The sequence below is a fragment of the Pyrus communis genome, chromosome 13, assembly GCF_963583255.1.
Source record: "Pyrus communis chromosome 13, drPyrComm1.1, whole genome shotgun sequence".
Taxonomy (NCBI): domain Eukaryota; kingdom Viridiplantae; phylum Streptophyta; class Magnoliopsida; order Rosales; family Rosaceae; genus Pyrus; species Pyrus communis.
This window is the reverse complement of record NC_084815.1, coordinates 1,520,066-1,592,154: the sequence shown is the minus strand read 5'-3', so window position 1 is coordinate 1,592,154 and position 72,089 is coordinate 1,520,066. Positions and strand designations below refer to the sequence as shown.

At 36.9% G+C, this 72,089-nt stretch overlaps 3 protein-coding genes, 1 non-coding gene and 1 pseudogene across 4 annotated transcripts; 3 read left to right on the top strand and 2 right to left on the bottom strand.

Moving 5' to 3' along the window:
- Positions 1 to 28,751: 28,751 nt before the first annotated feature.
- On the bottom strand, positions 28,752 to 30,498 carry LOC137713908 (UPF0481 protein At3g47200-like). Its single transcript, XM_068453262.1, has one exon. It carries the CDS (start codon positions 30,389 to 30,391, stop codon positions 28,946 to 28,948), a length of 1,446 nt encoding a protein of 481 aa, XP_068309363.1. The 5' UTR covers positions 30,392 to 30,498; the 3' UTR covers positions 28,752 to 28,945.
- A 22,447-nt stretch (positions 30,499 to 52,945) lies between these two features.
- LOC137714013 (U6 spliceosomal RNA) lies at positions 52,946 to 53,046 on the top strand. Its single transcript, XR_011065356.1, has one exon. It is a non-coding gene; the product is annotated as a U6 spliceosomal RNA (small nuclear RNA).
- Positions 53,047 to 54,390: 1,344 nt separating this feature from the next.
- Positions 54,391 to 56,138, top strand: LOC137713325 (UPF0481 protein At3g47200-like; annotated as a pseudogene).
- Positions 56,139 to 60,944: 4,806 nt separating this feature from the next.
- Positions 60,945 to 62,730, top strand: LOC137712087 (large ribosomal subunit protein P2y-like). Its single transcript, XM_068451232.1, has 4 exons — positions 60,945 to 61,053; positions 61,182 to 61,271; positions 62,003 to 62,235; positions 62,490 to 62,730. The coding sequence occupies exons 2-4, from the start codon at positions 61,184 to 61,186 to the stop codon at positions 62,514 to 62,516; spliced, it is 348 nt and encodes a 115-aa protein (XP_068307333.1). The 5' UTR covers positions 60,945 to 61,053; positions 61,182 to 61,183; the 3' UTR covers positions 62,517 to 62,730.
- A 957-nt stretch (positions 62,731 to 63,687) lies between these two features.
- On the bottom strand, positions 63,688 to 67,457 carry LOC137712847 (monodehydroascorbate reductase-like). Its single transcript, XM_068452021.1, has 9 exons — positions 67,300 to 67,457; positions 66,814 to 66,885; positions 65,940 to 65,991; positions 65,689 to 65,769; positions 65,457 to 65,575; positions 65,146 to 65,365; positions 64,899 to 65,017; positions 64,694 to 64,819; positions 63,688 to 64,373 (listed from the first exon to the last, which is right to left on the bottom strand). Exons 1-9 carry the CDS (start codon positions 67,441 to 67,443, stop codon positions 63,909 to 63,911), a joined length of 1,398 nt encoding a protein of 465 aa, XP_068308122.1. The 5' UTR covers positions 67,444 to 67,457; the 3' UTR covers positions 63,688 to 63,908.
- Between the last annotated feature and the right edge of the window lie 4,632 nt (positions 67,458 to 72,089).

Sequence of the window (72,089 nt, the reverse complement as noted above, 5' to 3'; positions counted from 1 at the left end):
TGCAGTGAGGAGTGCTTGGGACCAGAATCTCTTGGGAACTTGCATCTGAAACATAAGAGACCTAGTTTTCTCCAATAAATCCCTATTCTTGCGTTCGGCAACACCATTTTGTTGTGGTGTACCCACACAACTAGTTTGATGCAAGATACCATGACTGCTCAAGTAGTTTGACAGATTATTGGAGGTATACTCGGTGCCATTATCTGACCGTAAGGTATATATTTTTTAGGAGAATTGGTTGGTTATTAGCTTATGAAAGTCTTGAAAAGCTGTAAAAAAATTCACTTTTAGACTTTAAGAGATATAACCAGGTAACCCTAGAGTAGTCATCTATGAATGTAACAAAATACTTGTACCCATCAAATGACTCAACACGGGAAGGTCCCCAAATATCTGAGTGTACAACTTCAAAGAGTTTACTGGTTCTAGATTTAGAGGGTACAAAAGGTAGCCTAGTGGCTTTTGACATTTGAAAGATCTCACACTCATGTGTGTTGGTACAATAATTTGGAAATAATTTAGACATTACTGGTTCGGAGGGATGAGCGAGGCGTTGGTGCCAAAGTTGATGCTTCTGGACATGGCTTAGGGTGGCAATGGGTTCCTTAATTTGATTGAACTCCTTTGAGATGTAGTACAGACCATTTAAGAAAAAACCCTCACCAATCTTCTTCTGAGTGACTCGATCCTGAAACACAACTGTGTGAGGAGAAAAAATAGCAAGACAGTTCAAAGTATGTGTGATGTTTCCTATGGACAGAAGCTGAAATGGAAATGAGGGTACATATAGTGCCGTAGACTCTACATCACTCCCCATCAATGTAATTTTTCCTTTTCCTAGGACTGGTTCCCCTTTCCCATTCGCTACAGACACATGAGTAGGATTAGGTAATTTTTGAAACTCATGTAGACAAGCTTGGTTGTTGGTTATATGGTCAGTGGCACCTGAGTCTACAATCCAAAAATCGTGTGTGAGATTGAGAGCCGTGGAAAGTGCACAAATGATACCTGGGATATTGCCGGATGTAGTGGTGTTTGAATTTGCCAAAAAAACCAGCAAATTTTCCAAGCATTTCTGTGGAATTTTCCATGGTGACATTGTTACCCTCAGCGATATCACTCTTCTTTTGGAGAAAGGCGGCAAACTCATTGATCAGGGAGATAGGGCTTGAGGTGAAGTTTGACATCTCTTTAGATTGGAAGGCTTTAGGCGCAAACCCTTTCCCATCCCTGATCATTTTTCCTTCCTTGTTAAACTTAGGTTTTAACTCAGGGTGTAAAATCCAGCATTTTCCCCGTACGTGCCCCTTGGTGTTGCAGTATGTGCATTTCCAGTCAGCTTTCTTTCCATTAAAAAGCCTTTCACTAGTGAAGTTGTGGTTACTGGTGAAAGCCCTAGCTTCTGGGCTAGACCGGGGCTCAACATGCATTACTTTCCTTCGAGTTTCCTCTCTTTGGACTGCATGACACACGTTGACGAACGATGGTAGCTCAGGAGTCATTAGTAAGTGGCTACGCAAGTCTTCATACTCAACTCCCAAGCTTGCCAATAGTTGGAACACTTTATCTTCATCAGCCCTTTTCAAGAGTGCAGCGGATTCAGTGGTGTGTGGACGATATAGATCAAGTTCATTCCACATAGATTTCATGCTTCCAAGATGCTGAATGAAAGTTTGATTACCTTGCTTAAGTCCAGCGAGGCTTTTCTTCAGTTCAAACACACGGGCAGCATTGTGTTGACTGCCGTACATTTCCTTGATCGATTCCCATAAGATGTGTGAAGAATCTGAGTAGCTGAAGATCTCGGACAACTTGGGCTCCATCGAGTTAAGTATCCAGGACATAACAAGCTGGTCATTTGAGTGCCATGCATCAAAGGTAGCTGAGGAAGAATCTGGAGGCTTGATGGTTCCATTTACGTACCCTAGTTTCGATCTTCCTCCTAGAGCAAGAGATATAGCTCGTGACCATGGCAAGTAGTTGAACTCATTCAACAACACGGAGCACAGTCGTGGGTTGCTCTCCCCGTGTATCATGTTGGCTGGTGTTAGGGTTGAGGAACTTGTAGCCTCAGAACTAAATGAGATATCTTCTGCCATCACAACAAATGATGAACAGAGGAAGAAGAACAAGCTAGAAGGATAAACAACAGAGGCAAGACCCTATGGTTCCTGCTCTGATACCATCTTGAAGTTTTGGTTTCAACTTGTTGTTGTTTTCTTATTAAACTGCTGCAACGGCAGCATGGTTTATACACATTTTACATACACGCATGCACACATACGCATGCAATAAACAAATGCAATACAGGGTGTTGTGCTTGCTGTCCATGATGCAGCAACTAGAGAAAAATAAGCAGCAAACCATGTGGTGTCTAGCTGTCAAGGAATATACAACATTCCTTTTCACGTGCAATATTCCCTTCCATACTGTCCATACTGTCAATACCAAGCCTTTGGCAAAGGAGCGAAAGAAATTGCCATTTGTAACTTTCGAATTCCAGTAACTTCTCCTTGCCACGGTGGTAAGGTCCAATGGAGACCATCTCAGGTTCAATGGCTTCTGGACAGACTCCAGTGAGGCTGGTAGGAACTCTGTATATACACACTTTGCGCCTACCGTACGTTTGCTCTTCTTCTCTTCTCTGCTCCTGTAGACGCCTTCCCATTTCAGCTACAAATTCTTTATAATCGATCGAATCTTCTTCTTCATTGCTACTACTCGACTCGAACACTGTGATACCACAATGCTCACTATCCCCCATTCTCTCCCTCTCTCTCTGTCTCTCTCTCTCTCTTCAAGCTAGCAAATAGCAATGTTTGCGTCAGTTTATATACTGTTTCGATCAGTGGAAAATTCGTAGAAACCCCAGTTGTCACTCATGTTTCAATCAATCTTTCCCCGAAGTTTCATGGAAAGTTACTAATGACTCCTGGAAATGACGTATCATCAGCCGGAGTCCTTACTCGATCGACTTGATGAGAGAGCTCATGAAGGGTAACAGAAATGGTCTCCGTGTGAAACCCCAGTTGTCACTCATGTTTCAATCAATCTTTCCCCGAAGTTTCGATTAATTAATATAGGATTCTCCTATATTTGTTATAGATGATTGTTATCAATTATTTAAAATTGTCAAATATGTACTAATTTAATCTTACTTTTTTTATTAAGGAGTTTTAGTGTAAGATTTGAGTATTACTGAATAAAGAAGAATTACCCAAGGATATTTATTTATGTGTTTTAATCCTTTCTAATTTATTCAAACTAATAGTAGAAAGTAGCTTTGAATTTTAAAGTGAGAAATTCAAAGAGAACTCTTTTCAAAATAAGACAACTTATAATCTTTCTATCACTTCAAGTTTTAATATTTTATATTATTAACACAAAAATTGATTTGAAATTATAAATGATAGAACTTTTATGAAAAGCCTCGATTTTTTAGAGTTCCCTTAACATTTCTCGAAGCTTGAGAGTGATTCACGTGCTTGGCTTTCTACATTTCAATTTTCCAGGTCAAATGATATTTCAGAATGTGGAATGACGTGATACCATGTAAATTGTAAAGTAAGATATGTCCCCCAACATTGAATTATTAATGTCCCAGTCTGTCTGCCTATCAACTTTTCCTTTTTTTTTTCTTTCATTTTTCGGCTATAGACACAATTCAATCTTTGTCTTTTTGAGAAAAAGGTCTTTAAGATCTTAGAAATTTTGTGATCGTGACCGTTTATTGTATATTATGTAGTTAGAAAATATTTTAAAATTTAAAATTTAATATAAATAATACCTAACAATTTCTGACCGCACATTGTAAGATGAATGGTCACGATCACGAAATCCTTAAAATCCTCGTAAAAAGAATCTGACCAAGATCCCTTTCCTTTTTTGGACTTGCATGTTTTGGACATTTCTGAGTTAGGAATTTTTATTTTTGCAAATCTTATATTTGAAGACTAGTAATGGTACACGTATTTACTTAATACGACAATCATTTGTGAATGGCAGATGTTTATGTGCAAACTATGTGCTCGTTTGAAACTATTTTTAAAATGATTGAAAATACTTTTGGTCAAAATCTTTTTGGAACTAATTTTTAGTAAAAATTCAAGTGGATCATGAAAAAACATTTTAAGTGTTTCTTGCAAGAAGCACATATCTAGTGCTTCTTCTCAAAAGCAGTTGAACCAAAAATCAATTTCACCAAAAGCGCTTTCAATCATTTCGAAAGCACTTACAAACTTGTCCTATCTCATTCCACAAACAGTAGTGCATGACTCCCATACATCCAAACTAAAATGAAAATAGTATTATTTGATTTAATCGAATCAAGGATTAGGGGTTTTATGGAATCAAGAGTTCGGATTTTGGGGGAATCAAGAGTTAGGGAAGTCTAACAACTTGGAATTTGAGATCTAGTTTCGGGGAGTTCAAAATTCAAATAGGAGGTCTTGCTAGGGTTTGTTTAGGGTTTAGAGGATAGACTTGGTTGACTCCTTGGAAACGTGTCCGAGTTTTCTTATAACGCTTTGTCACGTTGATTTGGTCACTTATAATATTCTGATTTTTATGAATGTTATTTCATGTGGTTTGAGTGTATGTGCCTTATGTAAAACTTAATTATATGCTTCGTTCAGAGATCAAGATCAACCCTGTATGATGAACTACAAACTAATATACACGCATGCATTATACTAGTCATAATATTCATTAAATCATCATTTTGCAGAAACTAGGAATGTACTTACTTGCCGTCGTAGACGAGATGATTGAGATGAGATTTGGACCTTCCCTTCTCTTGGAAATGGAATGGAACTCTTACTCTCGATAGGGCGAGCATTCACTTTATGAGAACCTTGTAACTTACCCGAGAAAGGGGATCAAAACCTGACTTATAGGACGCAACTGCTCCACCTATCATGGTAGCAGTTGCTGTCAGTTTTCTTCAAGTTTTGTAACTGTCTTCCATCCATAATTTGTACAAGTAATATGGTTTTCTCACTTTATATTAAATGTGTAATTAATGTATATAACGTATACTATAACCATAGTTCCTTTATTAAATGGTTTGGACCATTTCTCACACAAAAGTTCTTACATTCTCCCACATGAGAATGGTGGTCATAACCATTTACAACATTGTGCCCAACTACTAGTACGTGATCACTGAAATATGATTATCAAAAGAAACCTTTCATTCGTACTCAAAGATTCATTAGTTGAATTCTAGACATTATAATACAGTAATAGTATCATTTATGCTAAAACCACAAACTAATCAAATCCAAATGAGACTATATTTAGAGAAAACTCAAATGAGAAGACCTTCAACTGCAAGCATGACTCCCACATTGCTTGACATAACAATAATGACACTGCAGTTGTCATCCTTTATACTTTATTTATGCAAAATGCAAACATGAACATGTATCCGATTAGTCTTGAGCTTTTTCAAAAGAATTACACCGTCATGTAATACAAGTGAACATTATAAGCACAATTTCTAATCAAAACACGTACTTAAGACAGTGGAAATTACTTTACTCCCACATTCAAACATGATCAGTGGAAAATTACTTTACTCCCATATTCAAACATGATCTATAATTGTTTGTATTCCTATATTTGGCAAAATGCCTTTGAAATGTTGTTACATGTAATGCTTTTGTCAATGGATATGCAACCATGTGATAAGTACCAATATGCTCTAGATCGACAGTTCCTTTTCTGTTTTCATCTAGGAGCTTCAAATACTTAATATCTATGAGTTTTGAAGCTTCTTACCTTCTGTTATTGAGGTATTGTCACAAAAATCTTAATTGGTCTTTCAACACTTCTCACTATCTTCATGTCATAGATCAAGTTTCTTAACCACTCACCTTGCCTCATTGCTTAAAAAACAACCTATATACTCTAGTGGCTTGTTTTCTACTTCTCCATCAGACTACACTACCAGCTAATATGAAAACATACCCAATTCTGCATCACTATAACAAATCACTTCCAAATTCTCAACTTGATGAAAACCTAGGACAGAAGCTTGTGTCTTCTTTAAGTATCTCACTACCATTTGCTTGCGTTCCAGTGTGCAATGCCAGGATTTGATTGAAATCTACCTAACACACTCAGTGCAAAAGCCAAAAAGCCAAAACTGGTCTAGTGCAAACCATACATACATCACACTCACCTTTGGCAATGGGAACATCACCCCCACTGCAATATAATTCTTTTCATTCTATCACTTACAACTTCAATGCCTAATACATAATATGCTTCACCCAAACCCTTCATGTCAAAGCTATTGGACAACATTTGCTTGGTCTCATTTAACAATTGGACATTAGAGCTTGCCAACAATATATCATTGACGTATAGAACCATAAATCTAAATTGGACCTTGTTTTAAATCATAAATGGACTTGTTGAGTTTGCATACCTGATTCTCCTTCCCCCTTTCAACAAATCATGGTGGTTGCTTCACTTACATGTCCTCGTCAAGACTTCTCTTTGTGTAAATCCTTTAGCCACAAGCCTTGCCTTTAATCTTTCAATTTTCCCTTGTGCTTTAAACCATAAAGGCTTCTTCCTTCCCTTTGAGATAAAACATTTCACATAGTGTATTCAAAAGTTATCATCACAATCTATGAACTCAGCGTGCAGAACCTTCGGGTTCATCACATTCCGGTTCTTAACAAGTCGAGTAATTCTTAATGGAGAGAAACAGATAGGATCAACTTCACTAAACTTATGTGGGAGAAGAAAGATCTTGCGCATCAAGTGTGGCTTCGTTTCAGAGTAGTAGGCTTCTGATCTGTTAATTTTGAAGCAGAAAATCCACCCAAAAATGAGCCGGATCCCTTCCCTTCTTGCTTACCGTCCAGCTCTTGGTTTCTAAGCACATTACTTCCACAAGCATCCAGGAAAGAAGATTTGTCATACGTCATGGATGGAGTAATAGAATTATGTGAACCAGATATGTTAGAATATACCCTTTGGTGACCTATATCACAAGCATCCAACATGCCTAGCCTTAGGTGTTGAATATGTGAAAGAAACTTCTCATTTTCATAGCACATGTCTGGTAGGTATATATACACCAGCAGAATAATCACCATGTTGCAAAACTCGTTTGTAATCAACTCCATCAAACTTAGTACTGTGTTTCTCAGAACCTAGAGACAATGCTCATTGCTTATGAAAATCCAACTGAGGGTTGAGTGCTAAAGTCTGTGAAATACTTAAATGTGCAACATACTCACCGGACATTAATCCATAGAAAACAACTAAGCCAGATGCATTTAGACAAATAAGAAGTTTATCAGTAAACTGGAAATCTGTTCGTTGTACCACTGAGCCAATATTTGGACATTCGTCAAGCTTCACCAAGGAAACACACTGAATTACCCACCTATCTGATCTAGCAACCAGAAGTACATTATTTTTCTTAGTATTTTCACTTTCATCACTAGTATTCAAAGTTACAGGATCAACTTGCGCGAAAACAAATCCAATAAAGCAATGTAAATTGCTTGAAAACACCCTGGAGCAGCACTTGTATAAACAGTTCATTCTAAAACCAAACATTTAAACAAAATTTCAGATTTGAAATACGGACCAGTTGAAGTCAAATGTGTATTTATAGACTTATCACTCTCTGACTCATGAACTCTTTCCTGCCTGCACTCATTTGACACTGAATCACTGTTAGAAATGAAGTCCATAAATGGTAAATTACTATAAAACAAACCAAATGAAACAACTTTCGCAGAGCAAGGAAACAATGACTTTTCTAGGAATTTGGTCAATACATTACTATTGTATTCAACAATTCCAACTTTTGTCAGAGAAGATTGCCAACTATTTCTTAGAAACAACTCATTTTGGCAACTTGTCGTTCCCGGGCACATTTCACTTGTTATGAGGAGTGTCACTGTCTCCATTGGATATTTTTAAATCAATATTTCCAATGGCTTTAACACTCAAACTGGTTGGTTCCTCCACCACCATATTGTCAACTAAGGAAGCTTAATCTGCATTTGACGCCATGAAGATCACTGCAGCAATACACTCTTCTTCTCTCTTGTGTGATCACCAAACTCTCAATGGGACGAGTTTATGTATAAATCTGAAATGGTAAAACACACCGCCCTTGCACATACTCACCATGCAGTGCATTTTTGTCAACATCACTGTTTTCGGTGGATTCAACAAAAACATGTACCACACCAGACCTTGTTTGCCAGATACAAACAAAATTTCACTAAATAAAGCATCCTTGTGCTGATCATAACTATGCCCACGTACACCCCAATTGGTTTGATGTCATGAGATCCTACAACCAAGGACCAAACATTGTTCTTTGCCATGTATTCCTTAGACAAATCACAAATTGAAATTCCTCCCCTATGTGATCTTCCATCGCATTTGCATTATGAGAATGGACATTTGATTGTCCCTTTCCCACATTACACCTTTGCTGTGGCGTGCTTTCTTCAGTTAGTGCAGTTGGTTAAGGTAGCTTGAAAGCAACATCAAATTCCAGCATGCCTAAATGCATTTCAATCTTTTGTTTCCAAGCTTTAAAGTTATTTCCAATATGAGACTCAACATATTGAAACTTGCATAATGGTTTCATAAGGATTTGTAAATTCATATGAGAATGACAAGAAGTCATACAAAAATCTATAGAACCAGTGACACCTTTAGGCACGACACTTTCTATATATACAAAAGATATGAATTGCAAATCTTGTATAGCCAAGCACAAAATTATGTAACACTATGTAAATACCACACCTTTAGGCAAGAAGATTTACATGCACTACATGTTTTTATAACTCACAATACATTGGTTTACAACCGATCCGGTAGATTCATTCTTTGGAAATATTCTACTAGTTAAATGTATATAAACCACAAACTGATTATCTTTATTGAAATCATATGAGCAAAAGAATAAATAAAACACTTTGGTGATTCAGTTAGACATCAAATGATTTCATGAAATTAACAGAAATTTTGTAAAAAGAACCCAGCGGGAAATTTACAAATTGTTCGACCATGCTCCGATTTAGGCCCATGATACCTTTCCGAAAAGAGAATGACGTTGTGATTCAAACACACCACCTTGTTGTGACATAAGGGTGATTTTAGCCATCCGAGACCGTTTAGGCCTCCAAAACCGCAATTTAAGTTATGAAGATCAAAATCTTACTGTGCTTTTTGGGGTTTTTTTTTTAATAATATTCAGGATCCCAATATTTATGTTCTTGAAGGAAATAATCAAATTCTTCATAATTCTAGTATTTAGGTCAAAATGACCTGGTTTTGGCCATACCGATTCTATAACTATGGCATGCATGTTATATAGGCAAGATCAGTTTAACCCAGGAAATTAGTGTGGAATCCAATACACAAGTAAGCATATTGTAATATATGTGAATCATTAACCCCAGCACAGAAGCATATTCAAAATTTATCAAGATCATATGGAAAAAGAATGATCATTGAAGTTCTGTGTGTTACAGTAGCAGATCGTATAAGTAAATGATTGTGTACGGTTATAACTAAGAACAAGAACAGAAGCTGGGGTTTAAGTTGTTAATTCATCATGACTAAGAACAAAATTCAAAACAAAAAGAAACAGAAGCAGCGGAAGCAAATGTGAACATTATATGCAAGCAGTGTATTTATCATAATCAAGTTCTTGAGTTCATTGCAGAAGTTGGTGGCTCTGATACCACATGAAAAACTTAATTATATGCTTCATTCAGAGATCAAGATCAACCCTGCATGATGAACTACAAACTAATATACACGCATGCATTTATACTAGTCATAATATTCATTAAATCATCATTTTGCAGAAACTAGGGATGTACTTACTTGCCGTCGTAGACGAGATGATTGAGATGAGATTTGGACCTTTCCTTCTCTTGGAAATGGAATGGAACTCTTACTCTCGATAGGGCGAGCATTCACTTTATGAGAACCTTGTAACTTACCCGAGACAGGGGATCAAAACCTGACTTATAGGACGCAACTGCTCCACCTATCATGGTAGCAGTTGCTGTCAGTTTTCTTCAAGTTTTGTAACTGTCTTCCATCCATAATTTGTACAAGTAATATGGTTTTCTCACTTTATATTAAATGTGTAATTAATGTATATAACTATACTATAACCATAGTTCCTTTATTAAATGGTTTGGACCATTTCTCACACAAAAGTTCTTACACCTTAATGTTTGATATTTAATAAGAATACGTGTTGTCTTCATGGTTCTTTCCCCCAATGGTATTTCTAGTCTCGAAAGCAATGAGTAAATTTATAGCACTCGTTCAAAATCGAACTTATTGAAAACTACAAGATTACACAAATCAGTAAAACTTTTACACCTCTTGTTACTCGAAGATCAATAACTCTCAAATCGTATTTAAACAAAAAATACGATGCTCATAAATTTCAAAAAACAAGACACCGATCATTCGGTACAAAACAACATTCTACTTTATGGTTCTATGTTACGAAGATAACAAATATTGTAAAGAAATAAAAGAGATGATGCAATCACAAAATCAACTATTGCAAATTGAGATGTAAAACAAACACATGAGATGACAGTTTCACATAACAAAAATCATGTTAGTGATACATGCAAATACTAAAAACTTCAAAGTCCTCAACCAAATATGGCAACTTACGTTGTTATTTTCTTATAGAATCCCAAGTTTTGTGGTCTCTTAAAACTCAGCAGCTGTACAAGTTACGCGCCTCTTGGCGCCTAAAACTGTGCGATGGACGGAGATATCTGTGCGTTTTGTCGTGCTCGCGTTCGTGGCAAAGACAGAACTGCTTTGTGCCGTTGTCTTTTTTATGTTTTTTGGGTCTGTACGTTAGGTCGTTGTACAATTTATATAATATTTATGCAAGGACTTTGACGACGAATTTTTTATATAAAACGGTACACCAAGTCGTGAAAACGACACAAAATCTAACGAGTAAAATGATGAATCCAGCGTGTGCCCTTTAGGTTTTGGACCCGGTCACAGCTCGTGCTGGAAAATGATGACCAACACTCCCTCTTAGTCTTCGTCTTCGCCTTCAGTCGACTTTCATCACAAATTTTAGGTTATGTTTGTAGTGGATCAGGAATCATGGAAATTGCGGTGAAACATGATATGCAAGGGGTTGGTAGGGTTGGCAACTAGGAAGTGTTGCAATGTATCCGCCCAAGTTCGTTGCAACAACTTTGCAAGAGACCTCTATAAAAATGTCTATCGTGGGGTACATTGTAGAGGATTCAAAGGCAGCGTTGCTTAAGAGCACTTGACTATTTTCTATTGAGTTTCCTCGTCAAGCCAACGATACTACTCACTATCTAGCTCGATATATATGCTCTTTATATTAGTGCGTGTTATAACTGATTTAAGGAACCTCCAAACCTCATCTCAAATTTATTGTTGGAATATTGTATTGAGTAAAGGGCGTTTCTTTATCCCCATGTTGTACTGTTACTACTTCATTAGTGAAATCTATTGAGTTTCTCATAAAAGAAAATTTCGTTGGAACTCAGTTGGTAGAATAATTGTAGTGTGAAATATAAGCTTAAACACTAGGGGCATGCTTGATACACCGGATTGGCTTGGCTAGTATTTTCCTTCTTTGACCCTTGATGTACATCACGAGTTGAGATTTACTTCGGATATCTATGTTCGGAGCCAGCAAACCGAGAGATATATACCACTCAATTTGAATCATACGATCGTCATTAGCTCATCCCACTAGTCAACTTCACAAGAACTAAAAAATTTGAACGGTCCGAATCTCTCTTTAAAAAAGGTCAAATCTCTTGGTCTGCAAACTCCTGACACAGAGATCCAAAGTCGACCTCATTCCGCACACCACCTAAGGTTTCTGACGAAATAAGATGGAACGATCTATTCTCAATATTTAGAAGAAAAAAAATGAAAATTTGAGGTTAAAACCAAAACTGTCATGGCATGAAAATCTCCGAGAACCTTCTCCTTGGCTAGTGGCAAAAACATCGGTGTCTCAAAACTAGCCACTTATATGGACTGGAAATTAAAAACTAACGGGGTCACATTATATGTACAATAATCTCTATTTTTTTCAAAAATTTGAAAAAGGTATATAGTTTTTGAACAAGAAAGGTATATAGTTAAATATATAGGGGCATATAATCTTGGTTGAGGCCAATATAAATCATTTCTTTAATGCCATGTGTAGGTTTTATAGATATAGATGTCGCAGTCAGACCATTCCTTTAAGTGTGACAAGTCCACCAAAGGAATATACAGATAAGCCAATTCCCGAAGGCTTTTTCTATTTGGAGATATTTGTCATTTATAAATGATGGAGCCTTAAGCTTAAGCCGATGTGATTAGACGTTTGATCCACCACAACCCAGTTTTAATTTCCTTGTCTATTTGACCTGGAGCAAGAACCTAACCTTATTTATAATCTACTTTCTATTAATCATAGCAACTTAACTAGGATGTTCATAAATAGTTGCGGATCACACAAAGTTTCTGAAAATTGTGGGAGATCTCATTAGTATATATAGGCAATGATTAAATATATAAATTTAGAGTAATGCTAGATAAACTAATTTTTGGATTAAATTTACATACCATATGATGTGTCATCAACAAAAAATAAGCACGTTAATCAATATTTCATTAAGAATTCCAATTATCAACAATCACGTCATATGGTTTACAAAATTTGGTTTGAAAATTTAGTATCCCTGACATTGTGCATAAATTTAAGCGCTAGTAATAATGTGTTATTGGCCAACACAATTTAGAATAATTTTCAGTTTAATATAACTTGTTGCTAAATTGTAAGAGCTAAGTATGTTTTTCAATTTCAGTTTTAATCCTTCATGTATCATGATTGTTGCTAGATCTAGAGGAGAAAGTAATTATGTGAATTAGAAGAGATTCTCATCACTAAATAATGAGATGTTCAGAACAATCCTCAAATGACTAAATGTTTCCAGTTTTTCACTCATGGTGATGAAGTTTTGTAAGATTCACATCTGACGTTAAATTGCCGCGTGAACTTAAATGAATTATTAGGTTACTAACTGGTTAACACTCGTTATTGCTTTCAAGCATATTTAAACAGACAATTAATCGTAGTTTTACAAAGTAAATACCTTTCCATGAATTTTAGTTTCCATCAGTTTTAGTTTTCTAAAACTATATATATATATATATATATATATATATATATATATATAAATTTTATTTTATTTGAAAAAATTAAAATTCTTGACAATCTAACTAAGATAAAAGAGAGAAAATGGGAAATCCCAGCTCCAAACAAAAAGAGAATCGAAATCTTATCTTGGCATGCCTTGACCTTATAATATACAATAAGGTGATTGGTCAATGTGGTGTGCTTCCTTTGTACTAACGTACGTTGTCTGTTCTGGCTGCTCCCGCATAAACATTAACTGATATATCTCAAATACAAGACATTCTTGATTCCCTAATCCTTATGTAACAATGCATTCTTATGTATAAATGCATGTTTATGCTCCAATTTGAATGTTTAATCTCCTCTTGTGGGATCCCACAAAGCAAAAGTTGAAGTGGAAAGCACAATGTGCTTCCATTTCTATGTATCCTCAATCAAATCATTGCTATAACCTTATAGACAAGTGATTTTTATAGAAGTTTATTCGGTTATATGCAGTCTTGTATATTAAAATTCTTTAATTGTATATATCTATACAATATATAGTAGCGGAGCTAGTTTGGGATCAATGGCTACTCATGACCTCAATAGTTTTAGAGTTTATCTTTGACCCCAACTAAGGAGATAGTAGACAACGTTGAATTACAACCTATTGTTGCTTCTTCATTCTCTAATTTCTTCATTCTTTCCCGTGTCTTCCTTCTCTTTTTTCTTGTGTGCAGCCTAGTAGTGCGTACCTCACATGCTCAACTAAAAGCTTCACTTAAAAAGTCTTGGCATGCAAGTCTTGACAGTCTGCTAGTTTGGGCATACCTTGATAGATTTAGATGATAGAAAAACACAACAATTGATAGATGTCATCACAAGCTTTCGGCGAATGTTGGTAGATTTTAATAGGTGCCCATGAGATGCTCGAATGAATGGTGCAATGATTTTTTTTTATTTTTTTCGAAACCATAGCCTCATTGTTGCAAATTGACGACTCCACCACTGGCCACATATATATAAGTTGGGTGGGGACTTAATAAACCTATTAAGATGTGAGGTTTTCTTTAAAAAAAACTGTAATTTAAGGAAACTTGCTACTTAATAGAGTCATGTTCTTTTGACCATCTGGATATATCAAAGATTGATAGTCACTCACCATTCTGTTTGATATTAAATGTGAAGACTAAAAAATTAGAAGCACATTATGTTGATCCTTCATCCTTCATATCCAATTTAAGGATTAATGACTATGTATTTCCTGATCACCTATTTACGAGCTGAACATTCTGCTACTTAATAAACCTTGGACAATCATCTTTCCACTGTAGTACATATGCACACATATATGTGTATACGATCGAGTTCCTAATAGAACAAAGCTATATATGGTGCTGACAAAAGACTATTAATTCTCTGGTGCTGCAAAGGAAAATGTTAAGTAGGTGAGCTTAATTATTTAATTTATCGCATGCTTTTGGCGGCCTAGCCACTGTGACAAAACTATGCATGGATGCGCTCAAATTTTGTCAAACTTTATTGGTATAAGACCAGAAACCCTAGTGCTCTCGATCGGTTGATCTCTTTCTATATCGATCACTGTGTACATGCACTATGCACGTATTATATTCTGCTAGACGTGACCGTACCATGGTCCTATCCTTTGCCTCTTTTGTTTATTAAGTTGTATGATTAACTACTGCACCATGTGGAGAAGTGGACTTGGAAAAAGAAAAAGAAGACAAAAAATGAAAGTGAAAGAAAATGGCAGTTCACTGTTTTTTTCTGGGTCCATGCAATTCATTCATTGATTTTTTAGGGTAATGTCAGAGAGATCGTCAATTTAATTGTATTTTGTAAATTATATTACATGGTTATTGACGATTGAATTATTACTTAGGTTTTGATTAACATGCTTATTTTTTATTGTTGACACATTACATAATTTACACAGGTGGTTTAAAAAATTAGTCTACTCAGCGTTACTTTTTTTTATGGATGTCAAAGATAGCGAATCACTTATACAATTAACTGAGTTCGATTCCTAGCGTTGGTGAATCGCATGATGGTGGCCAAAGGAAGTTGAAATGCTTCTTATTTATTTACTTGAAACATAGGCATAGGGGGGATAGGGCTTTTGTAACATCTCACAACGCCTAGGGAAGTGATCCTTATATGTATATTCTCATCTTTACCTAGGATGAGCCCTTTTGGGAGCTCACTGGCTTCGGGTTCCGTAGGAACTCCGAATTAAGCGAGTAGCGCACGAGAGCATTCCTAGGATGGGTGACCCATCGAGAAGTTCTCGTGTTAGTTCCCAGAAACAAAACCGTGAGGGCGTGATCGGGGCCCAAAGCGAACAATATCGTGCTACGGTGGTGGAGCGGGCTCGAGAAGTGGTCCCCCCAGGGCCGGGATGTGACAAATTGGTATCAGAGCATAACCCTAGCTGTGGTGTGCCGACGAGGACGTCGGGCCCCTAAGGGGGGTGGATTGTAACATCCCACAACGCCCAGGGGATCCTTATATATATATTCTCACCTTTACATAGCACGAGGCCTTTTGGGAGCTCACTGGCTTCGGGTTCTGTAGGAACTCCGAAGTTAAGCAAGTAGCGCGCGAGAGCATTCCCAGGATGGGTGACCCATCGGGAAGTTGTCGTGTGAGTTCCCAGAAACAAAACCATGTGAAAGTCCTAGGATGGGTACTAACTTAATCTATAAATGACAACTTAACGCTAAAGCAAATTATGGTTTCAATTAATCAGTTATGCAAAATTAATCCTACACAAATATTCAACATGAATATAAAAAGCACACACATGATGTAGGATTTAACGAGGCAAAACCCACCACTGGGAAAATCCTCGGGCTACCAAGCCAGGAAGCACTAAGAAAGAAAGAATACATAAAGACTTACAAAACTCATCAACTAGACACTCATACCAGTTGGCAGCTTTGTCTTCGCGCTTTGCTACTCGATCTTTCTTCAGTCCTCGAGTTGAAGTGGCACGGTACTAACGCAACCGTCAATCACCTTTCCCTCGAACTTTGCACGATGCTAACTCGATCATGCAGAATGTTTATATGATGAAGTGTTTGTTTGGAAAACAATCAATTACGAAAATCACAAGGCTCATTTCCATAATTGATATTCAATTTAAAACCTCAAAGAAAAACAGCATGAAAAATAATATCTTCTCTTAAAAACCCATGATGTTGGAACCATAAGCAAACAACAGTATTTCAATTATTTTTTCACGCACACGAAAAATCCAATTGATGCTTCTTCAAAAATCCTTTTTAATAAAATAAGTTTCTCTGCATAAATGGTTCCCTTTAAAAACACATGCTCATCAAAAACCACAATGTGGCAGCCACTGACAAATAATGTTATATACTTTTAAAATCACAAAGTTGCTGCCCATGTATCTTTCAAGAAAAACATGCATATATGCGGCATTCCTTGAAACAATTTCAAAGCTTCCTTATAAATCCTCAATGCACGGGAACCAATTTAAACTGATAAGATTTCATAACTAAAACTAGTTTTAGCTAACCATGCAATCCATATTGATCAATAACTCTACCAACACCCAAACACGTTTTGATAACACGGTTTGAAAAGTCTCAATACCATCAGATTAGTCCTAATGCAATTAGACTGTTTTGCATGCTTTAAAATCTCGAATATAAAGGAATAAGATATTTTAAAGAGATAAACCACACAATGGTTAAGAGTCCTATATCAAAAACAATAACATGAGATATAGATGAAAGTAGTTGGATGTATGCATGCAAACGTACCTGAATATTTATCGCGTGTAGGAACATCTTTGCATCGAAAGTGTGAGAACCCTTCCTAGACTTAAACTATTACAATTGAAAATGTATAACAAGTCTAAGCTATTACAGACTCAGGCATTATGTCAGGGATTGCCAATTTTACCCTAACACCATGAGGGCGTGATCGGAGCCCAAAGCGGACAATATCGTGCTACGGTGGTGGAGTGGGCCTGGAAAATGGTCCCCTCGGGCCGGGATGTGACAACTTTTCTTTAGAATAAGGCTAAAAAGAAGGTCTATAAGTCGAAATATATGTTAGAAGTTGGTATAGAATCCGAGAAGGGTTCCTAACTGGTGTGGGAGTTCTAATTGTAATAGGTATGGGAAACTTGGACGCAAGTTTCAGATAGGTTTAGGATTCCAACTCAGTTTAGGATTAGGTTTTTGATTTGATATAAAAGGGTCCTTAACGTTAGGGTATAGGTGAGTGGTCATAGTGTGTGAGAGACTTGTGAGACAAGAAAACTATTTGTATGTGTGAGTTTTCTTGTATTCCATTATTCAATCAATAAAGTGTGCTTCCGTTGTTCAAGTTTTCTGTTATTGGCTTGGTTTGATCTTAGAGTAAGTTTCAACAAGTGGTATCAAGAGCTTTAGGTTGCGTGGTCAAATCAAAACGATGACAAAAACTGAAAGTGGAGATGATAGGGGTACTGAGGTAACCAAGACCTCGGTGCAAAGTGCTCGGTTTGAGATCGAGAAATTCATTGGGACAAATAACTTCGCTATGTGGCAGTGCGAAGTAAAGGATGTACTGATTCAACAAGGTTTACTGGTGGTGCTTGAAGACATGCCTATAACAATGAAGAAAGAGGAATGGCAGCGGCTGAATGCACATGCATGCTCCACGATTAGACTATGTCTTGGAAAAGCACAAAAATATGGTGTAATAAATATCTCATCAGCTAGAGAACTATGGGATACGTTGGAATCGAAGTACTTGAAGAAGAGTGCAGAAAACAGACTTTATCTTAAGAGTAAATTGTATCGTTTTCAGTACAAGGAAGGAACTAAGATGATTGATCATCTTGAAGAATTTAACAAGATGATTGCTGAACTTCTGAACCTAGAAGAGACGATCAAAGATGAAGATAAAGCATTAATTCTGATGAATTCCCTACCTGAATCTTACGAGTCGTTTGTTACGACATGGATTTATGGTAGAGAAACTCTTAAGTTTGATGAAATCTCAAGTGCAGTGATGAATCATGAAGTCCGCAATTTAGACAGACAAGAAAGAAACAATTCCGAAGCACTAATGGTAAGAGGAAGATCAAAGGAAAGAAAACCAGCAACTAAGAAGAAAGGCAAGTCTCGTTCGAGAGGTGCCTCAAGCAACAGAAAGTTTCTGGATAAAGATGAGTGCGCCTTCTGTCATGAGAAAGGGCATTGGAAAAAGGATTGTCCCAAAATCAAAGCCAAGAACAAAGAGAAGAAATATGAAGACTCAGAAGCAAACATTGTCGAGGCTGACAATGAAGATTTCGTCTGTGCCCTAACTGCATCAGACGGAATAAATTATATGAATCACTGGGTGCTTGATACTGGATGCACGCATCATATGACCTCTCAACGTCATTGGTTTTCTTCGTTCAAGACCCTTACTGGAATGGTATATATGGGGGATGATAATCCATGTGCAACGAAAGGAATTGGTAGTGTTAAAATCAGACACCATGATGGTGTAGTCCGAGAGCTACAAGGGGTGAGATATGTCCCAAATCTTAAGAAGAATTTAATCTCGCTTGGAACTCTTGAAGATCAAGGTTGTAAATTCTACTCAGAAAAACAAACATTGAAGGTTACAAGAGGAGCATTAGTGATAATGAAAGCACCAAGGAGGGGTTTGCTTTATTTGTTAGAAGGCACCACTATTGAATCTCCGATGGCTATGGTAGCAGCAAGTGATCAATCAGATTCATCTTGTCTATGGCATATGAGGCTAGGGCATGTAGGAAACAAGGCATTGCAAGGATTGATTAAACAAGGGGTCCTAGAGGGAGCCAAAAGTGGGAAGATCGATTTTTGTGAACATTGCATTCTTGGCAAACAAACCAAAGTAAGTTTTGGCACGGCAATACATCAAACGGAGGGAATCCTGGATTATGTACACTCAGATGTCTGGGGGCCTGCGAAGAATGAATCCCTAGGAGGAAAAAGATGGTTCGTATCTTTCATTGATGATTATTCACGAAGAGCATGGATTTATATGATGAAGCACAAACATGAGGTGCTGGATATTTTCTTAGAATGGAAGAACACAGTCGAAAGGAAGACTGAGAAAAAATTGAAAGTTTTAAGAAGTGATAATGGGGGAGAGTATACGTCTGATCCCTTCTTTGAAACCTGCAAAAAGGAAGGTATAACACGACATTTCAGTGTTAGAGAAACTCCTCAACAGAACGGAATTGCAGAACGGTTGAATCGAACACTGTTAGAAAAGGTCAGATGTATGCTGTCACAAGCAAAACTGCATAAACGTTTTTAGGCAGAAGCGTTGAGTTATGCATGTCACATTCTAAATCGTCTTCCTTCTTCAGCCTTAAATGGAAAGACTCCAATGGAAGTATGGTCAGGACAAATTGCTCAAGATTATGACAGACTAAGGGTATTCGGGTGTGATGCATATTACCATGTGAAAGAAAATAAATTAGACCCGAGAGCAAGGAAGGCTATCTTTCTAGGGTTTAACAGTGGCGTCAAGGGATTCAGATTGTGGAGTGCAGAACTCAAGAAGGTTGTAATAAGCAGAAATGTGACGTTTAATGAAACCCATATGCAACTAAGAGAAGATCGAAAGATTGTGCAAGAGGTGGAGCTAGCAGCAGAACAAACTGAACATTCAAGAGATGAAGACAAACATGACAATGAAGGTCAAATCAGTGTCGATCAAGAAGAAAAGCAAGAAGAGGACAGTATGATTAATGATGTACCAGATCAAGAAGATTGTATTGCCAAGAGAAAAGGAAAAAGAGAGGTTGGACTTCCTGCAAAATTCAAAGATTGCGTCTCCTGTATAGCCTACGCATTGACAGTAATCGAAGTAGACATCCCTACAGATTTCACAGAAGCATCAAGGAGTAAAGAAGCTAAACATTGGCATGAAGCTATGGATGATGAGATGTTGTCACTAAAGAAGAACAAAACTTGGGATCTGGTGGAGCTACCTAAGGGAAGAAAGGCCATTGGATGCAAATGGGTGTATGCAAAGAAAGATGGAATAAATAATGCAAGTTTAGTAAGGTTTAAAGCCAGATTAGTAGCAAAAGGCTACGCTCAGAAAGAGGGAATAGATTACAATGAAATCTTCTCTCCCGTGGTGAAACATTCATCCATTCGAATCCTTCTAGCACTGGTGGCACAGTTCGATCTCGAATTAGTACAATTGGACGTAAAAACTGCGTTTCTGCATGGAAATTTGTCTGAAGAAATTTACATATGTCAACCAGAAGGATACGAAGAGAAAGGAAAGGAGAATCTAGTATGCAAGCTCAACAAATCTCTATATGGTTTGAAGCAATCACCAAGGCAATGGTACTTGAGGTTCGACAAGGTTATGAAGGATTTTGGATACACTAGAAGCCAATACGATCACTGTGTATATCACAAGAAAACAAGGGAAGGTACATATGTATATTTACTGATTTATGTAGATGATATGCTCATTGCCTCTAGTGATCAAACAGAAATCTCAAAACTCAAAACTCAGATGCAAAATGAGTTTGAGATGAAAGACCTTGGCGAAGCAAAGAAAATTTTGGGGATGGAAATCACACGGGATAGAAAGAAAGGGCTGGTGTGTTTATCACAGAAACAGTATGTGGAAAGATTGCTACACAAGTTTGGCATCCGTGATGAAACCAAACCTGTAAGTACACCTCTGGCCTCTCACTTCAAGATGAGCACGCAGTTATGCCCTAAGTCTGATGAAGAAAGGACTAAGATGAAGGACATTCCTTATTCTAGTTTGGTTGGAGGGTTGATGTATGCCATGGTGTGTACTCGACCTGATATTGCCCATGCAGTTGGATTAGTAAGTAGATTTATGCATAATCCTGGTAAAATGCATTGGGAAGCTGCTCGATGGATACTTCGATATTTGCATGGAACAAGGAGCACGGGAATTTGTTTTGAGCGGAATGATAAAGGAATCGAGAAGTTCTCGATTGGATATGTAGATTCTGATTTTGCTAGTGACTTAGACAAAAGAAGATCTACCACAGGATATGTGTTTACCATGGCGAATGGTCCTATATGTTGGAGATCAATTCTACAACCAACTGTTGCTTTATCAACTACAGAAGCTGAATATATGGCAATGGCAGAAGCAATTAAGGAGGCTATTTGGACACTGGGATTAATAGCAGATTTGGGAGTTAAACAGCGCAAGATAGATGTGCATTATGATAGTCAAAGTGCTATTTACTTGGCAAAGTATCAAGTGCATCATGCAAGAACCAAACATATAGATGTAAGATATCATTTTGTTCGGGAGATTATAGCTGAAGGCGAGATTCTTGTAAAGAAAATTGCTTCAGCTGATAATCCTGCAGATATGTTAACAAAGGTGGTTGGTGCATCAAAATTCAGTCATTGTCTGGATTTGGTGCATGTAAGACAGGTTTGATACTTGAAAATGGTGGAGCGATGGAAGCAGAAGAAGTCTCGAGGCGGACTTCTTACCAAGGTGGAGTTTGTTAGAAGTTGGTATAGAATCCGAGAAGGGTTCCTAACTGGTGTGGGAGTTCTAATTGTAATAGGTATGGGAAACTTGGACGCAAGTTTCAGATAGGTTTAGGAATCCAACTCAGTTTAGGATTAGGTTTTTGATTTGATATAAAAGGGTCCTTAACGTTAGGGTATAGGTGAGTGGTCATAGTGTGTGAGAGACTTGTGAGACAAGAAAACTATTTGTATGTGTGAGTTTTCTTGTATTCCATTATTCAATCAATAAAGTGTGCTTCCGTTGTTCAAGTTTTCTGTTATTGGCTTGGTTTGATCTTAGAGTAAGTTTCAACAATATAGTACCTGTGAGTCTTCCCGATCCCCAAAAGAATGAACTTTTATGACGAAATTACCAGCTGATCACTTTTTAAAAAAGAAATCAACTGGTAATATATAGTGTAGATCCAGGCAAGTGTGTGCTGTATTTTCTATATTTTAGTTATGAGAAACAAACGTGTTCTTGATTTTTTAAGGATAACAATAGTTTTGTAACAAAATTGAGTAAGTAAGACCAGACGTGGTTTTATGCATTTATTTGTACAACTGCAAACCTACTACGTTAGGACCTAATATATATTATACATTGGAAAAGGGGTGTGATATCCACACATCCCATTTTACTTCTCACACACATTTAATTTTCAGCTATTGGATCGGATGAATTGAAGAAAATTAATGGACAGAAATTATCAAGAGGTGTGTGAGAAGTAAAATGAGATGTGTGGATAGCACACCCATTGGAAAAAATATCCTGTCTTGAGATGGTATAGGAGCCTTTTACACCTTATTACACCAGGGTTTTGTAGAAGTAAGTTGTACTCATGAGATTTTCTTACATGTGTGATTCGAAATTGTAATATTTAAATTTACAGTTCGTTCCATATTCATACATTTACCAAAGCCACCAGCGGATATTAACTTTCAGAAGGTTGTTATGACTACGATTATTTACTTCGACTGTCAATGCCATGAGTAGGTGTAGAGTGTAGAGTTCAGTTAATCACTCTATTTAAAACTGCCATAGATGGATTCTAGCTGCGCTGGTAGAGATTAAGATATAAGATTGACAAATGGGCTGCACAGAAACTAGAACCTTCATGGTTTTTTTTTTTTTTTTTTTTACTTACTTTTGGTAAACAAACGAGTGAGGTTAGTGTTTCAAGGCTTGAGGTGGTTTGGGTTGTGGAAGATGGTTTGCTACCTAAAGGATTGACGTTGTTTGGGCCTACATATGGTGGTGCTTAGATTTTGAGCCCAATTATGGTCTAAACCAAATTACACCTTTTTCATATTATTTGAATCATTAGACTAAGGGATAATTTAGTATTGTTATGTTTAAAAAAAATAATAATAATAATTTAGTTGTGTTGTGAGAAAAAACAGTTTTCAAAGAAAACAGTTAGATGTTTAGTAAACTCTAATTGTAAAAGTGCTTTTAACCAAAAACAGTATAGAAATGTCTGGTAAACTTTTATGTAAAATTGTTGCGGTTATGCAAAATGACCAAAATGAATATTTTGGTGGATGTGATATTATCTTAATTTTTTTAATTAATTCCAATTCTTAAATAAAATTTATTTTTTATTCTAGTTGGTGCAGAAGTGGGCTGCGCTCTTGCCACGTCATCATTGAACAACCAAATTGACAGAAAATTTAACAGAGGTCTGACAATACAACGAATTCATAAATTGAGATATGACATTACAATGTTTAAAATATGGGGTATGAGATTGTAGTTCAACTTATAATTGAGGTAGTTTTGTGTAATTTACCTTGTTATTTTCTTATAAAATCCCAAATTTTGTGGTTTCCTCTAAAATGTGCCAAGTACAAGTTATGTGCCTCTTGGTGCCTAAAACCATGCGATGGACACTGACATAACTGTGTATTTTGTCATGCGCGCGTACGTGGCAAAGACACATCTAAGATTCTACGTTGTGTCGTTGTCTTTTTCATTTTTTGGGGTTTGTATATATTAGATATATTGATATATTTAAATTAAATTTTGTAAACTAAATGATGTGGTTGTTAATGATTAGATTATACATAATGTTAGGGAGACTAAATTTGTAGACAAAAATTGGTAAGCTAAATAACATAGAAGTTGAAGATTGGACTATTACTTAAGCGTTGATAAACGTTTTCATTCCTATTTGTGACACATCATTTAGTTTGTAAAATTTGTCTATAATTTAGATTATTACTTGAGTGTTGATTAACATGCTTATTTATCATTAGTGACACATCATTTAGTTTGCAAATTAAATTTGAAATTATAGACTACCTAGCACTATCCATATACTTATGCAAAGACTTTGGCGATGATTATTTTTATGGGTAATGCTAGGAAAACTAAATTTTTAAGCCAAATAATGTGGTGATCGATAATCGGATTATTACTTAAATGTTGATTAATGTGCTAATTTTCTATCGGTTACACATCATTTGATTTGCAAATTTGGTTTAAAAATTAAAGTCTTCCTAGCATTATTCTTTTTAATATAAACGGTAGACCAAGTCGTGAAAACAATTAAAATTATAACCAATGTTTCAAATCTTTTTCTTTTTAATCCTCCCGTTGGGAGGTCACATGTATACACAACTTCTCTCCTCAGAGAGTTACAACCAAACTAGGAAGCATAAATATAGGAAACATACACACACTCCTAATTCATTTAACATGTTGACTCACACCAACATTCCCCTTTAAGTTGGTGTGTAGATATTATCTGGGCCTAACTTGTTGAGTGAGTACTGAAACCTCCTTGCCGAGACTGCATGTGCCAAAACATCTGTTAGCTGCTCATGTGTCTTTACAAACAGAATGTCAACCAACTTAACATCCAATTTTTTTTTTTTTTTAATGAAGTGCATATTCACCTCAACATGTTTAGTCCTATCATGCTGCACTGGATTATTAGCTATCTCCCGCGCTTGATTATCACAATACAACAACATATGATCTTTGGGCTTAAACTCTACCTTAGTAAGCAGAATCCAAAGCCACAAAAGCTCACGAATACCATGTGCCATTCCTTTGTATTCAGCCTCTGCCGAAAATGTCGCGCGCCACATTTTACTTTTTACTTCTCCAGGTTACAAGGTTACTAGTTACAAATGTAAAATAACATGAAGTGAACCGCCGATTAGTAATATTTACAACCGAATCTACACTGGTGTACCCTTTCACCTCCATATGCCCATGCTTCCTGTACATTAGTCATTTCCTTGGAGCTTCTTTTAAGTAACTCAAAATTCGTATTACCGCCGCCATATGATCCTCACTGGGTGCATTCATAAACTGACTCACGACAATTACTAAGTAAGCAGTATCTAACCTCGTATAGACCGAATACTAATTTTTCCTTTAATTTATTACATGTTTTTGGCGGCCTCGCCACTGTGACCAAACTAAACCAAACCATGGATGTACTAACAGACCAACTCACTCAAATTTTGTCAATTTGTTGGGTATAATACCAGAAATCCTAGTGCTCAGCTCTCGATCACTTGATCTCTTTGTATATCGATCACTGTGTGCATGCACTAATGCACATATTTCCTACACGCGAACGTATACCACGGGCTTATTTATTCTTAACCTTTTTGTTTATTATTGGAAACCAATTTTATGTTTTTTTTTTTTTTTTTTTTTTAACAATCAATATTATCAGCATTAAGGGAGAAAGTGCTCGGCTTAACTTCACAATAAGCTAGCAATAACATGGCTCTTTACCATAGTGGTGGAAATATGTTGTGCCCTTACATAACGGCGTAAGTTCAAATCCCGTTGGTAGTTAATTTAATATCTAACTTACTAACTAATCCCGTTGGTAGTTAATTTAATATCTAACTTACTAACTAGTAAAAAAAATAAAATAAAAGACTCTATGTGGAAAAGTAGATATTGAAAAAAGAAATAGAAGACAAAAAAACTTGAATCCAATGTTGATGTGAAATTCAACATGGAAGGGTGAAGAAGAGGAACTTCAATTGGAAAGATCTGGAGCATAGTGGCTGCTTGGTGAGGAGAAGTCGCTCCAGAAGGTTTTCGAATGGAGTTCGGTGATGGGGAACTCTTAGTATCATTGGTTTAGATGATCGGTGAAGGGGAGGAAATTGAGAGTGAGGGAGGGCTAGTTCGAAAGGGACAGAAATCCCCAACACTCAAAAGCTAAAAAAACCCAGAAATCCCAAAAAAATAAACCCACAAATTTAAAACCACAAAAATCCAATCTAAAAGATCCAATCACCAAGATCATTTAACATGAATCACGGTCATCCTAACACAAATTGTAGTTCATAATTATTGTACAGAGTAGAACTCTTACCAACTGATCCACCGCGTCCTTGCGACTGCCAATATTGATCACTCGCAAACGATCGGATCGGAATTGAAACGAAAGAGATAGAGAAATCGAAAAAGGCACACACAGACGGAGAGAGAGAGAGGAGAAAAGAAGAGGAAGGGGAAAATGAAAGATACTCTATCCCACAAAACACGAAAAGTGAAAATGAAAGGTAAAGCAAGCAACCCAGTCGAAAAAGAGAACCCAGCAATGATCAACGCATGGATCAAATGGGTAAAATCCACTTTTGACTGTAGAAAAGTGAAAACAGCATGACAAGCAGAGAAGAAATCAGGGGTATTTTCGTCATTTCACCGTTCACGAACAGTGAAAAACAGTGCCGACTGAACCGAGTTCTAGTATATAGATAATTTAATAACACCGAAAGGGATTCCATCACAACGAAAATTCGTTGAAACCTCAGTTGTTAACCTATCACTTATGTACAGTGAGTGTCATTTCTTCTATCTTAGCACGAGGCATTGATTTTCAAGGAAATTTAGAAGCTAGTCTTTGGCAAGTGCTCTTAATTTTTTCAAACTTTCCTTCACCTAAGGGTCCACACGGAGACCATTTCTGTTGCCTTCATGAGGTCTCTCGTCAAGTCGATCGAGTAGGGACGTTCTGCTGATGATATCTTTCCAGGGAATTCATCAGAGGATTTGGATGACTATTACAACAGCCATGCACTGAAGAAGTTGCATGGAACTTGTTCACCACTACCATGAGTCCATGACATTCCATACTAAAACAATGTCATGTGTAAGTTTTTCACCACATGAAATTGCACTATTGAATCAGGATCCATGTGATAATGAAATCGTTCCATGTAAGTTGCTCTCCATGCAATGAGATACCTAATTTCTTGCGAAAATTTTAGCAAGCCTTTTCTGGGGTCCAAGCAAATTAACTAAAGGATTGATGTAGTTTTGGGCCTATATATGTGGTTCTTAGATTTTGAGTCGAATTATGGTCTAGCTAATACAAATTACACATTTTTCGTATTATTTGAATCATTAGATCAATGGCTAGTTTGACATGTTGTGCTTTAAAAAAACAAATCTTGTTATGCTGTGAGAATAAACAAACAAATAAAGTACTTAAGTGTTTGGAAAACTCTAACTGTGAAAGTGTTTTTAACAAAAAGAAACACAGTATAGAAATATTTGGTAAACTTTTATGCAAAAGTGTTGTGATTATGCAAAATGACCAAAATGGGTATGTTGGTTGATGTGATCCTGTAAAGATTATCTTAATTTTTCTTTTCGCAATCAAATAAGAAGATAAACAAAATATTTGATTTATTAAAGAGGATAAAAGAAATATATTATTGAGAAAAATAAAATAAAAAAAACGAGAGATAAACAATAGAGAGGGAGAAGATAAAGTTCTGGCTGCAGCACTTGATTTCCAGGCAAATAATGTGAGATTCATTCTCAACACTTTATTTTTTGTTATAATGACAAAACATGTGTTTCAAAACTATTGAAAATGAATCTCTCTCTACTTAGAAATGAATGTGAGATTCATTCTCAATTCTTCATCCACTTTGGTGTCTCTCTCTCCTCGTAGAAATGAATTTGCGGCACTTGATTTCCAAGCAAGTAGTAACCAATTCTTCAATTATCAGGGGAATATTGCGATCGCTCTTGGTAGTTGAACACAAATTGGAGCGCTCTGATTGAGTTGCCAAACACAAATATTGGAGCCCAACTTTTTTTCATTGTTGCTTATAAAATATGTTAAGCAGTCCCAAATTGTAATAAAGGGAGGGGACACTAAAATAAATTTCAATTTTTTACAGATTAAACGACTACTCCTAACACATTATTTCAACGAAACACTTAAATAAATTTCAATTTTTCAGGAATTAAATGACTATTCTGGACACAATATTTCAACGAAATAGGTATCCATAATCCTGGATAATGCACAGTACAATAATATTTCACTACAAGTAATATTAGGGGAAGAAAAATCGAGAATGCCGATCGAGTAAAGGGGTGAATGCGACTACTTGAGCTACAAGGTTTTTTTTCTTCCTATATTCTTGAAGGTTGAAAGTTTCATGGTTGACACTCTAGGAATTTAACCATCAACCGCCACATTAAACGTCACCTTTACTAAAAAACTAATGAGATTTTTTACATTGGGCACCAAAATCTACACTTTGCCATTGACGAGACCAGCAAAACCACCATGGCAGCTCGGCAGTCTTCAACATTTCCTAGCTCACTCAGTAACTGTAAAGAAGAAGGAGAATCCAAACCATTAATCATCTATGTCATTTTTCCATTACCAAAATGTATCAGTTGAATTCAATCAATATGTGGATATGACTTGAATTGAGACTCACTGTAAATGTAATCTTATAATCCGAACCATTCATCATCTACGTCATTTTTCTGTTACCAAAATGTATCTCTTGAATTAATTTTTTCGTGTTTCTAAATTATTGAATTTGAGATGTTTTCCTAAATATAATTTTATCGATATTTTACGTATGAAAACAAATAATTTTACTTATATAGAGTTACGGCATATTTTTTAGTGCCGTCCTTGTCCTTAAAATACTCAAAACCGGCGCTGGCAGGAGAAATAACAAATGGTTTTATTTTTCCGGTCAAATGAAACTTCCAGTAACAAATTAAAAATGCGAAATACAATAAAGTGAGAGACGGATTGGAAGTGAGGAAACAAGATATCCAAACCTCTACATTCAGTACAAGCCGCAGGATCTCCAAAGCACTGCAAGATTTAAAATATAAATGAAAAATGGAAAGCTGTAGAATCAGACGAATCTTTTGTTGCTGTGTACCTCACCAGAACTGTGAGTACATAGGGAACGCAAACAGTATTAAGGCACAGACAAATGAGGCCAACGACCATGGCTCGCCAAAACAAGATCGCAGGAAGGTACCCCTACAGCTGCTGTAATAGGCCTCCACATCTCTGAATTGCTTGGAGAGGTAGCAATCTCCTATGTCGAGCACAACTTTTTCCCCCAAGTTTGTGAACAGCTCAGTTAAGTTATGATCGCTCTGGGAGAAGCCGGCGATAATCCCTTCAGCACAAAGAACTTGGACGTCCCTATTCGAATTGATGAGACAGCGCATGAAGGCAATATAAGCGGTGAAGAGCGGAGCTGTGTGTGGGTGACAGAGTTCAAACGCCATGCAGTTGATAAAGATAGCAATGGTGAGCTCATTGATGGTTATAGGTGGGATGCGAAGAACCCTTTTCTGGTAACTAACGTCTAAGAAGCTTTCCGCATTTTTGCGCGGCCTAAATTTTACCCAAGAGAGTCTTAGTTGTGTGGTACATTGGATTGATTTCGCAGTTGGGCGGTACTTTAGGTTAGAGTGACGATCATCATCGACTAAAATCACTGTTGCTAGCGTACACAGGCAAAGCAATATTGGCAGACATCTCCGCAGTAGAGCATCTACCTTTCGTTGGAATATTGACTTCGAGGGAGGAGGATTGTTCCTTAGAGGATCGTGTGGTGCGAGAGGAAGGAAGCTTAAGCGAAACAAGTCGAGCAAGTGGTTGGCCCCAGTAAGCTCACTCTTCCTCTTGAGGACTTCGCTAGGCCTAGGCAACGAATGATTGAAGAACTCAAGCGCAAGCAAGGATAGAGAATGTTGAGTTCCAAAGTCGGAAATCTCAAATAGTTTTCCAAGGACGAAGAAAGGGAGTTGGTTTTGAAGCTTCAGAAGGTCCCTAGTTAAAATTTGAATAAAAAAGGGCCTTTTTAAAATGGTGTCCTCTTCATCTGTACTCCTCTGTCGAAAAAGCTCGATGATAAAGCAACCATCAAGCACCATCATTTGAACAAAGTCAGGGCTTGACATAGTCATCAACTCGGAGTAGCAGCTTCTCGTACGCTCCTCCAACTTTCTCATGGCTTTGTAGTACTCTACGAGCAGATCACGCCCTCTTTTATAACTTTCTCGGGAAAGGATTGAAGCAAGGAACCTCCATTTGTAGGATTCAAGTTCCATTAACCCGTCCTTGCCGCGGTGGTAAGGTCCAATGGAGATCATTTCAGGTTCAATGGCTTTTGGACAGATTTCAGCGAGGCTCGCAGGAACTTTATATATGCACACTGATGATGGGCTTCTACTACCCGTTCGAATTTCGTTGCTGTGCTCGTCTAGACGACTTCGCATAGCTTCCACAGTTTCTTCGTAATTCATCACTTCATCTTCTTCCTCGCTACTACTACTACTTGAATCTACTACTGTGATAGCATGATCCCCCATTCTCTCTCTCTCTCTCTCTCTCTCTCTCTCTCTCTCTCTCTCTGTCTATCTTGCTTTTCAATGTTGTGCATAGAATTAGATTGTTTAGTTCAGAATATATAGAGTGGAATTTAATGAAGGAGGTTATCAAGAAATTATGCTGTATTGCTGTTTCGATCAGTGTCATCAGTGGAACATTCGTCGAAACCTCAGCTGTCAACATGACACTCACTTGGGAAAAGAAGGTAGTGGCTCCCCGTGAGAGTACGACATAAAGATTTCCCCATAGATTAGATTTAGCAACACCGAAAACGATTCCATCACTCATTTACAGAGTGTGTCATGTCTTCTATCTTAGCAGGGGGCATTGATTTTCAAGGAAATTTAGAAGCTAGTCCTTGGCAAGCAGTAGTAGTAGCAGTGCTCTTAATTTTTTCAGACTTTCCTTCACCTAAGGGTCCACACGGAGACCATTTATGTTGCTTTCATGAGGTCTCTCATCAAGTCGATCAAGTAGGGACGTTCTGCTGATGATATATTTCCAGGCAATTCATCAGGGGATATGTGGGGGACTATTACAACAGCCATGCACTGAAGAAGTTACATGGAACTTGTTCACCACTATCATGAGTCCATGACGTTCCACTGTACTAAAACAATGTCATGTGTAAGTTTTTCACCACATGAAATTGTACTATTAAATCAAGATCCATGTAACAGTAAAATCGTTTCACGTAAGTTTTTCTCAATGTAGTGGGATACCTAATTTCTTGCGAAAATTTTAGCAAGCCTTTTCTGGGGTCCAAGCATATTAACTAAAGGATTGATGTAGTTTTGGGCCTATATCTGTGGTTCTTAGATTTTGAGTCGAATTATGGTCTAGCTAATACAAATTACCCATTTTTCGTCTTATTTGAACTATTAGATCAATGGCTAGTTTGACATGTTGTGCTTAAAAAAAACAGATCTTGTTGTACTATGAGAATAAACAAACAAATAAAGTACTTAAGTGTTTGGAAAACTCTAACTGTGAAAGTGTTTTTAACAAAAAGAAAAATAGTGTAGAAATATTTGGTAAACTTTTATGCAAAAGTGTTGTGATTATGCAAAATGACCAAAATGGGTATGTTGGTAGATGTGATACTGTAAAGATTATCTTAATTTTTCTTTTCACAACCAAATAAGAAGATAAACAAAATATTTGATTTATTAAAGAGGATAAAAGAAATATATTATTGAGAAAAATAAAAGAAAAAAACGAGAGATAAACAATAGAGAGGGAGAAGATAAAGTTCTGGCTACAGCACTTGATTTCCAAGCAAGTAATGTAAGATTCATTCTCAACATTTTTCTCTTTGTTAGAGTGACAAAACACGTGTTTCAAAACTATTGAGAATGAATCTCTCTTTTTTTAGAAATGAATGTGAGATTCATTCTCAATTCTTCATCCACTCCGGCATCTCTCTCTCCTCATAGAAATGAATTTGCGGCACTTGATTTCCAAGCAAGCAGTAACCAATTCTTCAATTATCAGGGGAATATTGCGATCGCTCTTGGTAGGTGAACACAAATTGGAGCACTCTGATTGACTTGCCAAGCACAAATATTGGAGCCCAACTTTTTTTCACTGTTGCTTATAAAAAATGTTTAGCAGTCCCAAATTGTACTAAAGGGAGGGGACACTAAAATAAATTTCAATTTTTTTACGGATTAAACGACTACTCTTAACACAATATTTCAATGAAACATTCAAATAAATTTCAATTTTTTCAGGAATTAAATGACTATTCTGGACACAATATTTCAACGAAATAGTTATCCATAATCCTGGATAATGCACAGTACAATAATATTTCACTACAAGTAATATTAGGGGAAGAAAAATTGAGAATGCCGATCGAGTAAAGGGGTGAATGCGACTACTTGAGCTACAAGTTTTTTTTTCTTTCTATATTCTTGAAAGTTGAAAGTTTCACAGTTGACACTTTAGGAATTTAACCATCAACCGCCACATTAAGCGTCACCTTTACTTAAAAACTAATGAGATTTTTTACATTGGGCACCAAAATCTACACTTTGCCATTGACGAGACCAGCAAAACCACCATGGCAGCTCGGCAGTCTTCAACATTTCCTAGCTCACTGGGTAACTGTAAAGAAGAAGGAGAATCCAAACCATTAATCATCTATGTCATTTTTCCATTACCAAAATGTATCAGTTGAATTCAATCAATATGTGGATATGACTTGAATTGAGACTCACTGCAAATGTAATTTTATAATCCGAACCATTCATCATCTACGTCATTTTTCTGTTACCAAAATGTATCACTTGAATTCAATCAATCCAATATCAATTAGATTAATTATGATCCATCTTGACCACTAATCGATTTTACACAGATGACAAAAACGTGACTCACTTCCTTTGAAGGAAGACATAGCTATATTTCTTTCAATAGCAATTTAATGTGTGTGCAATACTTTTTAGTTTATGTTTTTTATGAGTTATACTAAACCCGGGTCGGTTAAGTGTTGCAATCCGATCAAAACCCTAGCAACGACTCTGCATAAAACCTCATTTCACAGTCCTACTTGCTTCACTTCGCATTTGGCTGCAAATTTACCCTTTTTCTCCACTCCGCAGATCCAGAGCCCTCTCAAGTACTCTCTCTCTCACTCTCTCTCTCTGTTATGATCCTATATTTCAATCACAATTAGTGATGTAATAGCAGACTAAATATGAGTATTAGAGAGTGATTAGTTATTTCCCACTGGCAATTTGTTTTAATGGAAACTCATGCTTTGGATGTAAAAGTAGGATCAGAATTTACACAAAAGAAATATAAACAAAAACAATTCAAGAGCTCTGTTCTCTCTCTCTCTCTCAACCTTCCCTCTCCATCTCTATCATCTGTGTTAATTGCAGGTTGATTTAAAGGGACACCTCATCATTAGATATTTTTATGTTTTAACAGCTGTAATTTGGTTGTAACTAATTCCTGTTATTAGATGCTAATCTAGTGGTCATTAGTCACTAAGTTTATTTAGCAAAGTGTATATATACTCAGTTGTAATTTCTTTCTCATTAAGAAAACAAATATACAGAAAGTATTCTTTCTATCTTGGTATCAGAGCCTCTCTGCTTCACCTCCTTTCGATCCTCCTTTCTTTGCGGTTCGTTATTCTTGATCTCAAGCTTCTTCTTCTCAACAATGGCGTCGGCCTCATCATCGCCTTCCCCTCCTGAAATTGTTCCTCCAAATCCTGCATCGACTGAATTGGTCGCCCCCAATTTCTCTGCGATGAACCCTAATTTTTCTAATTCGTCGATTGCATCAATCACAATCCAGAATATTAGTTGTATGGTGCCTACGAAGCTGAAGCGTGACAATTACTTAGTTTGGAAGGCTCTATTTGCTCCAATTTTCAGGCGCTACAAGCTCACCGGTATTGTTGACGGTTCCGAGCTCTCTCCACAACCTTATCTTCTTGATCAAAATGGTCGTCCTACTGGAAACCCTAATCCTGCCTATGAAGCTTGGTATGAGAATGATCAAAACATTCTTATTTGGCTTAACTCTACTCTCTCTGAAGAAATCATTCCATTTACTGTCAGTGTAACTTCGTCTCATGATCTTTGGCTTAATCTTGAAAATCGATTTGGGGGCGTCTCTGCTGCTCATATTCACCAACTCCGCTCTCGTCTCCATGCTATACACAAAGGTGATTCTTCGATTTCTGAGTATCTGCAGCGCATCAAAGGTATTTCTGATGCTCTAATGGCGGCTGGTTCTCCAGTCTCTGATCATGATCTTATTGCTGTCACTCTCAATGGTTTATCTGATGACTATGAATCGTTTATTGACTCTATTATGTTGCGCATCTCTTCTACTACTTTGGATGAACTGCATGGTTTATTAATAAACAAGGAATTATTCATGAATCGCAAAAAGAAAGGCACTGTCTCTTCTGCTCAAGAACCTTTTCAGGCCTTTGTAGCTCAGTCTCAGGGTCCTCTTCTTCCTACACCACCATACTCTTCTTTTCCTCAAGCCTATGCTGCACATTTCAATGCTCCTCCCAGGTTTCAGAACAATCGTGGCAATGGCAAAGGGGGCTCTCATCGCCACAATCGTGGTAACTACTCCAAGAACTTTACTCAGTTTCGTGGTAACTTTCATAACTCTGGAAATGGTTCTGGTTCTTTTCGACATAATTCTGGTGGAAATCGTTATAACTCTGGTGGTTTCAATCGCAATAATAACAACAACTCTGGTTCTTATTTTGGGGATAAAACTTCTTGTCAAATATGTCACTCTCTTGAGCATGAAGCTATTGATTGCTATGAACGCATGAATCATGCGTATGCTGGCAAAATACCCCCTGCCAAATTGGCTGCTATGTGTGTTCACACAAATTCTAAAACTTCTCCTACGTGGCTCATTGATTCTGGAGCTACATCTCATATCACTAATGATATTGCTGCTCTTCATTCTCATGTTCCCTACTCCGGCGAAGAGAAGGTTTACATTGGTGATGGACAAGGTAAGTCCATTCATCATTCTGGTACCTCTATGATTAAAACACCATCTGCTACATTTCGATTGAACAATGTTCTTCATGTTCCCAAGATGAAATTCAATCTTCTCTCTGCCTATCAGTTTTTAAAAGATAATTTTTGTGCATTGACCCTTGATTCTGATGGTTCTACAATCAAGGATCGCTCTACGGGGAGGATGCTTTTTCACGGACCGGTCAATGAAGGTTTTTATCCTCTTCAAGGCATTCCCTCCACTTCTGCACCATCAGCTTTTCTTAGCACTAAAGCTTCTCTTCCGACATGGCATAGGCGGCTTGGCCATCCTTCTATAGCAATGTTTAGGAAGATTTTAAATAAAGCTCAACTTGCTCATAATGGTAGCAATTCTGTTAGCTTCTTTTGTACTGATTGTGCCATTGGTAAAAATCACAAATTACCTTTTTCTTCCAGTACTAGTAGTGCTTCTGCAAGTCTTGAACTGATTCATTGTGATGTTTGGGGTCCAGCTCCCGTTGTCTCTGTCAGTGGTTACAAGTATTATGTTCTCTTTGTTGATGAGTTCACTAAATACACATGGCTGTTTCCATTGAAGGAAAAATCTGAAGTGTTTTCTGTATTTGTCAGTTTCAAGGCTTATGTTGAAAACTTGGTTGGAAATCGAATAAAAATTTTCAGATCTGACTCTGGAGGAGAATTTACTAGTTCTGCTTTTAATTCTTTTATTGCTACTCATGGTATTTGTCATCAATATAGTTGTCCACACACTCCCGAGCAAAATGGGTGTGTTGAGCGTAAACATCGACATCTCACAGAAACTGCTCGAACTCTTCTAGTTGCTTCGAGTGTACCTCACAAATACTGGGTAGAAGCTTTCAGCACAGCCTTGTATCTTATTAATCGGTTACCCTTATCAAATCTGGTCACCTCTCCTTGGGAACTACTCTTCAAAAAGGCTCCAGATTATTCCAAGCTGAAATTTTTTGGTTATAGCTGTTATCCCGGGCTTAAACCATATGTTTCTTCCAAACTTGATGGCAAGAGTACCCAGTGTGTCTTTCTCGGCTATAGTTTGCAACACAAGGGTTACAGGTGCTTAGACATTCAAACTCATCGGGTGTACATATCAAGACATGTTCTTTTTTATGAGGATCATTTTCCTTTCAAAAGCTTATCACAGTCACAAGACCCTGTCTCATTGGGATCTGCCTCCAACTCTTCTTCCTCATTTACTCTTTCCTTTCCTTATTGGGATAAGCCTCACCCATCAATCTTGGATAGTACTGCTCCCTTATCTAATGTAGCTCCGTCTTCACTACAATCATCTCCTCATACTTCTACTTCATCACCAGTACCCGTTGCATCTCCAGTACCTGCTGCATCTCCAGTTTCAGTTTCCCCTTCAGTTCCTGTTGCATCTTCAGTCCTTGTTCCATCCTCAATCACTATTGCTTATTCTCCTCCTTTTGTTCCTACAAACACACATCCTATGCTAACACGGTCCAAGGCTGGGATCTTTAAACCCAAGATTTTAGCTGCTACCAAGCATCCTATTGACACCAGCACCTTTGTCCCTACTACTTATGCTCAAGCTTCCAAATATGAGCATTGGAGACAAGCAATGTTTGAAGAGTTTCAAGCCTTGCAAAGTACTGGTACGTGGACTTTAGTTCCTTCATCTCCAAATCAGAATATTGTCGGGTGTAAATGGGTGTTCCGGATTAAGAGAAAACCTGATGGTACCATTGATAGGTACAAAGCTCGTCTTGTAGCTAAGGGGTTTCATCAGCAAGAAGGGGTTGATTTTCAGGAAACATTTAGTTCGGTTGCAAAGCCAGTTACAATTCGAATTTTGCTCACACTTGTTGTTCAACAAAATTGGTTTCTAAATCAATTAGATATCAGTAATGCCTTTCTTCATGGCAATCTCAAGGAAATAGTCTTTATGCAGCAACCACCTGGATTTATTGATCTAACACAGTCATCCTTTGTTTGCAAACTTACCAAGTCTCTCTATGGTTTAAAACAGGCTCCCAGAGCCTGGTATGATAAACTTTTTCATGCTCTCAGCTCTCTTGGTTTTGCAAATTCCCAATCTGATTCCTCTCTCTTTGTTCAAACACAGCCCTATCTAGTTATAGTCCTTGTGTATGTCGGTGACATTCTCGTGACTAGTCCAAATGCTTCTCACTGTCAAGCCTTCATTCACAAATTGAGTAGTTTATTTCCTGTCAAGGATTTGGGTCCTCTTCATTTTTTCCTCGGGTTAGAAGTTCACAGAACCACAGCTGGCTTATTCTTGTCTCAAGGCAAGTATGCTCTTGATTTACTTGTTAAAACAAATATGGATGGCTGCAAACCATGTTCTACTCCTCTTGGATCAGTTAAATTGGATCACATTGGTCCTTTACTAACCAATCCCAAGGAGTACAGATCCATTGTAGGTGCACTTCAGTATCTTACTTGGACACGACCATATATCTCTTTTGCTGTAAACCAAGTGTGCCAATTTCTCCATTGTCCGAGAGAACCTCATCTTCAAATAGTAAAAAGAATCTTGAGATTTCTTAAGGGTTATATTACTCAAGGTCTGTGGTTCAAGCAAGGTCCCTTACATCTTACAGCCTATTCGGATGCTGATTGGGCTGGATGCCCCTTTAACAGACAATCAACCAGTGGTTATTGTGTGTATCTTGGTCCCAATCTGATTAGTTGGAGCGCAAAGAAGCAACACACAGTTGCTAGATCGTCCACAGAGGCTGAATATAGATCCCTTGCTCACACAGCTACAGAGTTGATCTGGATCTGTAAAATTTTACAAGATGTCCTTTTTCCTCTTCGGCAGGTTCCTAAACTCTGGTGTGATAATGTTTCTGCCATTTCTCTGGCTTCTAATCCCGTCTTCCATGCTCGCACAAAGCATGTGGAAATTGACTATCATTACATTCGAGAACTTGTTTTAGCAAATCTGATTCAGGTCCTTCATATCAGTACCCATCATCAGATTGCTGACATTCATACCAAGGCACTGTCCAAGGCCAGATTCAAGCTACTGCAGTCCAAGCTTTCTCTCGGAGATCCTCCGCTTAGCTTGAGGGAGGGTAAAGGAACACCTCATCATTAGATATTTTTATGTTTTAACAGCTGTAATTTGGTTGTAACTAATTCCTGTTATTAGATGCTAATCTAGTGGTCATTAGTCACTAAGTTTATTTAGCAAAGTGTATATATATACTCAGTTGTAATTTCTTTCTCATTAAGAAAACAAATATACAGAAAGTATTCTTTCTATCTTGATTAAGGGCCTAGAGATTTGGATCTTATCAATGGTATCATCCCTCTCAAATCCTGGTTTCCCTCATGTGCACGCCCACCCGACCCGTCTTCCTGCCATAGATGCACGTCTCTTCGCTGCAATCGACTCACTTGAAGCTTCGATGTGTGCTGCGCTCCGTGATGCAATCCGTGAAGCTATGGATTCTGCACTCACCGCCATTCACAAGGTTGTGAATCCTATACTCGCAGAAATCTGTAGTGACCTTGCTTAGTTACGCCATGACTCGGCTCTCGGCTTCAAGGGAGATTCTGATCCAACCTCGATGTGTTCCGAGGAAGCTGAGTCGATCGAGGTCGGTCACCTAAAACCTCACAACGAAGACGGCAACCCACTACAAATTTTGTCGACAATCCACGACCATTTTATTCCGCCATTGCTCTCATCTTCATCGATGTTGCGAGCACTGGCAAATTCGGCTGTCAAGCCACACTCGAACAAATCCGCTGCATCTACAATCTTGCTTCCGGAATCAAAGACGATGATCTCTGCTCCGCAACTACTCCATAAGCACTTGTTCTCCAATACTACGAAAACTGGACCTGAGGTAGTTCTTAATTTGAGTATCATTTCAGCAACTCCGGAGGCTAAATTCCTTTCTCTTTTGACTGGTAACTATGGTGCATAAGATAAATACTATGGTGCATACCTAACAGATAAATTTGGATGGGTTAATTGGTATCTTGTGGGTAAATTTGTGAAGAAAAATTTATATACATTGCATTTGTTTGATGATATGTCTAAGAGGCATAATAGGGAGAATATGTCATTGAGTAGCAACTTGGAAGCTTTGGATATTGTTGTACTTGTTTGTCGTTATTTACCTAAAGATCTTGCAGCTAGTTTCACTGAGGAGAATGGGACTTTGGGTCATATCAATGCTATCAAGCAGTTCCTCTACTTATCACTGTTACACATATATGCGTTCACAGTCATGGCCATTTCCCAACTTGACTACTCTATTTTCACCAGCTTGTTATCGAAATTGAATCAGGATTTGTGTAATAGGGTTGATGTACACCTTGATGCTGTTTTCTTTCCTACTTGCGAAGCGAATGACCAGATTTTCCAGCAACCGGGTTGGTGTCACACTCTAACTGATCCTTGTGACAATATATCTTATCAAAGGGTTGTCTTCAATCAGAGGAACAAGTTCAATCAGAGGAATTATACAATATGGTTGATGAAGAGGCCCTGCATTCTCCTCTCTTTCAAGGTAATAGAAGAAAATGGGAAGAGAAAAGGTTTCGGGTTTGTTTAGTTTGACAAAGAGGACTCAGCTATGGCTGCTGTTAGTGCTCTCAATGATACAATCAGCAAATGGAAGAACCTATATGTATTGATATTTGTTCAGAAAAGTAAGAATGATAACAGGCTCCGGATCTTTTCCAACACTCCGAACCTTGCGTTGTCTCAAGAAGTGGTATGCTACAAGGGTCTGGAACTTGCTACAAATATTACAGAAGCATGTAACAATCATGTTTTTGGTCAAATTGTGCTTTTGCTGGTGCAAATTGTTACAACCATGATCAGGCTCTTGGAAGAATATGCTAACTTGAAGGGGCTTCAAGATGGACATTTCAGACAAGAAGAGGAAGTGTTTGCAATACTCAGCCATAAACACAGAAATGATCCTCTCAAAATCAAGGAAATCATTTCCATGGTTGCCAACAGTCTAACAAGTCTCCTGAATTTAGAGATTAAGTTCAAGCTTCTTTTGCAGGAGGATGGAACAACTACTGCTTTAATCTTATTTTTCTTGGTTTATGGAATGCATTTCAAGGAGCAATGGAAATCTCGGACAACACCATATGTGACTGTACCTGAGCAGCATTGTGTAAGTCATCATGTTTTCTCTTATGTGATTGGTAAAAGATGGATTTTGGTAGAGCTGGAGTTGCATCATAAGAAAACCAGCAGACGTATTCAGATGCTCACTTTTGGTAGTGAAGAGGTACATTATTCAGGCCAAATCTAGGAGTTGATGGTGCTAGTGTTTATGCATGGTTGTACGATTATGGACGTATCTGCAAAGTCTGTCGTAAGCTGAAAGTAATTTTGTTAGACAATATGACACAAATCAATGTATTGGTTGCTGCTGTTGTTATTTCTTTGCCTGTTCTTCAGGAAGGATGTCCATCATATTTGTCGTTGCATGGTCTTTGCATATTTGTCTTACCGTGAGTGTAAGTTGGAAAAAATGAGCTGTTTAAATTTTTGGAACTTGATACTACGCGGCCACCTTATGTATTAAATGCAACTATACACCTTAACAGAGGTGATGAAGGACAGGTTGAAGCTTTGGGTTTGCTCAAGTCCTCTAAATCTTCCATGTATAATATCGGTGTTGCTTATGATGGTTTAAAGTTCAATGATTTCAATGATTCAGAAAGAATTGCAGTTTTCAATATCCAATATAGGCTGGTCACGACCATCAGCTTATTTCAGAAAATGGAGTTTTATGACAATCAGACATTAGGTGGTCCCAATATCACTGAAAAAAGCTATGAGATGTGCTTCCACGATGGGAAGATGACTGAGAAAGACATCACTCCCATGGGTGGCTTCCCTCACTGTGGTGTGGTGAATGATGGTTACATTCGAAGCAATGAATGGTGTGTTGGACCGAAGAAGAAGATAGTTAATCTTCGGTAATCTCTTCTCAATCAGACCGCTCGTCTTGCTCTTGAGGATATTGTGGACATCGAAATTTCGGTGAAATGAATGTTGACCAATAATTAAAATTTCAACGCTCACGTATCACATAAATTTTACATGTAGCGTGTGACTCAACAAAAAATCGAAATAAATTGGAAAAGTCATCAAATAGGACACATGTCAATACCTGGCAGAAATGATTTATTTTATCTGATTATTTAAATCCAAAAATCAAGTTTTGGAATTCTATAAATAGGAAGTCAAAGCATTCATTTTGAAAAAAAGAAGAAGGAAGAAGAGAAAGAAAGAAGGGAATTCACATCACACCAAAACCTTGAAGCCTTGAAACTCTAAAGCTCTCAAGCAAATCCCGAAGGATCAAGAAAACACTCTTCGTTCTTCGTCAAACCCTCCTTCAAGGTCAAGCCCCAAAAGCCCTTGAAGAACTTCCGCCGACTCAAGATCAAGCCCCGACGGCCCCTTGAAGAAAGCGTTCATCATCCGTTCGTCCTAAGATCAAGCCCCAACGGCCCTTTGGATCAACAACCTCAACAAATTCACACATCCAATCGTTCTTTAAGATTAAGCCCAAAAGCCTTGAAGATCCGTTCATCCTAAGATCAAGCCCCAACGGCCCTTTGGATCAACAATCTCAACAAATTCACACATCCAATCGTTCTTTAAGATTAAGCCCAAAAGCCTTGAAGATCCGTTCATCCTAAGATCAAGCCCCAACGGCCCTTTGGATCAACAACCTCAACAAATCCACACATCCAATCGTTCTTCAAGATTAAGCCCAAAAGCCCTTGAAGATCCGCTCATCCATCAACCTTCAAGATCAAGCCCAAAAGCCCTTGAAGAAATCCACACAACCATTATTCAAGATCAAGCCCCGACGGCCCTTGAAGAAAGTGTTCATCGTTCATCATCCGTTCATTCAAGATCAAGCCCAAAAGCCCTTGAAGAAATCCACACAACCATTATTCAAGATCAAGCCCCGACGGCCCTTGAAGAAAGTGTTCATCCGTTCATCCTAAGATCAAGCCCCAACGGCCCTTTGGATCAACAATCTCGACAAACCTATACACCCATTCTTCAAGATCAAGCCCAACGCCCCTTTAAGATCCATTCATAAACTGTTCATCCTTAGATCAAGCCCCGACGGCCTTTTGGATCAACAGCTCATCCACAAACCCACACCCTACGAAGATAGAATCAGAGGATCAAATTACAAAGAGATTGTAACCCCAAAATCATTAATACAAAAAAATATATTTTGTACACGTATTCTTGTTTCTTGTTTCAGGAATTTTTCGTGTTCACAGATATCAAGCTCAGAACCATCTCTAAGGCTATAATTCTTGGCAATGGTCCAATTGCTATAGTAGCTGCATTGGTTGAGAATCTTCTGGCAGGTTCCCTGGGAGTTGGCCCATTTTCTCCATTTGATGCTGCTGCATGCTTTTTGGCAACTAGCATGGAAATTGAAATGATATCGTGGCTTGAAATTTATGAAGAGGCTATAGGTAACAAGTGCTCACTTACAAAGTTGTGGGGAGCTGCCATAACCAGTTCAGGGGTGCTATCAGGCTTATCTCCTCAAGTTATGAGCTATCTGCAGATTGTATTTGCAGTCCCTGCAGCTTCCCTTCTGTTGCAAGACTCCTTAGTTTCTGCTCGTTCAAATAAGTTTTTCAATTTTCAACCTTGAGGACAACGTTGTTCTTCAAGGGGGAAGTATTGTTATGATCCTATATTTCGATCACAATTAGTGATGTAATAGCAGACTAAATATGAGTATTAGGGAGTGATTAGGTATTGCTAGTTGGCATTTGTTTTAGTGGAAACTTATATATAAGCTCATGCTTTGGATGTAAAAGTTAGATCAGAATTTACACAAAAGAAATATAAACAAAAACAATTCAAGAGCTCTGCTCTCTCTCTTCCTTCCCTCTCCATCTCTATCCTCTGGGTTACTTGCAGGTTGATTAAGGGCCTAGAGATTTGGATCTTATCACTCTCTCTCTCTCTCTCTGGATTGGAGAGACAAATGGCCATTGTATCCGCCCAAGTTTGATTGCAACAACTTCTCAAGAGACCTTTGCAAAAATGTCTATCACAGGGCACATTGTAAAGGATTCAAAGACGGCGTTGCGTAAGAGCACTTGAACATTTTCCATTGAGTTTCCTCGTCAAGCCAACGATACTACGCACCATTTAGGTCGCTATGCGTGCTCTTTATATTAATGCGTGTTATAACTAGTTTGAGAAATGTCCGGACTTCATCTCAAATTTATTGTTGAAATATTGTATGAAATATTGAGTAATGGCGTTTCTTTATCCCCACCGTGTACTATGTTACTATTTCATTAGTGAAACATATTGAGTTTCTCCTAAAAGAAAAGTTCGTTGGAACTTAGTTGGTAGAATAATTGTCGTATGAAATATAAACTTAAACGCTAGCGGCATGCTTGATACACCAGACTGGCTTGGCCAATGTTTGCTTCTTTGACCTTTCATGTACACCACGGGTTGATCTCTATATCCGGAGCCCGTGGATGGAGAGATACAGACGACTTAATTTCAATCCTACGATCCCATTAGCTCATCTCACTAGTCAACTTCATAAAAACTCAAAAACTTGAATAGCATGGATCTCTCTCTGAAATGGTTCAAATTTTTCAGTTTGCAAATTCTAGACACACGAATATCCGGAGTGGACCTCATTCCGTACACCACCTAAGGTTGCTGGGGATATATGATGGAATGATCTATTCTCAATATTTAGAAAACATGAGAATTTGAGGTTAAAACCAAAAATGTCATAGCATGAAATTCTTCGAGAACCTTCTCCTTGGCTAGTTTTGAGACATTTGATGTTTTTGCCACTAGCCAAGGAAAAGTTCTCAGAGATTTTCATGCTATGATCTGGCCATATGGCTTCTGCATAGACAATGACTAAGGAGTTTGTAGTATAATAATGAGAACACATAGAATAACATGAAAGTTGTCGGTGTCTACATGCATCACAAACATGTGAGCAAGAGAGCTGGTTAAGATCAAATTGTCAGTATATGCAACTCTTTTCCTCGAAATTCACAACTTCAATACGAGATCCATCATGTACATGAAATGAGTAAGTTGTGATGGACGATACATGCATGTTCACATACATAATATTAATCAAACAAAAGAAGAACTAAACAATAAAAAATAAAAAAATCCGCATAAGAACTACAAAAGCAATTTGCAAATAGTGATCTGTAAGAGAAGTGGATGAATACCCTGAACTGCTGCATAAAACTACAAACACAATTTATACAAAACCATAGCAGCAATTACATTAAAGTTACATAAGATATGGGAAAATAGTTGGGAGAGCCTAATGTTTTGACTTATATGAAATATGCATGCACCATGATGGGCATTGGGGAAAACAATTGAAAGAGCCTTTCGAATGCTTTTCATGTCTATCAGAAACAAATACCAAGTCATAATTTACCCAATTGCTCCTCGTAATTTTGTCAAAAACCATTTCCATGATATGTCATTCTCTGAATTTCCCAACTCCAAATGCTAGAGGATATATTTGTTTATTGTCGTCCATGCATGTGGCAACTCATTGAATTCAACATTATCTTGGAACACATTATCAGACTCCATATGTGGCATATTCTCAAATTCTTCATGATACGATGCATTCTTAACTTCTTGATCTACCAAGTCGTTATCTGAATCATTTAGGACATTATTTTCATCACCTTGTTGAGTAACAAAGTTAAGACCTGTTGTTGGAGAACAATTTAGAAACAATAAAATAACAGAAATACAAAACCGAAATACTTATACTTTATTATTCAAAAATACTTGCAATACAAAATATGATTACACAATAAATACAAAGATTATAACAATACTAAATTGAATGAATCGATGGTAGAGGCTAGCGCAAAAGCTATGTCCTTCGAATAGTATTTCTGTCTCACTCGTGTACTTGTGGTTCTACAACATTTGCTTGACCAGGATACAACTACCTAATTCTTCATCCCGCACTGGATTATAGAATTCTAGTGAATTGCTTTGTGAGTTTACTCTCTTAAGAAATTTTATACGGAAGAAAAAGAGGAAGAAAAGATTATTATTGATGGAACTAAGAACTCCAGTTATATAGGTTATTTCATACCTCTTCAAACACCTTTTGGATGTATCTAAAGCTATACAACTCTTTCCAAAGAGTTGTGTCTATTAATCAAAACGTTTTTAATTAATTTAATTAAAAACTTAATTGGAAATTAAAACTAATTGATCAGATTAATTTTAATTCCGTGGCCCCAAGGCCCTTGTCTTGATTAATTAATATTAATTAATATTAATATTATAGTATAATCATCAAGCCTAATCCACACAACCATAAGGCCGAAGCCTTCAATCCATTTCCAAATGGTCCAAGTTCTAATTACTAAAAAGAAGGACTAAGCCTATATAAAGGCTGGTGAAAAAACACTGTTGCCTAATGTGGGACAAGAGGGGTCTCAAAACTCCTACACCTGTTTCTGATGGGTCATCATTATCTTCTGCAGAAAATACTTTCTGCTTTAATGTAACACACAAGGGAATCCTTAAAAGACCTTGAAAGGTTTTCAAAAATAAATGTCCTCACATCATCATCATCAACTATATCTACAGGCCATATAGTTTCCATTGCATTATTTATGACTTTCATATTTATCTCATACTCATTTGTGTCTACATTCACAATACCATGTACCTTTTTCTGACGCTCCGCAAATGTAATTTTATCTGAAACAAGTAATCCTTTCGTTTTGCAATTTTTGTACGTTGAGTCAGCCAACCTCCCACCATAGTTCACTAAAATTGTCAAACTAGACATTGTCATGAAATATAAGGAAAACAATAAGAAAAGAAAAAAAATAACACACAGACACAGCTAAGATCTATATATATTGTTGAGCACCTATTTTACTACTTATTTTACCCTAAAAGTTACATTTTCTTACGATATATTTGACTTAAATGAGAGGAATTACATGGTTTTGTGTTCTCTAGCTAGATTAACAAGATGAAAAAAAATTATATTGGATCTTATTGGTTATTATAGAATTAAATGGGTCTAAGTATGATTCTTTCTCAATATTTTGTTCAGGTAAATTGACCATGTGTGATTCTAGCATATTTAAGATGATCATATGCTTTTCTTCTTGGGTTTCATAATAATACATCTATTTCATTTAAATGTTATGCAGATGATAAAGTAAAGCATGTGCCATTATCTTTTCAACTGTACGGACAGAAGAAATAAAAGGGGTTGTATTTGTTTCTCCCAAGGGTTAGCCGCACCAAATTAGCAGAAAGGTCATCTACTGAAATCAACTACCAATGCGTGGGTCTTCGAGAAGATCATAAATTTGGATATATGGCTTCTCAGTTTGTTTGATTGGTGAGGAGTTTGACTGTGCATATAACTGAAGAAGGCAACAAAGTGGAGTGGAGGCTGATAGGTGCATTATTTATCATGTTTTCATATCATTTATCTCTATGTTTTGTTAAGGAATTGGCCTTAAAAGAGTCTTATTACTTTCCTTTTCTCTGTTTTAGTCAATCTGCACATGCAGGACGTTTTTGGTGATAGTTCAACTTTCCGGAGGAGTCTTAATCTTTGTGCTTAATCTATTCTAGTTTTGAATGTTCTTGTGACTGGTTATCATCGTGGACTTGTTTCTAGATATTTAGATAAATCTGAGAGGATAACCAATATCACTTACGTTTATTGGAACTAAGATTAGGAAAAGTGGACAAACTAGTGAGGATGACCAATATCAAACTAGTCCTACTTGGTATATTCTTCAGTGCTTAATGAGTTTTTATGTGTTTAACTGTATGCCTAACCAGTATGATGTAGTTATCACGTATGGATACACGAGTTGATGCCTGACCAAGGATTAATTCATATCTTAGAAAGAACAACCTTAAATGTTGGCATGGTAATTGGATAGTAATCGGTTTGAAGAAAAGGGAATAGGATTGTTATCGGTGGATTCATGACCTTAGGCTTCCATCACATTAATTTCTTTCAAACTTTCATTCGTTGCGTGTTTTCGTTATTCATATTCCTAGTTTAATTTTAAGTTGAAGTTTTTATTATTTTTCATAATCAATTAGTCAATCATTCGTTTTCTAGTTAAGTTAAGTTTCACGTAATCAACTGGTTGAATTGGTATTAAAAGCAATCTCTGTGGGATTGACCTCGTATTTGTATATATTACTACAATAGATTTGTGCACTTGCGAGTTTAATTTGATTTAAATTAATCTATTATTTGGGTTAGTTTAAATATACATCAGAGGTGTTATTAAATTGAGAAATCAATGGAGGTGTTTAATCATACATAGTGGTTGGCAAGAAGTTTCATCCTTTTGTTTTATCTTTTATTGTCCACGATAAATGGGCTATAAATGTTTGGTTACGAAAAAAGGAATGAAGCAAAAAGGGAAGGCTGAACAAGCAAGAGAAAAAGGTTGTGGCAGGTAGAGATCAAGGGGAAGAAGGCAGTGGCAAAGCAAGAGACTTTAAGGCTTTTCTAAACTTATTTTTCTTTTAATTTTATGATTTCAATAATATTTCCGATTATGTTCCGGAATTAATTTCTTTTTGCTAGGGCTACGATGTAGCCTAACTATGAAGTTTTAATTTCTCATTATTTATGAAGTTTCATTCATTTTGAGTATCATTTTGTTGTGCTTATGAGCTTGATTTTAATCTTGGTGATTGGCCACCACTTTGGTTTGAGTCTAGTGTATGTGATGCAAGTTAACACAAATGCCATGTTAATTCGGTTTGAGTGTCTTGCAAATGGTACCATGAATTCCTTAATGTAGATGTCATACACTAGGTTTCGTGTAGTCTCTTAAGTAGTTCTCAAATCGTTAATGAATTCATGTGTGTTTAGTAATCTAGATGTCATAGATTGTTAGCACATATGAGTATACATAGTAATCTAGATGCCATGGATACTATATGAATTAGAGGAACTAGACCGTCAATTTGGATGATTACTCATTAATAATTAACTGTAGGAATTGAGTTGGATTGGTTATGGTGAATCGGATGCTCTAGTGTCTTTCGCACTTGATTTATAATTTGATTTCTTTGTTGTTCTTGTCATTTATTTAAGCTCATTGATTTTTGTTTACATTTACAATTTCAAAGTTCTTTCTCAAATCATCAATTTTTCCATTTCAATTCAAGTGCAATACAAATTAAGTTAGATAATTAGAATTATTTCAATCTTAGTTTGAATGATCTTGTGCTGGCCTACTATACTACTTTACGATTCGTACACTTGGGAGCATTAAAATTTGGACTTAATTGGGTTGATTTCGGTTAATTTAATTTTGGCAACAAGTTTTTGGCGTCGTCGACGGGGATTGAATTAATTCTATTTCTAGCTTATTTTCATTGTTATTTGTGTTGATTTTAATTTTTGTTTTTGCTTTCTTTTCTTTTCAGGTACTTTCTGAAGTTTCTGCATGGTCGCTGTTCTCGAAGTCTAGAGCTTGTACTGTACGATTCAGAAATTGAGATAACCTTTCAACACCTATGGAGAGCGCACATAAAGCCACAAGGACCAACTAAGAAAATGGCTCTCCCTAATCCGAAGGAGAACCAAATGTTGATGGAGTATTCCGCTCCTACGGTAACAACCTCACCTTCATGCATCGTTCGTCCGCAAATTGCTGCTAACAACTTTGAGTTGAAGCCATCATTTATTCAAATGATGCTGTCATTTTATGGCTTATCAACCGAAGATCCCAATTTGCATATCAATGAGTTTCTTGATATTTGTGACACTCTCAAGATCCATAATGTGACGGATGAAGCCATTAGATTGCGTTTGTTCCCGTTCTCATTGAAAGACAAGGCGAAGACTTGGCTCCAATTCCTTCCACCCAACTCGATCACAACTTGGAATGACTTGGCAAACAAATTTTTGCAAAAATTCTTCCCTTCTTCCAAGACTACTAAGTTGAGGAATAACATAATGACTTTTGCTCAATTCCATGGTAAGCCTTTTTATGAGAGTTGGGAGCGATTTAGAGATTTGTTGTTGAAGTACCCACACCATGGTCTACCGGAATGGCTGCAACTTCAGAATTTCTATCAAGGTTTAAGCACTGATAACAAGAAGATGATAAATGCTACTAGTGGGGGTGCTCTAATGACAAAGACCATTGATGAAGCTTCTGCACTATTCAATACATTGTCCATTAATTCTCAAAGTTGGGGTATCGATAAAAAATTACTGAAGAAGGCTGGAGTACATGAGATTGACACCATGTCGGCTATGGCTACACAAATTTCTAATTTAAATAAAAAGTTTGATAATTTGATGACTGTTAAATATGTGAAATCATTTGATGTTATTTGTGAAATTTGTGTATGTATACATTCAAGTATAGAGTGTCCTATAAGCAGTTATTTTCCGGAGTTTATTCAAGAACAAGCCAATCAAGTGAACAACTTCAACCGCCAATAGTTTGATCCATTTTCAGACAAATATAATCCTGGTTGGCGTCATCATCCAAATTTTGCTTGAAAGAACAATCAATAGAATCACATGAACCCACTTATACCATTCCAGAACAATGAAGCCAAAAAGAATTCCATGGAAGACATGATGGCTCAGTTGGCTCAAACTACCAACACTCTTGCTCAGAACACCAACAATTTCATGCAAGTAACTCAGACTTCTCTACAAAATTAGCAAGCATCCATACGCAGGCTAGAGGAGCAGGTTGGTCAAATTGCCAATGCGATGGTTGAGAGAGAAAGGTAAATTTCCAAGTCAAACTGAGATTAATCCCAAAGACCAAGAGCAAGTCAAGGCCATCACACTCCGGAGTGGGAAAATTGTAGAGAAAAGAGTGAAGGAAAAGTGGACCCTGTTGAAAAGTTGGTAACTGGCATCACTGAACCGCAAGAGGAAGAGCAAGTACACAAGAAAAAATTTCTCCACCTATTCTGTATCCTCAACGGTTACAAAAGGCTAAGAAAGATCAACACTTTTCTGACATTTTTGAATTGTTTAAAAAAAATGAATATTAACTGGCATCATTGAACCACAAGAGGAAGAGCGAGTACACAAGAAAAAAGTTTCTCCACCTATTTTGTATCATCAACGGTTACAAAAGGCTAAGACAGATCAACACTTTTATGACATTTTTTAATTATTTAAAAAAATGATTATTAACATTCCTTTGCTTGATGTAGTGAAACAAATCCCGAGCTATGCAAAAATTTTGAAGGACGTATGCACCAAGAAGAAGAGATTCGCTGAGCATGAGATGGTGATGTTATCTGACGAATGTTGTGTGGTGCTACAAAAGAAATTGCCACCTAAGTTGAAAGATCCAGGGAGTTTCACTATTCCTTGCACAATTGGAAATACTTATTTTGATAAATCTTTATGTGATCTGGGTACAAGTATTAATCTAACGCCTTTCTTTATCTTTAAACACTTAGGTTTGGGAGAGATGAAACCAACATCGGTTTGTTTGCAACTTGCGGATCGGTCTATCACATACCCAAGAGGAATTATTAAAGATGTGTTGGTTCGGGTTGACAAGTTAATTCTCCCTATAGATTTTGTGGTTCTTGACATGGAAGAAGATCGTGAAATCCCGATTATCCTAGGCAGGCCATTCTTGGCCACTACAGATACTGTAATTGAAGTTTGAAAAGGCCTAGTCACATTGCGAGTACAAGGGGAGCATGTGGTGTTTAAAGTTTTTGAAGCTATTAAGTGTTCGCATGAGGTAGAGTGTTTTGAAGTCAATTTTCTGAACAAGGAGGTGAATGTGGATGTCAAATCTGATGCCATCAATTCTACACCTCTTCTCACTGATCCTGCTTAAACCGTTCTATAGTTCGGCTGAAAACTATAAATTTAGCGCTTTTGGGAGGCAACCCAAATTTTCTTTTCCTTTATTTTTCCTTTGTTTCCTTTTATTTTCTATCGTTTTATTTAGGTTTGAATTTTGTCTCTCTTGCTCTGCTACTAATCCTTTCCTTTTACCCTTTGTTTTTGTAGGTTCATGTTGCTGTCATCCAATACAAGTTAGAACTCTGAAACATCAAAGTTTGGGGGTGGTGATTTCGTTGGAAATTGCATTTACGAGTTGGAACACAATGGCTGCCATGTGGTGCATAAACTAGGGAATTGTCTGACTCCCAATGCTCTTCCCCGTTCATGTCATTTTCTTTTCTCTATCTCATGTGTTGAAAGACAATAGGGACAATGTCCAGTTTAAGTTGGGGGGTGAGGATGAAGAAGAAAAAAAAATGATAAATCAAAAAATTTTTAAATCTTTCAACAAGAATTGGATTGCGTTGTCTTTATGTTGCTTTGCCAATTTTGAGTCAGTTTGTTTTATCATTTTAGTTTTCTTTGTTCTTAGTATTTAAAAAACACTAAAAATCAGAAAATTTGAAAAAAAATCAGAAAAATTCAAAATTCAAAAACATTTTCCTATTTTCTTTATTGTTTTGAATTAGTTTTTTGTTAGTTTCCCAACCCAATGATATGATTGGTTGAACTCGAAACATGGTGATCGAGAAATTAGTAAGCATGTTTTAGGTGAATTTCCTTATTCTCTTGTTAGTTTGTACATGTCCAATCATCCTTGAAACACAAATGCACCTAGCCTTATTGATGTGAAACTAACATGATTTAACGCTTCATATGTGAATTTAGTGACCAAATGTGAACCTAGTGAGTTTTTTAGCCTAATATGATTGAACTACCATGCATCAATCACATTTATTCTCGTGCGTATGATCTCATTCTTATATCAATCTCTAGAACTTGCTTTATACTTCTCGATTCATTCATCAATTCATGTAACAACTTGGAAAGGATATAGGCCATTTTTGGATCGTTTGAGCCTTTCATGCCTACCTTATATGCTAATTTTATCGCTAGTAGCCCTTTGAGCCTTAAAATAAGCCGTTACTTTGTTATCCACATCTCCCTACCATGCTCCGATATTGGAGTTGAGCCTTTATGCATAACAATCCTTTATTGTTTTGAGAAAATATTACAGAGGTTATGTTTTTGGGGTTTCGTTTATATATATAGGAATTGGATGGAGAGTGTGTACTACAATGAATATGAAAATAATGGGTGATGTAAGCAAGAATGAAAAAAAGAAAAAGAAAATTGGAGTGCTAAGGTGTTGCAATGTGTTCTGTACAAGAATACTTCTATTCTTAAATTTCATTGTTATCAAACATAAAAACCTTCAGTATGCAATTACATAAGAGGAGGGATAGCTTGTGATGTAAAGTTCATATTTCCGGAAGAGGATCCTCTCCTGAGCTCAGGATGCGGATCCTCATGACCACGAAATTCAGACCGTTCAAAATTAATCCAACGGCTCCAAACAAGAGGTCCTTTAAAAGTTATAATAATTGCAACCATTGGATTAACTTTGAACGGTCTGGATTTCGTGGTCAGGAGGATCCCCATCCTGAGCTCAGGAGATGATCCTCTTCCCATATTTCCGGTCAAAATTGGGATGGGGCTACTGTTTTTAGCTTGCTCTAATGTATACTTTCTCAAAAAAATTTGAATTCCATATCCTATCTTTTAATAGCCAATAACCCTTAGCCCCATTATAACCTGACAAAAGACCTTTTGATCCAAGGAATTGTATTCTCTCTCTCTAGATTCTGTGCCATAATTTCCCTCTCTAAACCACCATTGTTGAGCTTCGAGCTCCAGTATAAGTACCTCAACAATAATATCCTCAGTAAGTTAGCATTCAACAAGAACAAGAAAGAGAAGTATTACGTAATGGTCTCCGTGGACCATGAAACCTGTCCTTGCCAAGAGTCATTTGAAACTTTCCATGAAACTCCGGGGAAAGATTGATTGAGACATGAGTGACAACTGGGGTTTCAACGAATTTTCCACTGATAGAAACAGTATGTGAACTTTCCTTGATAATCTTGATAGGTTAAGGGATGTCCCTTCGGAGACGTCCGATAAAATTGGAACGATACAGAGAACATTAGCATGATCCCTACGCAAGAATAACATGCATAAATCGAGATTTGATAGGTTAAGGGATCCTTTGTATATAAATTGACGCAAACATTTCTTTTCGCACCCTAAATTTGCCATTGGCCTTGCGTATAGGCCAAGAATTTACTTGAACGCGATTTTGGTGATTGTGATTTGCGAACATGTCACTACTAGTTTACTAGTTACCATTAATATACGGGATTTGAGTGATGAAGATTGCGCTTAACTGACCTTGAACCAAAATGATCGTGTCACTAAATGGGAGTGGGTCAACTTAGATTCTTTCTTTGCCTTAAAGTCAAGAACTTACTTGACTTATATTTAGTTATATATGGTGATAAAACCAAAAATGGCAAACTCTTTCATTCTTTTTCTATTAAATAAAAAGAAAAGAACAATTTTATAAGGTTGAACAAAAAATCGATTAATCATTTGATATAATTGCTATGTTTAGCGTGTGACTCGTTGGTTTTTTTTTTATTTTTAACAAACGATATTATTTACATTAAGGGGGAGAGGGTAGGCTTAACCTCACAATGAGCTAGTAATAATGTGGTTCAAATTCACCTATATCGAGAATCAAACTTAAGACCTCTCACTTACAAGTAAAAAAGGCATACCAGTAGACCGTAATAGTAAGTGGCGACTCGTTGATTTTATTAAGATTGGGATTCAAAAAAGGGAACAGCCCACAGTATAACCTGATAACTATAGAACTAATAACTAACTCATCACTTCGCATTATCTAGATAGAAAAAAGTAGTCAAAATATGATATGTAAGTCCTATCATTGTAGCAACTTAAATCTTTTTTTGCGTAAACGAAAATAAAAAACCAATCTGATTATGGGTTGTAAAGCAATATAAAGAATAGAAATAAATAGAAGGTAAGAGAAATATAGAAAAAGAATATTAATGGTATATAATTTCAATATGTAAGGTCTATGAGGCATCTCATATAAAAGGAATGTAATAAAGCATCAATACTAAAGCATTTGATCCATAATGAAAAAAAAAATTGTGCATAGAACAAAAAATCAAGAGTCCCGAGCCTATAAAGACTAAGAAGGTTGACTCGAGAATAAATTTAATTGGAGTCGTAATCAATAATTGAGCACTGGTGGGGATAACAGAACTATGAATGGACCAAATTTTATTGAAAACCAATCATAATGATTCATTGAGTAGGATGGTGAAACAATCCAGAAACCTATTCATTTATTCTAAGAAGTCATGTCATAAACTAATCTTACAATTGAATGTTGTAAGATAAATATTCGCCCGCAACTTATTTTAAATTTATAAATTTATAAATAAACTGATGCAAACATTCTATATACTAGATTGAAGAGAGAGAGAGAGAGAGAGAGAGAGAGAGAGAGAGAGAATGGGGGATAGAGAGCATCATGGTATCACAGTGTTAGAGTCGAGTGAAGAAGAAGAGGCGAATGTAGCTGCAATGCGAAGGAGTCTACAGGAGCAGAGAAGAGAGGAGACAACAGGCAGTAGGAGCTCACTGTGAATAGACAGAGTTCCTCCCAGCCTCACTGGAATCTGTCCAGAAGCCATTGAGCCTGAGATTGTCTCCATTGGACCTCACCACCGCGACAAGGGGGTTACTGGAATTTGAAAGTTACAAATGGTGGTTTCTTAAGGAGCTTCTTTCCCGAAAAAGGAATGAAAGAGGGCGTGATCTGCTGGGCGAATACTACAAGGCCATGGAAAAGTTGGAGGAGAGCACAAGAAGCTGCTATTCTGGGGAGATATCCATGTCAATCCCTGACTTTGTTAAAATGATGGTGCTTGACGGTTGCTTTATCATCGAACTTTTTCTACAGATGAGTACCGCCTACGAAGATGGTCTCACCATCTTAACAAGGCCATGGTTGGAACTGGTTCCAATTGTTACGAGAGACCTCCTCAAGCTTCAAAACCAACTCCCTTTCTTCGTCCTTAAAAAACTATTTGAGATCTCAGACTTGGGAACTGAACATTCTCTAGCCTTCTTTGTGCTTGAGTTCTTCAATCATTCATTGCCTAGGCCTAGCAAAGTACTTAAATTGGCAAGCGCTGTTAAATCGGAAGGAGACCTAATGGGGGCCAAGCACTTGCTTCACTTGTTTCACTTAAGCTTCAGTCCCGATTATTATACGATGCTTGATTTTCCCTCAAAAGCACAACATACGTTACAGGTACTATGTCAAGTGGCCCTACTCCCAGCCAAACTATTTATTTACTTCTCTAGTTTTCTACCTTTCTCAAGAACTCCATATGATAATGATCGTGACTCTAATCACAATTACCTTCCATCTTCTGAGTCAATCCAATGTACCACACAACTAAGACCCTCCGGTATCAAGTTTATGCCTCGAAGAGAAGCAGAGAGCTTCTTAGATATTGACTTCCGAAATGGGGTACTCCGAATTCCACCTATAACCATCAATGACCTCGCCATTGGTGTCTTCATCAATTGCATGGCCTTCGAACGATGCCACCAGTACATACCTCAGCGCCACAGATCTCAGCGCTTCACTGCTTATATTGCCTTCATGAGCTGCCTTCATGAGCTGTCTCATCATTTCAACTAGGGACGTCAGGCTCTCTGTGCTGATGGGATAATCACCGGCTTCTCACTGAACGATCAATACGTAGCTGAGATGTTCATAAAGTTAGGGGATAAAGTTGAGTTCAACATAAGAAATTGCTACCTCTCCGAGCAATTCAGAGATGTGGAGGCCTATTACAGCAGCCATTGGGCAGCTTTCATGCGAACATATTTTAGTAGGCCATGGTCCTTCATTTCAGTTTTCACTGCCTTCATCCTTCTTCTTCTCACTGGGGTCCAAACGGTTATGTCCATCTTGAGCCACCTTCAAGCACAACGGTCAAAAGATTAATGTGATGCAGGTTGGCCTTTCTTGGATTTCGGTTATCGGCAGATGATATCTTATACGTATGTCGGAACTTTGTTTAGGGATTTTCAACTTCTTGCAATATTAGTTTGGCGTGACGAGTGCGAGTTGAAAACGTATCCAACCGTCACTTGTCTATTTCTGTTTGCTTTGTATTTCCCCTGTTTTTCCAAATGAAAGTTTCAACTGAATCTTGTACTTGGTGTGTTTTCAATAAATATTCTTCCAGCTTTACATCAATGCACGCTGGGAAATTTTGGTGTTTTCATGCTTCTTGCCCTCACTTGACATACTTGATGATTAAGGGTTCTTCAAGAAACCTAAATACCGAATGCTTTTTCAAATGGGATGAGGGTGTCCAGATTCCGGACCTGTTGTGATTGGCCCATATAATATGGCAACAATTGAACCGTGTGTTTGCTTTCGGTGGACTGCATTGAAGGATACAAATCATGTGGAGTGCTACAAAAGAAAAGTAAGAGTAAGCTTGTTTTTTTTGCTTTTTTAACTTTGGGAGCATTTAGCTATAGAAGCTATTGGATGAAGGGTGATGTCTTGGGATATACTTGCCGAGTGAGAGTGCAGGCATCAGAGAACCATCCAAATAGATGGTGATAGCATTTGGCTCTCCCATGGGCAGGGTTGAGAGAAATCAAGAGTGAAAGGTCTCCGGTGAAAGAACTCTTGGGTGGAGTGAGGCTTTTAAGAAAATTTTGTGAGTGGGTGTACAAGGAATTCAGAATTGGGTATTTAACTTATGTGTAATTTATGCTGTTATTCTTATAGTGAAAAACAATATCTCTACACTTGTGTTGTTATTCTTATAGTGAAAAACAATATCTCTCTAGAGATGTAGACAGATTTTTGCCGAACCTCGTAAATTTCTTGGTATCTTTATTTCTTTTTCTTGTATTTTATTCTGTTTAACTGTGGAGTTGTGATTTGGTGATGTTGTAATCTGAATCTCAGTTCTGCACTAACTGGCCAAAGCACAACAGGATCAGTCATTTTTAAGTCCCTAAAAAATTTAGCTTAAATTCCACGAAACTTTAAAGCCCTTTGTCAAAACAAAGCTTGCAAATGCAATCTCTAATGCTTGTTTTTTCTTTGATCTTGAACTAAAAGCGTAAATTTCAGATTTTCACTGTCACATAATTTTCTTAGCAAACAATTAGAGGACATGACAAATTCCCAGAATACAATGAAAAATAAAGGAAAGAAATTTGAAATCCCAATGAAACGAATTAGATCAGTCAAGCCAAAAAGATTAAGAAATAATAAATGAATTAAGAAATATTAAATGAAGATATGTGATTTATTAAAAAAATGATAGTTTTGAAATTATTGGGCACCAAAATCGAACAAAACCGCCATGGCAGCTCGACTCCACCAAGTGAACCGATTATAGTTATTATAGCTAGTAATCTTCGTCTTCGTCTTCGTAAGGAAATAAACTGAATTTCGTTTGATTCTTCATCTTCTTTTTGGTACAAAATAAATTTAAAAAGAGAATTGCTTGAAAATTTTGAGTTTTAATGATAAAAACAAAATAAAAGGTAAAATAAATAGTATCAGGTTTGATTTTTTTGTGTAAAAATATGATTTTTTTTATGTAAAAATATGATTTTTCGTTAAAGTAAACAGTACCGTAAATTTTCCTTTAAAACTCTTAAATTTAAAGGAGTAAAGGCTACGCTACCCCAGAAGCATATGAAAACAGTTAAGCAGTACCAAATGGGATATATGGCCCACTCTGTAGGTTTTTAAACTTGCTAGCCCAAAACTCTCTTTTTATACATTTATAATAATAATATTTAGGGTAAAGTACAAAAAACTACCTCAACTATTAAGATCACAACAGTTTCATACCTCATCTTTTAAAATTGACAATGTCATACCGCATCTTGCAAATTTGTGACAATGTCATACCTCCGTCAATTTTTCTGTTAGTTTTTCTGTTAGGTGCTGACGTGGAAAGAGACGAGAACCACTTTCTATTAAAAAATTAATAAAATATTATTAAAACCTAAAAAAAAAATTTAATATTTTTTAAATATGAAAATAATAAATAAAAGTAAAACAAAAAAAAAAAAAACCTTAGTCGTCCCTTCCCTCCCCCCCCCCCCCTCTCCCCATCTTCATCTGCTTAATCTTTAACACACAAAAAAAATAAAAATAAAAAAATAATTTGAAAACCCAACCCCACCCGCCCCCCCCCCCCTCAGGAGAAGGAGGAAGAACCGAAGAAGAAGAAGGACAAGAAGGAGGAAGAAGAGGAGGAGGAAAAAAAAAAAAAATTGAAAACCCAACCCCACCCGCCCCCCAGGAGAAGGAGGAAGAACCGAAGAAGAAGAAGGAGGAAGAAGAGGAGGAGGAAAAAAAAAGAAAATATTTGAAAACCCAACCCCCACCCGCCCCCCCTTCCCCCAGGAGAAAGAGGAAGAACCGAAGAAGAAGAAGGAGGGAAAAAAAAAAAATGGAAACTGCAACCCAAAAAAAAAAAAAAAAAAAAAAAAAAAAAAAAAAAAAAAACCCAAAAGAAGGAAGAAGAAGGAGGAGGAGGAAGAAGGAGAAGAACAAAAAAAATTGAAATTGGTGAGGTTTCCATTTTTTTTTTTTTTTTTCCTCCTTCTTCTTCGGTTCTTCCTCCTTCTCCTAGGGGAAGGGGGGGCAAGTGGGGTTGGGTTTTCAAATCTTTTTTTTTTTTCCTCCTCCTCTTCTTCCTCCTTCTTCTTCTTCTTCTTCTTCTTCTTCGGTTCTTCCTCCTTCTCCTTTGGGGGGGGGGGGGGGGGGGGGGGGGGGGGGGGGGGGCGCGTTGGGGTGGGGTTGGGTTTTCAAATTTTTTTTTTTTTTTTTTTTTGTGTTAAAGATTAAGCAGATGAAGATGGGGAGAGAGAGAGAGAGGGGGAGGGAAGGGACGACTAAGGTTTTTATTTTTATTTTTTTACTTTTATTTATTATTTTAATATTTAAAAAATATTAAAAAATTTTAGTTTTTAATAATTTTGTAATAGAAAGTGGTCACCGTCTCTTGCCACGTCAGCACTTAACAGAAAAACTAACAGAAAATTTGACGGAGGTATGACATTGTCACACATTCGTAAGATGCGGTATGAAATTGTCAATTTTAAAAGATGAGGTATGAAACTGTCGTGACCCTAATAGTTGAGGTAATTTTTTTTACTTTACCCTAATATTTAAATTTTAAAGAAACTCGAGATTTCCAGTGCAAACGGTTATTAACTAAACTAACTGTTTACAAATCAAGAATGAAAAGGGGAAAAACAATTATACCATAACTTTTTTTTATAAAACGATACATTTATACTAAAGGGTTCAGTGAATAAATTTGTTTACAAACCAAAACTTTTTGTAATACATACGATACTATTTACATTAAGGGGCGGGTGAGTGAGTTAACCCTCACAATGGACTAGTCATAATAATTTGATTCAAATTCACCTTCAGCAATAATCCAACGTTAAAAATCTCACTTACAAGTGAAAATAATATCACAAGATCAGAATACTAAATGACATTACAAACCAAAACTTTAGCGCAACTAATATAAGACAAAGTCAAATCTACACTATAAAGTCAACAAGTTATTGGACTAGTAACACAACCATAATAATATATGTGGGGATATTTGTTCACTTAATATTTGAAGGTATCCTTTGTTTCAATTCCCTCCTTCCCTTCTACACTATTACAAAATTCAAGTCATATCCACACTAAAATATGAATCGAGTCTCACCACAAATGTAATCTTATAATCTGAACCATTCATCATTACGTCATTTTTCTGTTACCAAAATGTATCACTTGAATTCAATCAATCTAGTATCAATTAGATCAAGTATGATCCATCTTGACTACTAATCGATTTTACACAGATGACAAATACTTGACTCACTTCCTTTGAAGTAAGACCTTTCTATATTTCTTTCAATAACAATTTAATGCATGTACATTAATTTTTATTTTATGGTTTTGATGAGTTATGTCTGCATATAGATATTGGGTTTATGTATTAATTAAAAACTTCAACTCGTCTCTTTCCTCTCTCTAACCTTTCCTTCCTACTGCCTTTAAGCTAAAAGAAACCATCTTAGCCGCTGCTCCGGCTTGGGGTCGGCGGCAACCCGATTCGCCCTCTTTCTAGCCTTCCTTTCATCTTTCTCTTCCTTCTCCACCTTCTGCATCTATCCTCTTCCTTTTCTCCCACCTTTTTCTAGCTTTTCTTCCCCCTTTTCCATCCACCTCCACTCTTTGCATCTTATTTTCTCCTCCTACTTTTCTTCATCCTTCCCCTTTCCTTCCTTCCTTCCACTCAAAAGTTTTTTTTTTTTTAATTTTTTTTTTCAATTTCTGAACTTTTTCCCTTTTGTTCTTTGATTTGGCTTCCCTTGAGCTTTGTTCTATGAACTCTGTTTCAATTCCCATGAGCTAGTCTCAAATCCAAACCTTCATGGCCATTTCTCACTCTGGTGCTACTTTTCGTCGTGCATCATGAACCATCGACCTCTGGTACTCGGCTCGTGTGCTTATTCTTGAGTGTTGGATGGATGTCAAAGTGCTTTTAGCACTATCTGGTAGGATTATGGGAGCGCTTACTGCGCAGGTGGCTTGCTCACCCCATTTTTTGTTGATCCATTTGTTCGGTTGGTTCGTTCTCTTGGTACTGGTGGTGGCCTTGCGATGGAGGCACATCTAGTGGCTACTGGTTCCATTTCAGTCTTAGGGTTTTTTTTGTTGTTGTTCAACTAGCCACTTTTGGGCCTATCTATTATATTTTCTTTTTTTTGCTATTGGGTTTGTATTTAGGTAGTGGGCTATCCTTTGGGCTCCCTTTTTTTCTTGTACTTGCTTTTTTATTTAATGGAAGTAATTTAGTTTGATAAGATAATAATAATAATAATAAAAAGATATTGGGTTTATAACTTTTAAAAAAGACCTAGAATGGGTGAACAGTTAATAAATCCGGCCCAAACCCGGGTCGGCTAAGTGTTGCAATCCGATCCAAACCCTAGCACCAGCTCTGCATAAAACCTCATTCGGCAGTCCTCCTCGCTTCATTTCGCATTCGGCTGCAAATTACCCTTTCTCCGCACTCTGCAGATCCATAGCCCTCTCAAGTACTCTCTCTCTCTCTCTCTCTCTCTCTCTCTCTCTCTCTCTCTCTCTCCCTCGCTTTCTCTGGCTGTATGTGGATTTCAGAGACTAATAGCCATTGTTACTGATTAAATTTGTGTTTGACTGGCAGAGATGAAGGTGGTCGCTGCATACTTGTTGGCTGTGTTGGGCGGCAAGACCACCCCTACTGCCGAAGATATCAAGGACATCCTTGGCTCCGGTAATTTTCCTTGTACCTTTCTGTGATTTTTTTGCTCGTTCTGTTTAGAACCCTAATTATTACCTGCGTCAAAGATTGTGGCTTTGTGGTTTGTAGTGCGATGTTGAATTTTGATTTGTAAATCCCATTTTTGTATTCGTATTTTCTATGTGGGTTTAGGGTTTCGACCCTTATAATTTGAGTTTCTAGTTGTAATGGGTCCACTTAATCTTTTGTGAATATGAATGTTTGGAAATGACAAGGAATTTGGTTTTTCGGGATATGTTATCTTTCAGTGTTGAATTGTGACGATAATGATTGCCTTTCGGCATTACTGTATGTACCACTGGCTTATATCTTTTTTTTTTGTTAAGAAGAATCAATTGAATGTCTGTTAGGATACCCATATTTCCCAAAATTTTCTTTTTGGCTGCATATGATTCTCCGTCTTTGATGGCTTCTAGGCCTCATTTGGTCTCTAGGATTGGATTGGATTGGATTTTTTAACACCTAAGTTAAATGTATATTGACGGTAGAAATGAATGATAATAAAGCGGGTTATCCATTCCAATCCAATCCTACAGACCAAAGGAGACTTGAGGACAGTAATTTAATAATTGTATTCGAGTTATTGAATGAATATGTTGTCCATGCCTTCTACTTGGATGTTAACAATAGGGATCATAGTATGGTGTTTGTACAAGGTCAAGGTTATATTAACTATTGAGTCTGAAAACTTGGTATGTTTGCAGTTGGAGCCGAGGCTGATGATGACAGGATTCAACTTTTGCTTTCCGAAGTCAAGGGTAAGGACATCACAGAGCTAATTGCCTCCGGAAGGGAAAAGTTGGCCTCCGTACCAGCTGGTGGAGGTGGTGCTGTTGCAGTTGCTGCAACTGGTGGTGGTGGTGGTGGTGCCGCTGCCCCTGCTGCGGCTGAGGCAAAGAAAGAGGAGAAGGTCGAGGAGAAAGAGGAATCCGATGATGTAAGTATTTATGTTCAATAGCTTCCATCAGTTGTATATGTGCATGACAGCAACCTTCTATTAGTATGGTCATGTCAATTCAATAGCCATTTGCCTTTCTTTGAGTTCTGGCACATTTGGATGCACGTTTCTTGACCGCTACTGATAGTTATCATACTCGGATTGTATCACCAAACACTCCAGGAGACATCAGCCAATTTTGCATCCGTCGATTGTATAGTTTTCTTATATTTCTCGTTTTTTCCTTGCTGCAGGACATGGGCTTCAGTCTCTTTGACTAGAGCGTTTGGAGTGCATACATCCCGGTTTTCACTATTCGAGTTAAATAGAAATTTTATTCAGTGGAATGTATGGCTTTTGGATCTTAGCCAGTAGAAGACCTGATTACAATCAAATATGTAGTTGGTTATGGTTTATGCAATTGTGGTGGATTTGAATCATCATTTCTATCGAAGTTTATGAATTTTTTGTCGTAATGGCTTTTAGCTTTTATCATCTTATTTGCCGACTGCTTTTGCAAATTGGTGGTTTATTTCGCTTAATTTATTTTGTTTACGAATGTTTGATAGCATATTAATCGTACCCCAAATGATTTCTTTGATCAGTTTTTTGAGTTATTAACGATGGAGACTGTCATCTCTGTCTCACAACAAATTCTAACTATTCAAATGCTATAGCCTATACACATTAAGGTTGTACAGGTTGAATCAATTCTCTCTGGATTTCTATGATCAGAGCTTGTGGATCGAGAGACTCTAATTGTTCAAAAGAAAAGTATATACGCAAACAAGAGCTCGTGGATTGAGAGATCCTAACTGTTCAAAAGAAAATTATATACGCAAACAAGCTAATTGGATTCAAATTCTGAATCAAATTTAGAATAAACTTTGAGACATTTTTTCTAAAGGACCATGGGGTGGTAAAGTCATGGTAGTCCACTCTTCTGGGAGCCGGAAAGACTTCCAGAGACATTTCATTCTCCCTAGGCCACTATTAGGTAAATCACCAACACCAGGAATTGAACCTAGAACAAACTATATAAAATAAAGACTTCGTCCCAACCACTAAATCATCTCGTGGTTGTTAACAAGATGAACATGTTATAAACAACTTATTTGTAAGGGGATGGATTTGAAGAATGTAGATACATAACAGATAGGCCTTATTTGGTGGACCAAATTGGATATCATAAGTCCAATTTAATTGAATATTCATTGCCTATTATGGCGCCACAAAGTTTATCATGATTGAATATGAATTTCAGATCCATATCAAAGTAGTAGGGGAGACTTTGAACCCATCCTTAGACATGGGTTTCAAAGTCATTTCAATCCAATTTAAGTCACTTACTAATAATCAATACCGATATTGTCTTCAATTTATTTACTATCTCTCTAATTACTATTCACCCCCAATAGTACAACAAGTGTCGGGCTTTATTGCAAAAGACGATGCAATAACCATTCGTTATATATTGTATTTTATTTTTGTCAGAAATTCTTAACACTCTTTTAACAACTGCAAATAACAATAACCTATGTAAACTTTAAACAATAAGAAATTCATGCAACTAAAATCCTAAATTACAACATGGAAACCACTCGATGAAAACCAAAGCAAAAGCTATCACTCACAAGCAACAAAACCATTTATTTTTCCAACCACATCAAGGTTTACATCTTACAAGCGAAAGAGAGACCTTCCGCAGCAAGCTGATCTAAACTCGCAACCGGAGGTTGGGCCTTTGCAACCTTGGCAATAGCCTGGTTTTCCTCGGGTGTGCCGCCTTCCAGAAATGCTCCGACCACCTTCCCGTCTTTAATCCAGTATGTTCCAAACTTCGCCTTTGGTGTCGCGGGATTATTGTCTCCAAAGAGCACGGTTTCACCAACATTGTCACCGTAGAATTGCCATGAAAGATCGAAGGAGCGCGAATAGAAGTATGGAAGGTAGTCGTATTCCTCAACTGTCTTCCCCTCCTCGCTTGCCTTGATGGCCTTTACAGCCTGCTCAGCAGATTTGCGTGCATGATCGACATGCTCAACTCTTCTAATCTCATTGTACAACTTCAAAGGAAAAGTGGCGACATCGCCCACAGCATATACATCCGGAACACTTGTTTTGAAGAATGCATCCGTCTGCAATCAACCGGCACATATTAAAACGGATGCCATGAAACATTAACTAAAGAAATGGGATTACTAATCAAATGTTGAAATTGAAAACACGATTAACACGTTAAATAATCTCTAAAACTCACAAAGAATTCAAGTGATTAAATCCTTAAACCTTTCTTTCGTTATTGTTTACTTAATGTGGTCAAAACAAGCGCTTATCTGTGTGATTAACCAATCAAGACTATGAAGATTGATATTGTTAAGAACTCCAAGCATCACAAAGAATGATTAAAGATATGGGAAAAGGGGAAGGAATCAAGCAATTTCGGAAGTTGCATAACCTTAATGCCACCTTTCTCCTCTTCGACTTGTCCTTTGAACAATGTTGTCAGGGGCCTGCCCCCAACACCGACAACAACGATGTCAGCTTCAAGCACGGTGCCATCCTTTAGGTGCACTTCCTTGACCTACATTATGACAAAAGTCAAAATTCGGAAGCACAGTTTCATCGGATCATGACTACCAAAAACAAGTGACTGTATTTACCTCTCCATTTGAGTCAGCAGTAAATCCAGTCGCAACTGTTCCCTTGATGATTTTAACTCCCTTGTTTTGATAATAGCCCTCATAAAAAGCAGCAATACCAGAAGTGAAAAGTCGAGGCACTACAAGAATTAGGAAAAATTAGGGAAATGAGGCACATAAAATCGAAAGAGTGGCCGAAGTCATGAGTGTATTACACACACAACACGCATATACACACGAAACAAAGCTTGACGCAGTATTCACTTACTGCACCATGGTTCAGGGTAAACCATTTTAACATCTAAATTGTTAATTTTCAAAACTGCACCAAGCTCGAGACCAATGTACCCTCCTCCAACAATCACAGCCTTCCCATTCTTTTTTGACTTAATTGCTTCGTAGAGTTTATCGGCATCATCAATTTCTCTCAAATAGAAGATTTTTTTGGCATCAGCTCCTTTGACACCAAAATCTGTCAATCTTATAACCTACAAAAAAAAAAAAAAAATGCATTGATTATGTATACAAGTGGGCTGGATATACAACGCTAAGGCATCAAAAATTCCCAGAGTTGCTTACAGATGAGCCAGTGGCAATGACGAGAGTCTGGTACTTGAAGGATTCCCCAGATCCACTGACAAGAGTCTTCCCAGGAAGATCGGCTTTAACTATTTCAGTGTTGAGAATCAATTCGATCCCTGAAATTGTAAATTATGCTTCCATGAGAATAATGCAATCTAAAAGACTCAGAAATGGAAGATATCTCCAACCATAATTCGTACGTTCTGTACTGTGTAGAAGACAACCATACCTTTCTCCTTGTACCAGTCAGGAAGCAATCTCTCTCCTCCACTTCCAACGCAGACATGAAACCCAGGAAGTCTAGCAGGAGCTGCAATACCAATCCCAACAGTAAGTTACAATGTCAGAGAATGTGATGAACTTAAAAACGAGGTTGCTCTTCGTTAATGTGTCTTGTGTAAGTAAGAATCTAGAGGTCATAAGACACAATTCCGCTTACTTTAAGCACTAAAAATTTGGAACTAAAGTAACACCACTTACACTCGGGGAAGAGATAAGCCTTGCTGAGTGCAGGACGTTCATAGGGAGCAACCTGGAAATAAATGAAACAAAATTTAAGAACATGTGAGAAGTTAACTATGTTATAAAACAAAAATAAATTCTACAGCCATTAGAGGATGATGAACGTATAACAGTAGTAATAATATGAAGTACAGAAAGTATACAGTTAGCAAGCAACGAGCATCAACATGAATAGCACAATAAAAGTATCTTAACCAAAGTTTAATGTGAAAAGTAAATCATTACCTGGTTAAAATTTCTTTGATACGGTCAATATTTTACAGAAATATCAAAAAACCAGAAAAAGATATGGAGGGGTAAAATCTAAACTTCACCCCGTATTGGAGAACTTAAATTTCAGCTAAAATTGACAGGTTTTGTCGATATTTCCAATATATCGGTTAAACATCGACAAACTGCCACATGATGTTCCGAAAGTTTTATTTAAAATTTCCATGCTTTTTAGCAAATTTCTATTATTTCCATCAAAGGCAACCATTATCAATTATATCCATCAATATTTCCACAAATTGGAACGTCAATATTTCCACTGAAACTGAGTCTTGTACAACTTTCATCACAAGGAACAACCGGGAAGAACAGCCGTCATTGTCATTCTTCAATCCAGAACGATATTTTAAACACAAATCATCACTTAAGCAAACAGTAATCAATACTCATGCATACTAAATGTAGACAGACACTACCGCAATTCGCAATTTCTGGTCTCGTTCCCAACACTCACAACTAATTGCATTAATACCCAAAAAAATTATAACTTTGCACAAAAATATCTCAAATATTCAGTCAACTGGATGCAAACACACTCGAAAGCAATCAGTAGAACACATACCGCCTCCTTGGAAATGACCGCTAGTTCGCCTGGCTTAAGGCCCTGTTTGGCAAACTGCCGAGCTGCATATCCCTATACATTTCGAAACCAAACACATATAAAGCACTAATAGTGATCAAGGCTTCCACAGCATAGCAAAAATCATCACATAAAACAGTTTACAAAGCTTGATCACAATTACAAAACGACTTAATTTGTAATAATTAGCATAATTATATACTAAAACAACTACAACAGAATCGAATTGACTTCAAGAACATCAAGTACTCAAAATTTCAAAAATCATAAAAAGAAATTCAAATAATTATACTAGATCTATGTATATACTTCAAAATTCAACGCCAGAACTATGTCAAACCTCATCAGGATCGACAGAAAAATTCAAAAAATATCGAAAAATTCATGTTTTGCGGTGAATTCTTAGAGGAAGCACGAAATTAACAGAAATTGATCAAACGGACGAGAATCGATCGCAGAGAAACTTACAGCTGAGACACCGCCGCCGAGGATCACGTACTTGAAGTTCTTCGCCCCCATTGATAGCTGATCGATAAGGCAAAACGCGCGTTTCGATTCTTCTTCTTCGCTTTGGATGTTGCTGGGGAAGAAGTGAGAGGAATGCGATGACATTCTGTGAGCTTGGTGATTGGTCAACTATTTATGGGGCAACTGGTGCTTCCTCATTGGTCTAACCGCCCTTCCATGTAAACGGGATTTTCCACGTGGCGGACCTTTGACCGTTGATCACTGCCGACTGTTCAATCCCCACGACTATCGATCCGTAAACGGATTTCGTTGTTGAATGTTACTTGCCAAAAGAACTTTCTAACATAATTAAAAAAGATATTGCAAGTTTCTGAAATTTCTTTTTAAATAATGAACATAGTCCTTATTTTCCATAATAATATCTTGTTTGATGTCTAAAATGAAAAATGAATATCGACTTTCAATTTTTATCTGAAGTTGAATGCACAAGAAAGATTGATATAAACGAACTTCCCCCTTTTAATTCTCACAAAAATGGCCGGATAAAAATTGAAAGTTGAATTCATTTCTTTTCTTCCACATATACCGAATCGAGTGAGTAAGTCAAGCCACGTTCATTTATACTATGCTTATTAAAAATTTGAAAATTAAATTTATCAAGATAGAAAATACAAAATGATCACTAAAACTTTTTAATGACGACATTTAAATGATATTTTTGTCGCTGAAAAGGCTATTCAATATTTAAAAACCGTTTATACATCACTATTTTGTCACTAAATAATTTTTCTTATGTGGAAATTTTCTTGAATCTTAGATAGTAGGTCGGTAGGGTTGTGCAGTGTGAACACAATTTGATCCTATTTTTCAGAGTAGATACACAGTTGAAAAGCCCTTGGCTTTTATCATGGCCGTTGGATTTGCTCTTTTATTTATTTATTATTTTATTTATTTTTTGGGTGGAATTACTTTATGAGGAAAATGGAAAGTGTATAGTGCCGGAAAGAAGCCCACGTTCTTGGGCCGTAAGTTACACTTGCCCAAATTTCCAATATTAATATTCAAACTACTAACTCAAATTCCAAGAAATTTTTTTCTATCAAACAATAAATTTTATTATATTAGTTACCGATGAGATTCGAACTTACATTATTATGCAAGGGTCAATATTTTTTCATACTGTGGTAAGATGCTACTTGCTAAATTCCAAGAAATTGAGTTTTTTGTTTTTTCCTTTTTTTTTCGTTTATTGTATTTCTTAATTATGGTGATGCTAGTTTTTAGGAATATTTCCTTACGTGGACGACCGGCAAGTCGTGGCTGGAAACGGTTCCGGAAATATTGACGTCAGCAGTGATGATAGATACCATCATATTTGTTAAATGTCAATAGCTCATGGATAATACCATCATATTTGTTAAATGTCAATAGCTCATGCATAAAAGGACCGACATCCGTGACCACCGTTACAATGTTCTTTTTTGTACAGAAATAGGAATTCGTACTAACCTTCTAGTCCTTCTGCCTAGGGGTGGGAAATTTTTCATAAACTGATTTACCTACCGGACCATACTGGTCGGCTCATAATGGTATGATATAATTTCAGTATTTTTTCATAATTGGTTGGTATTTTACCAAACCAACAATTAATGACATGTGTATGGTAATTGATTTTGTATGCCAACGGTATGTCATACCTACCAATACACACACACACACACACACACACACACATATATATATATATATATATTTTTTCTATTTACATATTTTAGGTATTTTTTACATGCTTGACTCTCAGTTTTAGGGTTTAGAAAATAAATGACTCATTAGTTTTAGGGTTTAAAAAATATATGTATATGTATGTGATTCATGCCATAATAAATATAGAAAATATTGTTAACAAAATTGATAGCATGATGATTATTGATACTATATATACACGTACATATATATGATTCTGAATGTATATGCGTTGCTTATGTTTAGGATGATGGAGTCTAGCCAATCAACAACTAGTGCACAACATGGATTAACCCAAAATGAACCACACAATGCAACCGAACAAGCACCCCAATCTGAAAATCAAATTGAGCCCTTGGAACTGGAAGATAGCAAGGAAGAAGTGGAAACCACCGGTTGTGCCATTTACCAACTGAACCAGCCAATAATTTTGGCTGAACCGATTTTTGGTAACTACAAGAAGATAGTTGGCTAGCGGTAACTGATTTTCGATAATTATGTATATGTGGTTGGCAGGTGACACAAGGAATTTTGCATAGTTTGCCAACCGAACCCAGCCCTACTTCTACCAGCGTGAACGTTGTGTGCTTTCTTCCTAAAAAAAAATCATAAATATTTCTTAATGAAAAAAGAATATTTTTTAGCCAACAATGATCATTGAGATTTAAAATCGATAGAAGTGGTATCTGAGATTGTTCACCATCAATCATTTTGATCGTTCTGTGAAATTTTTTTGTTAAATTGAAGAAACCACCGATTCAAGGGGAGTGGTTGATTTGATAAAAATGCCCTCAATTTGACGGAGATTTCTCACAAAAGAGCCAAAATAATTGACAGCGGACAATCTCAATAACCACTTCTATTGATTTTAAATCTTAGAAAACAAAGTAAAGAATTATGCCTATCTCAAATACTATTTTGAATAAAAATCTTAAAAAGAAAACATACAGTTTACGTTTTGCATGGTCAAAGTCTTATGTTATGAAATGTCCCTTTTTTTTTTATCACAAGCTGGTGGCCCAGTGTTAAAGGGTGGACTGCGAGGCTTTCATCAACTACTACAAAAAATGTGTGGATATCTCGGGTTCGAAACCCGCTGCTAGTCTGGAAGCCACACTTGTGGTCAGGGGAGGCTAAAATGTCTTTGTGAGTCTTTCCAACCCCCAAAAAAAGTAGATAATTGTGGCTTGCCACTTGTTTTCCCCATTTTTAAAGAAAAAAAAGGTCGTTTTTTTTCATTGCAATGCAAATTTATCTGACTTTTTATTTAGTAGTGTCATGTGTTGACGAAGCGTGGCACTTGACATTGTAAATTGATTTTTTTTTTCTCTACTCGAATTTAAGAGAGATCAAATCCAAAAGTCTCACACTTCACAATTTTGTGTTGAGATGAGATGTTTTTAACTTTCTATTGCCCAAATTGGAATGGAAAGACTAATTTTTCCTCTGAATTTGTAAGACGTGGCGGCCAACACGTGACCTCTTCACCCCATTCTGTGCCCCATATGTTGTTCACTAACCAACACTTAATCCCATTATCGCTCACTTCATGAGTAAATATTTTACTTGATCCCATTATCGCTCACTTCATGAGTAAATATTTTTTTCATAATCCTCAAAGGATGATGATGTTCATCGTTCTATTTATTATAATTATAGGAATTTAACTTTTGATATCTACATTGTGGACATTGAACAGACATAAATTTTAAAATTTAAACTCATTAAATTATGATGAATAAGATGTTGAGAAAAAAATGCATACGCTTCGGAATCAACAGCAGCAGCACTATGATCAAAGCCCAGTTCACTCAAATATGGGCCCTGAGGCGGCATTTGATTGGGTTATAGTCAATTGGATCTACGAAAATGAGTCAAAGCCCAGTTTACTCAAATATATTACTAATCGTGTTTTCACCCAAAAAAGTGTTCGAATCATGTTGGGCTTATTAGGTTATCCAGAGTCAAAAGCCTGCTTATGCAAATGAAATGAAGGTAAAAGATATGGGAAATAGGAAGAAGAAAGATGGGAGAAATGAAGTCGAATATATTAAAGAGTTTGGCTTCAATGCTACGTAGCACTTACTGTTATGGTTGTGTTAGCTATTAGATTTGATGTCCTTAACTGCTAGATCTTCTATTTTTAATATCACCTATTTATTTTTCGTATAACTCGATGTTTTGTTAAAGAAAGATTGGATATAGAAGTATAAGGCCTAATTGGAGTAATAGTCTACGTGATGATAAGGTAGTCGGAAGATAACCCATATGGTAAAAAAAAAATTAGGATTTAAGCTCTGTTGTGAATTCTGTTAGGATTTAGACCCAAAATTAAAAGTTTGAGTTAGTTTATTTTAATTTAATGTACGAATGTTTTAACTTAACCAAATTTAAATTGCAACAAAAGTTAAAAAACCAAACAAACCACACCAACCAACCATTCTACTAACCAAACTTCTATACACAAAAATTTATGTTATTATTTTGACCATTGAATTTAAATTTTAGCCATCGGGTCTTTTTTACCATTGGATTTGAAAAAAATAAAAGAAAAAAAATCTCGACTGTTAGATCAAATTCAAAAGTTTGCCCCAAAAAAAAAAAAGATTTTGATCTGGACCATTGATAGCCAACATCTAGAAATTGAAAGGCGCGTATTTGATTTGGATTGTTACCGTTGGACAAGCAGGCCTCCCTGACACGTGAGACCTAACTGTTAGCCATCACATCCAAAGTCCCGTGCGTTTTTTTATTTTTATAAAAGGGTAGCCCCCAACATTTGGGTCAGCCAAATAAAAATCCAAATTTGGGTTTTCATATGGGTCAAAATCCAAAATTTTTAAATTTAAATCTTGATGTCGGCGGGTGACAATTTTAAAATTTAAATCTAAATATTTGAGTATGTGTCGCTTTGTTGGAGTCGGCCTAAGTGGCATCAAGAATATTTTCCTAATAGATGGTCTCTTCCCATCAACCATCAAAGAATCAAATGGTGTTGAAGTACAATTGATGTTGATCAAAAGAAGAATTAAAAAAAAAGGGATCCA

What these genes read in the sequence shown, in the direction of transcription:
- LOC137713908 (XM_068453262.1), bottom strand. Translation starts at nt 30,391, where the DNA reads ATGGGGGATCATGCTATCACAGTAGTAGATTCAAGTAGTAGTAGTAGC.
- LOC137712087 (XM_068451232.1), top strand. Translation starts at nt 61,184, where the DNA reads ATGAAGGTGGTCGCTGCATACTTGTTGGCTGTGTTGGGCGGCAAGACC. An exon ending in CAAGGACATCCTTGGCTCCG is followed by an intron (nt 61,272 to 62,002) that starts GTAATTTTCCTT and finishes GTATGTTTGCAG; the next exon opens with TTGGAGCCGAGGCTGATGAT. An exon ending in AGAAAGAGGAATCCGATGAT is followed by an intron (nt 62,236 to 62,489) that starts GTAAGTATTTAT and finishes TCCTTGCTGCAG; the next exon opens with GACATGGGCTTCAGTCTCTT.
- LOC137712847 (XM_068452021.1), bottom strand. Translation starts at nt 67,443, where the DNA reads ATGTCATCGCATTCCTCTCACTTCTTCCCCAGCAACATCCAAAGCGAA. An exon ending in TGACTGGTACAAGGAGAAAG is followed by an intron (nt 65,576 to 65,688) that starts GTATGGTTGTCT and finishes TTACAATTTCAG; the next exon opens with GGATCGAATTGATTCTCAAC. An exon ending in AGGAGAAAGGTGGCATTAAG is followed by an intron (nt 64,374 to 64,693) that starts GTTATGCAACTT and finishes GGTTGATTGCAG; the next exon opens with ACGGATGCATTCTTCAAAAC.